The sequence below is a fragment of the Hibiscus syriacus genome, unplaced genomic scaffold (assembly GCF_006381635.1).
Source record: "Hibiscus syriacus cultivar Baekdansim isolate YM2019G1 unplaced genomic scaffold, ASM638163v2 tig00000340_pilon, whole genome shotgun sequence".
Taxonomy (NCBI): Eukaryota; Viridiplantae; Streptophyta; class Magnoliopsida; order Malvales; family Malvaceae; genus Hibiscus; species Hibiscus syriacus.
Genome location: NW_024061783.1, coordinates 3,303,509 through 3,375,597, shown reverse-complemented (window position 1 = coordinate 3,375,597; position 72,089 = coordinate 3,303,509). Strand labels below are relative to the sequence as shown.

At 34.8% G+C, this 72,089-nt stretch overlaps 6 protein-coding genes and 1 pseudogene across 7 annotated transcripts in view; 3 read left to right on the top strand and 4 right to left on the bottom strand.

The window, feature by feature from the left end:
- The window catches only part of LOC120190545 (trichohyalin-like), a 1,551-nt gene extending 53 nt beyond the window's left edge, over window positions 1-1,498 (bottom strand). Inside the window, exons 1-4 of the mRNA XM_039193627.1 lie at window positions 1,031-1,498; window positions 527-943; window positions 229-447; window positions 1-142 (exon numbers count right to left, since the gene is read on the bottom strand). The exon at window positions 1-142 is cut by the window's left edge and continues 53 nt beyond it. Of these exons, the coding sequence (XP_039049558.1) occupies window positions 1-142; window positions 229-447; window positions 527-943; window positions 1,031-1,498 (1,246 nt within the window). The remainder of the gene's footprint in view (window positions 143-228; window positions 448-526; window positions 944-1,030) is intronic.
- An 8,926-nt stretch (window positions 1,499-10,424) lies between these two features.
- On the bottom strand, window positions 10,425-13,370 carry LOC120190450 (annotated as a pseudogene).
- A 16,923-nt stretch (window positions 13,371-30,293) lies between these two features.
- Window positions 30,294-31,270, bottom strand: LOC120196220 (cyclin-dependent protein kinase inhibitor SMR9-like). Its single transcript, XM_039198098.1, has one exon. It carries the CDS (start codon window positions 30,915-30,917, stop codon window positions 30,555-30,557), a length of 363 nt encoding a protein of 120 aa, XP_039054029.1. The 5' UTR covers window positions 30,918-31,270; the 3' UTR covers window positions 30,294-30,554.
- Window positions 31,271-34,000: 2,730 nt separating this feature from the next.
- LOC120202933 (heterogeneous nuclear ribonucleoprotein F-like) lies at window positions 34,001-35,542 on the bottom strand. 2 transcript variants are annotated; one of them, XM_039203288.1, is made up of 2 exons: window positions 35,315-35,542; window positions 34,001-34,797 (listed from the first exon to the last, which is right to left on the bottom strand). In XM_039203288.1, the coding sequence occupies exons 1-2, from the start codon at window positions 35,326-35,328 to the stop codon at window positions 34,029-34,031; spliced, it is 783 nt and encodes a 260-aa protein (XP_039059219.1). In that variant the 5' UTR covers window positions 35,329-35,542; the 3' UTR covers window positions 34,001-34,028. The 2 variants fall into 2 exon arrangements, with proteins under 2 accessions (XP_039059219.1, XP_039059224.1); XM_039203293.1 differs by lacking the exon at window positions 35,315-35,542 and having other exon boundaries at window positions 34,001-34,561; window positions 34,666-34,720.
- Window positions 35,543-36,739: 1,197 nt separating this feature from the next.
- Window positions 36,740-38,501, top strand: LOC120196119 (chaperonin-like RbcX protein 2, chloroplastic). The gene is made up of 5 exons (XM_039198029.1): window positions 36,740-37,162; window positions 37,347-37,438; window positions 37,690-37,747; window positions 37,943-38,008; window positions 38,183-38,501. The coding sequence occupies exons 1-5, from the start codon at window positions 36,878-36,880 to the stop codon at window positions 38,303-38,305; spliced, it is 624 nt and encodes a 207-aa protein (XP_039053960.1). The 5' UTR covers window positions 36,740-36,877; the 3' UTR covers window positions 38,306-38,501.
- A 563-nt stretch (window positions 38,502-39,064) lies between these two features.
- LOC120190354 (putative disease resistance RPP13-like protein 1) lies at window positions 39,065-40,841 on the top strand. Its single transcript, XM_039193474.1, has 3 exons — window positions 39,065-39,202; window positions 39,418-39,913; window positions 39,985-40,841. Exons 1-3 carry the CDS (start codon window positions 39,065-39,067, stop codon window positions 40,839-40,841), a joined length of 1,491 nt encoding a protein of 496 aa, XP_039049405.1.
- A 5-nt stretch (window positions 40,842-40,846) lies between these two features.
- On the top strand, window positions 40,847-42,634 carry LOC120190258 (putative disease resistance protein At3g14460). The gene is made up of 3 exons (XM_039193389.1): window positions 40,847-41,063; window positions 41,311-42,402; window positions 42,537-42,634. Exons 1-3 carry the CDS (start codon window positions 40,847-40,849, stop codon window positions 42,632-42,634), a joined length of 1,407 nt encoding a protein of 468 aa, XP_039049320.1.
- The last annotated feature ends 29,455 nt before the right edge of the window (window positions 42,635-72,089 follow it).

The window sequence follows — 72,089 nt, the reverse complement described above, 5'->3', positions numbered from 1 at the left end:
GTGAAGCAACTCGGGTCCTCGCCGTTTTTCGCTCTCTTTCCTGCCTAAATCTCTCGACCTCTTGGCGAAGAACATATACTTGTGCCTGTGACTCGTTAGCCTCGGCTTCCGACGAGAGAGCTCTCTGTCTCCATTCTTTAACCTAATGAAAGCAAACCAACATGTTAAGCAACTAGAAATGATGTGCGATTGTTTCAATACTTCTTAAGTGGCTTGCCAAAATCTTACAGCAGATTGCAGGGATCGAATCCGATAATCCAAATCGAGTGCTCGATCTTCCCAGAAATCACGAGACGCGTGCAATTCTTCCATCTCATCCCTTACCAGCACCAACATGCCTTGCATCTGTGACCATTGCTCGGTCTCGGCACGAATTTGATCCACAACCCTCTGCACTATTGCCTTGCAATGCCCTGAACACACTCGTGCCTCATGGGGCATTTTCTCCTGCAAAAAAACAAGTTATAATACAAAAATGGAACTAATATGATTGTTGTTAAAGATTGATGATGATTAAAGGCACTACTTTGCATGATTGTTGTAAAGAAGATGACGATAAATCTGAATATTCCTCTAACAAAAACCCCTTCGACAATCCATCCATCTTTGTTCTCAAATTCTCCACCTGCAAATCTGAATAGTTTCGTACATTGCGGTTATGATCATCGTCTTCGCTGATGGTTTTGATAGACATGCTCGCTTCGGCCATCTGTCGAATCTCTTTCACGCATTGTTCTTCATCGGATATTCTTTTAAACCCAGATTTTTCTAGCTGTTTCTGGAGTGAAGATAGTTTTTTATCGAAGTTACTGAAAATTTTTACCTCTATGTTTTTAACACCTGATCTCTTTTGTAGATTCTCTATTTTCTCGACCAATTCATTGATCTGCTCGTCCAGTAATGCCATGTTTACATTCTTCCCTTCGCAGATGTTCTTTCTTCCCTGTAAACCAAATGCCAAAACCAAAGTCAAAAAAGAAATATTTTCCCGAGAACCAAACAGAAAAGGAAGGGAGAAGAAGAAACCGACGGAAAGTAAAATTTGAGCAGCGGATTTCAATGTCCTCTCCATATGCACCCTTCTTCTCTCCATTTTCTTAACGGCGATCTTCCTTTCCATCCTCAACAAGTTACACTCGGCTCTCAACATCTCAGCTTGGAACCTCCATTTCTCTTCTTCAACAAAGGCTACGCTGCAGCTGCGGTTTTCTCTCTCCTCCTCCTCCGCCACCCTCCCTCTTCTCATCTCGTCGTCACTCTCCCTCGGGCTCACCAACACCACCGGAACACTCCCACTTGTAAAAGACCCTCCTCGATAAAACAAGCTCTCCAGAACCATCCCTTTTCTCTCTTTACCGGGAAGTTCCGAAGGACTCGCCTTGGGCGCTTTCCTTCGAGGCCGCCGTGGCAAATGGATGATTCTCGGACTTGGCTGCGCCGGTGGGTATTGCCATTTAGCTCTCCTTGTTATAGTTGTCCCCATCGACACCCTCTCCATGCCAAAAAAAAAAAACTCTCTTTGCTTTCGTTTCGAAAAGGCTTGATTTTTGAAAATTTAAGAGCTTCTCTATAATTGGGTACTCGGTTTCAGTTGCAGACAGTGGGAATTCTGTTAATATTTTGCAAACACAGATGCACTGTTCTTCTTCAAGTTGTCGGAAAAAAATGAATAAATAAATAAATATAGAGGTTGTTTTGTCCTGTTTAGGGTTCTGATTTTACATTTGATAAGATGGCAGTGTGGTTGGAGAGATTGTATCCGGAAAGACAGATTAATATATTATTAATATACCGCGTTATCGGATACATTATAATATATTTATAATATTTGATTTAAAGCTATCGAAAATGTTGAATAATATAATGTACTAGGTCTAAATCATGAAGAAATATTAAAAAATTGATAACCAATAAACTTAGCTTGTCGGTTTGTGTCGATACAAATGAAAAATAGATTGCTCCATAGCAATATTATAGGTACAAATATGACAAAACCGGTCCCAAAATGACAAAACCGATAAAACGCTACCGGATATGTGTCGAGTGTTGATAATTTAATATAAGTATCGAAACTTTCTGAATTTAAAAGAGAAGAAGTTATAGTGCCTATAAAGTGTCGATACTTTAAAAAAATATATCGATCCACAACAATATAACAGATAAAAATATGATAAAATTGATCTCAAAAATGACAAAACAGGAAAAAGTTACTGGATATATTGAAAGTGTCGATAATTTAATATTAGTATCGACACTTTCTGAATTTAAAAGAGAAGAAGTTATAGCGCCTAAAAAGTGTCGATACTTTATGAAAATATATCGATCCTTACCAATATAACAGGTAAAAATATGATAAAACAGGTCCTAAAAATGACAAAACATGAAAAAATTACCGGATATGTTAAAAGTGTCGATAATTTAATATAAGTATCGATACTTTCTGAATTTAAAAGAGAAAAAGTTATTGCGCTTAAAAAGTGTCGACACTTTATGAAAATGTATCGATCCATAACAATATAACAGGTAAAAATATAATAAAACATGTCTCAAAATTGATAAAACCAGTAAAACGTTACCGGATATATTGAAAGTGTCGATAATTTAATATAGGTATCGAAACTTTCTGAATTTAAAAGAGAATAAGTTATAGCGCCTATAAAGTGTCGATACTTTAAAAAAATATCGATCCACAACAATATAACAGGTAAAAATATGATAAAACATGTCCCAAAATTGACAAAACCAGTAAAACGATACCGAATATGTTGAAAGTGTCGATAATTTAATATAAGTATCGACACTTTATGAAATTAAACTAAAAAGTCGACACTTTATGAAAATGTATCGATCCATAACATATAACAAGTAAAAATATGATAAAACTGATCTCAAAATGACAAAACCGGAAAAAGTTACCGGATATATTGAAAGTATCGATAATTTAATATTAGTATCGACACTTTATGAATTTAAAAGAAAAGAAGTTATAGCGCTTAAAAAGTGTCGACACTTTATTAAAATGTATTGATCCTTACCAATATAACAGGTCAACATATACCGATTAATTATAAAACAGATCAACATAAAGTATCGACACTTTTTAAGTTTATGCCGATACTTTTTTCCAAAAGAAAGCACAAACAGGTTCACGCATAAAGTGTCAATACATTTAAAATTGTATCGATCACAAAAACATCGAAACCGATAATTATAATGTAATAGGTCAATTTACAATGTAACCGATTTAAATTTATCGATTTTATAAGAAAATAGGTCAGAATAAAGTATCTACACTTGTGTAATTTGTGTCGATACATTTTGTCCATATGAATGCCCAACGAGGTGAATAACGATACATTTAAAATTGTATCGATCCCAAAAACATAGAAACGAAAATTACAATGTTATAGGTAAATTTACAATGTACCCGGTATAAATATATCGATTTTATGAGAAAATAGGTCTAAATAATGTATCAACACCTTTATAGTTTGTGTCGATACTTTTTTCCAGAAAGAATTAGGAATGCCCAACGAGGTGCAAGCATAAAGTGTCGATACATTTAAAATTGTATCGATCCAAAAAACAACGAAACCAATAATTATAATGCAATAGGTAAATTTGCAATGCTACTGGTATAAATATACTGGTTAAATGCATATTTTATATAAAGCGTTACCTATTACATTATATAGTTCTACCTAATATGTTATTGTACTTGATAATATTTCCGGTTAAATGATATAACATAACCGGTCTAAATTTTAACCGGTCAATTTTTTAACCGATCACGCCATTTTTTAGGCGTCGCACAGTAGAATCACCCACAATGTGGTGTGTGGATATGGAAGCCAAGTATTACTGTGAAATTTTTGGAATTGTTTAACAGAAATTTTGGTACCTTTGTTTTAATGGAATTTGATGGAAGGAGTAACTTTTGTTTGCTGGAAAATATAGGTGGGGTATGATGAAGAATTGATTATGCATTAGGTGGGGGTAGATTTAGCAAAACAATCAAATTAAAAATTGTTGCCATTTTCAAAATTGAAATTGCAAGGGTAAGTTAGAGATTTGTGTGTTTTAAGGCTGTTTTAGGTCATGGTAATAATGGCATGGAATTTAGGAAAGAGACAAGTATGAAAAACCTCAATCCAAGAAAAAAAGAGAGAGATAATTGTATTAAATATATATTTGTATGTTAACGGGTTGGTTCAAATAGTAATCAGTTTGATATCGCATAAATAAAATATTGGGTTTAAGTCCTTATGTTATTGATACAACAATAAATTTAAATTGTATTATTTTAATTATTGTGAATGTTTTATTTATTTATTTATTTATTTTAGTATTAGTTTAAATTTTAATTTATATATTATTTATTTAATTAGGGGAATGATTGTATATTATATCCGTTTATTCATAACGTTAAGTTATAGATACTAAATCGTATCTGGTCGTATTTAGCGATGATGGATTCAGTTACATAGCGAGATATGAAGGATATTGTTACCTTGAACTTCCCCTTATTTCTGCACTGATTGAGAAGTTGAGACTAGAGACACAAACATCATATCTTCCGTGTAAGGAGTGCACTATTACGCTGGAGGATATTTTCATATATCTGGGGCTTCCGGTAGATGGGGCTATTACTTTTGGTGTGGCGGATGGTGATTGACATTCTTTGTGCTAGGAGTATCTTGGAGGTATCCCGCATACTTTCAATGGTGGTTGAATACCATTAGATGGTTGACTACAAATTTTAAAAATTTGAGTGAAGATTGTTCCGATGAACAAACAAAAAGATTTGCTCGGGTTTGCATATTATAACTCATAGGAGGGATCTTGATGCCTGAAAAATCTCGCAATCAAGTTCATTGTATGTGGTTGTGTCACATCGATGATTTTTATGTTATCAGTTCACTCAGTTGGGGCTCAACAATTTTGGTATCTCTGTATAGAGAAATGTGTCGGGTAACTGATTATCAAAAAATTACTATCGGTAGATGTCTCATTCTTCTCCAATCTTGGGTGTGGTATCGCATGCCTTTATTTTGTCCGATCGTGAATAACTCGTTGGTCATCCCGTTATTGTTAAGGTAATTTCAATACTGAGTTCGTATATAAATAATTTTTTTGTGAGTATATAAATAAATATTTTTTTAGATTGAATAGGTGATCATATAGAAGGAAAGATCATCGTTATATAATAGACGAATTGGAAGAAATTCAGCTACTTATTGATCATAAGGCTGATATAGAGGTATGCATTTAAATTTTATTATTTACCTTTAATTATCGTTATATAATTAGAATATTTTATTTATAAGAATTATATATATTTGTTTTAATTTGAATTAACTCCTTATTCTACTGAAGAAATGAGGATGTGCATTTCACCTCACTTGAATGGCTTATCAGATGTGTGGATGGCGGTGGTCCCTCTAATATGTTATGCTATTGTCTAGTGGCATCCTGCTGATTGCGTGCTCTGCCAATTTGGCTTCGTACAATATATTCCTGCAACACCTAAAAATCTCGACCATTTGCATAACGTCTATAGATGGGGCAAAAAGGATGTCAAATGGCTAATAAAGCATAGTGAGTGGATAATGATATGAGAAGATCGACGTGGATGCATTATCCCTAAGGAGTCGATTTATGTTGATCATTATTCGATTGCGGCTGACTATTATCAGTGGTTTAACACGTTCGAGAAGTCATTCCTACTTTTTGAGGAAGCACGAGGTAAGATCATTCATCGACACCAAAAAAGCATCCACCGTCACAGCATCATCGTCCCAACAACTCATGGACGGAGAGCATGCACTTCCAGCTTGTCCTCAGCTGCCCGACAGGAACTATTACATCATGCACAATCTATACCGATTTGCATGGCCATCATGCCACTATAAATGGGTCCACCATCGGTTCAAATATCTCCACTTCTATTTCAGATGGCATCGCAATCGTTTCAGATGGAATCACAACCATTTCAGATGGCATCGCAACCATTTCATATGCCACCGCTGGGTTTTGTGACACCTCATGCCAAACATTATATTTTCATGCCTATGGATCCAACGTGGGTTTCATATGCTGCTTATTTGGTGGGTGGTGCTTCACTAGTGACACAAACACCTCCAACTTAGTATGGATCACAATTTTCGATGTCGATATTTTTGCAGTTTTCACATTTCTCTATGAGCGGTGGGATGATTATTCATACACCTCCAGGGTCCTTATTCTATGGAGGTGCTACATCGCCATCCGTCCCTCATCAATAAAATCTAGTTGCTACTGATGATGAACGAGTTATACGAAGAAACCCTCATCGGAATATATATCCACCGCCATGTGGAACACATTCAAGACGCAGACATCGATATACTTGTTTAGTTTGTAATGTTTTTATTTAATTTTCTTTGTTTATCAGCAAACGTAATGAATTATAGACTTTTTATTTAAGTCGTTTCTTAATGTTTTTATTATTTAATTGTTTGAGTTGTAATGTTTGTATTTAATTATTTTTTATTTAGTTTGTAATATTTTACTTTAATGCTCAAATGACATTCTCAGAAAGTAAACGAAAATAAAATAATAGAAATTGAGATTTCAGAAACCACAATTACATCGTGAAGCTCAACAGTTACGTGATGTTAAAAAAGAGATGGACATTTTTCTCTATTGTGGCCTAGCTTTCTACAATGCCCGCATCTTTTGTTTTCTTTGGACGTATCTCGAATATCCATATCATAATGAATTCGAATGAATTTTGGCCGACTTGGCTCCCTTAATAAGGACGAATATGGTACAATTGGAAGCCAATTCTGAACCTCGTATGGGTTTTTCTCATTGTCTATCGGCGGAGACTCAAATTAATATACCTTAAATACGATTGAAAGTCGGTATACGAGATCCACAAAACGGTTATAATCTTAACGGATATAAGAGAAAACTGCTATGACATGGGAACATGGATACTTCAGAACTTGAAAAAAATCCACAGTCACACCACATGTCTTGTAGATTAACTCTAAACGACCTAGCTTCAATCCCTTGAAGAGGTCGTGGCATTTCTGTGACACGAAATAGTTCATGGGTCCGAAAAAAGCTTGTCATGGACATTCCATTTGATGCATCAATTCTTTTTTGTAGATTTGCAACTAATCTTGGGTGATGAAAAGAATTGATAGAAAAAGAATATCGTGGCGCCATCTCGGACGAAAGACACACTTAATGATCTGCTCCTTCCATCCACGTGTGCAAGGCGTGTTTGGTCAACACCTTGATTTTGCCATGATAATTAATGCTTTTCGCATTACTTGTAGAGTGAGTATATATTTATTTCATATTTTTTGCGTACAACCAATCCATGCAAGTGCTTTCAATTTTTTAAATTAGTCCTTTTCTAATTAGATATTATTTATTTAGCTCAGCGATTTAAATATTTTCAAATTGTACATGCAACTCGGTACAATAATGTTAAACGGAAGTCAGCTCAGGTCACACAAAACAAGGAAGGCGATTTTCACTCGCTCATTCTCAGTCTCTCGTCTGAGTATGTATACGCATGGTTAACGAGTCACTAAGGTCCGTGCCGTTAAAGCTATTTTCATAATTATAACCTCAAGTGTTTCAAGGGAGAAGTATAGAGAGGGTGTCAAACATTGATATCTATCATTAATTTTGTATAGTAAAATCCATAAATTAACATTAAATTATATCAAAATGATTTTTAGATATTATATTAAAAAAAATATATATAATAGACATTCAAATTTTAAGTTTTGTTATAAAATGAGCATAATGTCATTATCTATCATTGATGAGATGATGTGATAAATTAAATTAATAAAAAACATCTCATTTGATCCCTGTAAATAAAATTTCATTTATTATTAATTTTAATTAAAATAATTTTTATTATGTTCGCTAAATTGAAAATAAAATAGATATAAATCAATTCAATATTATTTTTAATGCACATTATAAGTATTGAATTTAATCATATAAATTAATTGATGCATTATTAAAAGTTAAGGATTGTTTCGATTATTTTTATTCAAGTTTGGATGTATTTTCTTACTAATGTAAAACTATAATTTTTTGAATGTATTTTTTAAAATTGTGTTTAAACTTCTTAAACAAAAGTCAAATATTTGAATCACTTCGTTTAATAAAAAATAATTACATTATTTGGTAACTTAATTTTATAGGTCTCAAATATTATAAATTTTTAATTTTAAAAATACAATCACGATTAATAAATAATTATTTATAAAATCATTTGATGAATAAAAAAAATTAAAAAAAAGTATAATTTTAGTTTTAAAAATAAATTGTTTTCTTGTATTCTATATAAAAATAAATAAATTTTCTAATTTCTTTTGAAATTATTACTTTAAAATGCTAAAAATATCAAAATTAAAATTTTAATTAATTAAAGGATCAAATAAAATATTTTCTATTAATTTAACATAATGTGACCCATTAACAATATTTCAGGGTTGCTATTCATTTTGTAACAAAACTCAAAATTTAATGTCTATTTTATATTTTTTTTGAAAACTAATAAAAAATAAAATTATTTTAATAAATTTAATGACCATTTATAAAGTTCACTATATTTTATACTAGTGGTGATTCACATCATAAGCGATGGATATCGATGTGTTACCTATTCTAGACCCATTCATATTTTAAAATACTAATATTTTAAACATTAATCTTTCAAATTAAAGTTAAATTAAAAAAACCGACATGATCAAACACTAACAACCTCAGTCCTAAGTGTTGTTTTTACAATTCCCTAGGTTGGCGATTCCTCTCGACCTCCACCATGGCTTTCTGTCTTGGTGAGTTAATTTTAATCTTTTTCAGTTTCAATAAAAATAATTTTAATAATTTAAACAAAAAAAGTACATTTTTTATAAATAAATAAATAAATATTAAGATTAAAACTAGATAGTAAAATCACTGGAGTAACAAGAGATGAGAGACACGGAGCAAGACACGCACCATGTTCGAATCCAAATGGGACCACTCGGCAAAATTGACCCAGTAAGATATATAAATTTTTTATTTAGTCTATTAAGATAAATTAAAATTTATTTTTGAGATTTATTATCTTTTTTATAGTGACATGAACTCGTTACGTCGAGTGACGAGTTTCAATAAAAATATTTATTTATTCTAATTTTTTATCTCGATATAATAAATTTTAATAAAAATTATATTTTATTCAAACTCTTTACCCTAACGTGACGAGTTCGAATAAAAAATATTTTTGATTCAAACTCATCACCTCAATATGATAAATTTTAATAACACTATAAAAAATATAAATCCTAAAATAAATTTAACTTATCCTAATAGACTAAATAAAAAGTCCAATAATTTTATTGGGGTAAATCAGCCTACCACTCCACTTACTTCATTTGGCAAAAAAAAAAAAATCAAAATAAAGCTTCAACAGTAAGAGGACAATGAGTATAAAATATGTTTAGATTGAACAAAGGACAAGTTTGGCGTTTAATGTAGAAGCGACTGCGTTTTGTCTTCACTCCCTCCTCCAATTATTCTTTTTCAGTTCTACTCCAAATAAATTGGACATGCTTGTAAAATACTAGTTTGACTTTGACCATCTTTCATCCAATTCAAAATGCAAATACTTTGGCTTATATATCATGTTGACATATATATATATATATATATTATATATATATATATATATATATATATATATATATTATATATATATAATATATAACCAAAAATAAAGCAAGGGTAAATTATGTGTTTAGTACTTAAACTATTAGTTTTGGTTCGTTTTACTTCCTAAACTTTCGATTTTTTCAAAACCATCTAGAGTTTGGTTTTTGTTACATTTTAGTGTCACTCTTGAAAACTTTAATTTTTGTTTCATTTTACTATACTGTTCAAAATTTAAATTTTGATTTTTTTTTGAAAGTTTAGGTATTAAACAGACCAAAATATTTTTAGTACTAAACACGTTAATTTTTAACGATGGGGTACTAAAATGAAATAGAACTGAATGTTATGTATGATTTTAAAAAAATTATAAGCTTATGTACTAAAATAGACTAAAACTAATTGTTTAAGTACTAAATATGTACTTTACTAAAAAATGAATCACATTTGGTCGGTTGGCAAGAAACACATACTTGTTTCATCATATTCTCTTAGTTATGAGTTCTATATTAACTGAATATATAAAGTAACATTATATTTTTTTGGGCCAGGTAAGATATTTTTCACCTTAAACCCGAACCTGGTCCGAATATAACCTCTAAAAATTCCAACCAGATCCGAAACCGATTTTTTTTTATAAAAAACCTGATCCAAACGGTCGGGTCGGAACTCGTCAGGCTCGGGTCAGGTTCGAGTTCAACCGAGTTCATGACTCAAGCTTGAAGCAGCCTCAACTTCAAGCTTAGACTGTTGAATCTTTCACGTGAATATTGCCTGGATGCTTTCCTCCAATCAGTGCCGGCTTTCATCATCGCAACGAACTCCTCGTAGCTTATGCGCCCATCCTGCAACGTAAAAGAAAAGGCTTTAACTTCTGATCATGCAATTTGGAGATGTTTCAAACTCAGTTGCTTTGAGATGAACCACATCACTTGAAACTAAGCACGAAACAGAAGACGCGGGATTTTTGTATGTGTGTCAACATAAGTAGAGGTTTCAAGCAATGGATAAAGTGCAATACAGAAACGAACATGATAAGCATCGATAAGATGACAAGTTCAATTGAATCCACATAACCAAAAGAAAATGTCCCTTGTCAGTGTCAACATCGTGCATAATGGCATCAATAACTTCCTCATTATCAACTTCATCGTTTAAGGAATCTCGCAGATCTCCTCTCTAAGAAGCCACTTTGTTTAGATCAAAGAAGGCAAAGGCTTTATGCAAGTGCTCGTCATTGGCCATTTTCCTGAGGTGAACTGAAACTGCTACAAATTCTCCGTAGTTCGGAGTTCCATCACCATCAACATCAGCCTGTCAAAGCAAGTTGCAGTTATTCCATCGATGATTGGAATTTCGAAATATGATTGAAACGTTAGTTATAGGACATAACATGGAAAACTCAGTAAATTAAGTTTATGCAAGAAAACGGAGACGAGATGTGTCTCCTAAAAGGAGAAGAAATAAGCAGAACAGTAGAGCCCCGCAACCACACATATCAGTTGCATTAGTCATTCTTTTAAGTTCTTAGTCATATTTTGGGGTCAGATAATCTTACAGCTACCACTAGGATCTGCAAATCTGCATCAGGAATCTGTTGGCCGAGCTTTTGCATCCCTGTCCGAATCTCCTCAAGGTTTATTTTGCCTCGTTTTCCAGTGTCCATAACATCAAAAGCCTCTTTTATGCCGGCTACTTCCTCCACCGACAAATGCTCAGCAATCACCTGGCAAATTGAAATATTTAAATCACAATCATTAAAAGTAAAAACAGTGGGTGTACATAGCCAATATCGAGTAGGTTAAGGTAGCCCCCCAAAAGTTTGCAGCCGTAACTTAAATTAGATGAACTACAGGAGTTCTTCGAATCATTACCCTTAGAGCTCTTTTCTCAGCTTGTTCATTACAGAAAATTGTTTGAGCCGAGCTTTCACAGTCTCACCCAGTGAAACATTGGGAGCTTTCTTGGCATTTAGTATCCACGAATGCTCTGCATACGGTAGTTTGAATGATTTTTCATACATGCAAAATATATATCAACATACATAAAGCGTGTAAGATGTGCAGAAGGTTACCAAGCACTTCCTGTGCTGTAAGACGTAGCTTTGGATCGGGATTAAGCATTTTCTTTACAAGGTCCTTTGCATTGTCCAAAACTTTAGGCCATGGGTCCCTCTTAAAGTCGATAATAGAGCGGATAATTGCCTGTGCTACCTCCTGCTCGGTCTCTGCATGCAGACGCCAGAAATGTTTTTAGACTTATTTTTCTGAAAGCATAGGAGTAGATAGAGAAACTGTATGCAAAAAGATGCATCAACTCTTGATACATAATTAAATAACTTTTATCTGCTCTCTCTTATCTTTTGCCCAAACTCTCAAAGTATACACTGCCGGTAAAATTATCTTGAGATGTAACCTTCATGACACATGAAGAAAAGAACTCGTCGAAGATTGCAAGACCAACCTGCCCAAACGGTGGCACACCACAGAGTAAAATATAGAGGATAACTCTCTGGCCATATTTCGTTTAAGAACCTCTGGAGCCATGTAATATGGACTTCCCGATCTCATTGAATCGCTCACTTTTTAAGAAAGAGCATTCTTGAGGCAAACTCAAGCTGCTTGAGCATATAATATAAAACAAAGGAGATAAGTAAAGCCTCAAACTCAGCTCCATCAAATATGGATTGATGGAAGGAGAAAAGACATTTAAAGCTCATCTAGTCGGTACTTAATAGTTGATATGCAATACCAGGTTTAAAGAAGACCGACAACCCATAATCAATTGCCTTCAATGGGGCAGTTTCCTTCTTATTTCCAGAGAGAAAATTCTCAGGTTTGAGATCGAGATGCATGACTCCGTGTTCATGGCACATCTGCACAACATAATTGAATAAGCAGTTATCATTGCTTCGTGTCAAGGAGGTTCAAATCAATAAGAAAAGCTCATTTATCACTGAAAACATAATTAGAAACTAAACTGAAAAACTAGATCTAAGGCTCCTGTAATAATGTAAGGCTTAAACTATTTTCTAGCAAACATATGAAAAATAAACTATATGGGAGTATGGACCTCATGTAAGACCATAAACATGAAATGCAAGACTATGCCAATTCAACAACACAAAGATTCATTCAGAGTTCAACCTGAACAACTTCGACGATCGTCCTCATAACCCCGGCAGCAGCTCATTCCGTGTAGTGGCCCCTCGCGACGATCCTATCAAACAACTCTCCTCCCTCAGACAGTTCCATAGCAATGTGAACAGCATCATCATCCTCATAAGTATCCTTCAATGTCACGATATTAGGATGCTTAGGCAAATGCTTCATTATCTCTACCTCCCTCATCACATCCTCAATATCCACTGCGGTTCTCAGTTTCTTCTTTGATATCGATTTACAAGCATATTTCTCACCGTAGTTCACATCCGTACACAGATATGTTACCCCGAATTCTCCGCGCCCCAGCTCGCGGCCTAGATCGTACTGAGCCGAAATATCTTGACCAGTCGGTTCCTTTAAAACACTCAGCTTGAAGTTAGTAGCAGATCCATTGTTGACAGCATATTCATCTCCAAAAAACGGGTTAGCTCTGTTCTTTTTTTGCCCCTTCTTATTCTCCACATTAGAACCGGGGTTAGCACAGCAATTTCCCATGGATCAAAAAGAAAGAAAGAGGACAATTGGAGATGGCTATATTTTTAATGATCAACTTAAATTACTTATCAATATGCAAATGTATTGCTTCCTTGCAATTAACTTTTATTTTGTATTTAATTTAAAAAAATTCAAAGATAACCGTTAATAATTTGATATTGAATATTTACACTCAAGTTAGAAATTCAAAGAATAACGATAATTCTTTTACTATTGAGATTACTCGGTTCATATATTAAAATTAAATATTTAATGTAATGATAGTGATATATTGATCACGTATAATTTTTATATAGTAATGATGATTATTAAATGTTCGAGGATATAAAAATGCAAAATTGTGTTACTGTTTAAAATTTTACTCAATTTGATCATGATTATTAAAAGAAGAAGAAGCAAATTTAATAGATTTATTTATGAAACTCTAATATACGTACAAGTTTAATTTTTTTTGTTTTATTTAAAAATAAATATTTATATTGTACATTTAATTTATTTTAGGTGTTTAAAATAATTTTTTGGTTATAGTATGTATTTAAGTTTTCAAAAATTACTAATTAAGGTGCTCTCCATTAAAAATAAAAGGTAAAAAGGCATAAGAGGTCCATGTACCTTTGGGGAAAAAAAATTAATGCGGTCCTCGTATTATTTTTTCTCTTAACATGTCCCCCAACTCAGAAAACAAAACTCAATGTGACATTTTGATCAACATTTTTTGTTGTTGATCGTGACAGTATTGGTGTGTCAGTTCACGATGCTGGCGTGACAGTCTACGGTGCTGTGGCAGTCCATCTGCCATGTTTGAGTTATCATTTAGATTTCAGTCATGTCATCCGCCATGTTAATCTACCACCATGGACTACCACATCTTCACTGTAAATGTCATCTACGTAAAAACGTTGATCAAAGAGCCACATTAGATTTATTTTATGAGTTGAAAACATTGAAAAAATAATAATACGAGGATCATATTGATTTTTTTTTTCAAAAATATATTTATACTTGAAGAAGAATAATGCTTAAAATTTCAGTTGCATGAATACAAAGGGCTCCTAAGCTCTAACCCAAACTAAGTGATTCAACATTGAACAGAAAGAAAATTGTGTTATTATGCAGTAATTCAAATGAGGAGATCTGGAGACCGATACTTAGGGGTTGTTTGTTTACTTCAGAATGATTAAGCGCTGAATGATTTAGAGGCTCTGTATGAATTAACTCTGAATGTGACATGCTGTTTGATAATGACTCTGAATCATTCAGAATGTATTTCTCTGCTGAATCATTCATCACTATTTTGTTAAATCAGTCAGCACTGAATCATTCAGAGGTGAGAAACACACGTGCTGAATGCTGAACGGTTCAACATTCAGCGCTGAATGATTCCATTCAGAGCCAAACAAACAACCCCTTAGTTTTATGTCGATGTCGATTTTGTTTTCCTTGATATGTACTCAAATTTCTGTATCTATTTATTATGTATTTTGAACACGTTCCATGCGTTAATTTTCTTTAATTAAATCATATTTCTTTTTATTAGAAATATTTGAGGAAGCTTTTTGTAATATTTTAATCTAATAAAATTTGACTAAATTCTAAGAGTGAATAAACTATATTGTTAATCCTTGATAATAATAATAATAATAATATAATTTGTAAATATAATGTATTTTTTAAAAAAATATAGAAAAAATGAGTAAATATGCATCAGATCCCTCTACTACTATACTCTTCGAACGTAGTTATCATAATTTTTAAATTTTTGTCAATCAAATCACCTAACTATATCAACGATCACCTAACTATAACACTTTTTTCATTTTGACCATAATTTTTGAAATTTTATCAATCATATCACTTAACTATTTCAATGCATTTAATCAGGTCACTTGTCGTTAACATTTGACGGAAGTGCTGATGAAATTAATATAATTAAACATTTGATCCTTAATATTTATATATTCTTTCAATTTGATCAAAATTTTAATTTAATCACACTTGTCAATGGTGACATATGCCATGGCACTCTCACGACATGATTGAAATATTTTTGAAATTATTTTTAATATATTAATTGAATAATTTCTACACCAATTAAATAGTGACATGTGTCACCACCTATTTAAACGAAAAATGAAACAAATTAAAAGTAGGCCTTGGGAAGGTTTAACCCAATGCCGAGTGCTCCCATGGCAGCAACTCAACCAGCAGAACGAACCCCGTTTTTGTTTCTTTCAAAATGTTTTAAATATTATATTATATTTTAGATTATGACAGAAAAAAAAACCATTAATTGGATTTGAATATGTAATTTCAATTCAGAGCTGTGCACTTTAATTGTCAATATAAATCAAATATTTGAACAATTAAATTATTATTTATATATAGTTAATATTTATTAGTAATAAAATTAAATTTAAAAATTTTATTTTAAATTTTTTTCTTTTTAGATTTCATAATTATTTTTCGATTATTATTTTTGAATTATACTTTAAAAACAAAATTATATTAAAATATGATTTAATGAATTCAAAGTTAGGAAGACAGCTTAAATCAGAAGACAATTTTATAATTCAAATATTAAGTATTTGTCTTCAAAAGCGTAGCGACTTTTAGTTATCGATTTTCCAAAATTATTTTTTATAATTATTTTTAATATTAAAAAATAATAATATTAATTATTTTCAAATTAATTATATTCGATATTTATAAAAAAAATATTTTTAAAAAATTATCAGTTAGTGGAAATTAATTTACATAGCATCATCCAAACACCATAAAATGATTTCAAGAATTTATTTTCCGGTAAATACAATTCATTCTACGGAAACCATTTTCCGAAATATGTTTTCGGTGAAGCAAACGGACCATAAAAGTACTTTGTAAGCAACATCAAGAATAGATCGAAATCTAGAAATATAAGAAAAATGTGTTACTACTTCAAGAAAAACGAGTATCTTAATGCTTCATAATACAAGAGAAAACTTAATAGAGAAGTACAGCGTTGCAGTCTGCAGAATTATTGAACATTCTCTTTGTATTCTTTACACTGCATGTAACAGGAAGGTTAAAGAAAAGAAGATACTGCATGTCTTAAGTGTTGTGCTGGACAAAGAACCCATACTATTAAATGCAAATTCTCACAGGGACAAAGAATCATTAAATCAATGAGAAATGAATACTGAAAATGTGAGTCATGAAGAGTTGATTTGTGAAGCTACGAATTGAAGTGATCTAAAGAAGCATAGAGCAATTGCTTCGGGTGCAATGGCCTAAGCAAAGTTAGACAAAAGTTGGCACATGAAGAAAAATAAAAAAGAAATGGAATTGGTGCAACCAAACTCTCAATCATTATGATAATATTTTTTTTTATTATTATGAGGTAAGTACAAGTCAGTATCTATTCAAAGATAACTCTCAACCATTTGATGGTGAACGCTCACACCCCTAACATTCTTGGTCCTCAAACTTAGATCTGCAAAAAATAACAACAATTCATTTACCATTGAGGTCACTCAATTCGTGCTATGATAATACTTACAGATGGGAATAAGTTAATATCGTCAATCGTTGGTGGTTTACCTCTTCTAATTTGGATGAAGAGTTACAGGTGAAACAACGACTGTCTATCAATGTTTTTATGTAAAAGAGATAAAAGTATAATAGAAAAGATGGGATGAAGAAAGAGAAGTCAGTGTAAATGGAGAAAATCTCTCTCAATCGTAGATGAGGTGTATTTATAATGAGCCTGATCGGTGTTATCACGTATTGTGTATTTATGACCAGTTGTAGGTCAGTAGGTTAAATAGATATGATTATCAAATCTCAAATTTCACTCTAGTACATCACATTAATCTGTTAGATGTCTTGTCTATACACTGTAGTTGATTTAGAGATTATGATACTCTTTTGTTCAAAGTATATGGATTTCTTGAAAACTTTAATAAATGAATGATTCTATTCGAAGATTTTACCCGGTAAAGAACTAAAAGTTTTGAAGGTTACCTCTGAAAGTTAACATGACTCAAATATATAATTGATGTAGATAATTTTATAATCAATATTGTTGAAAACATTTTGATATTTCGATATAACAAATTAAGTTAAATGAATTTTAAGATTTTCCAAAAAGATTTTCTAAGTATATTCATTCGAATATTAAAATATTACTTCAAATCTTTCAAATGTCATTTTTAATTCTTACTCAAGTGTAAAATTAAGTTTTAATCTTAAAATAATTTCAAAACAATTTTACAAAATATTTCAAACCATTTCAAAGTCACAAATTCCAGATTGCTCAGAGGGAACCGATTCCCCCCAGGGGTACCGATTCCCCCTTGTTCAAACGGTCGAAATATTTGAATTTTACACTTAGGGAATCGATTCCCCATGAGGGGTACCGATTCCCCCCACGCTCCAAGCTGTTTTTATTAAATGATTTCACACTTAAACGGCTCTATTATCTCCACTAATCATCCCCAACGTTCAGAAGTGATTCAAAGTGTATTTAAGCAAGCTTAGAAGCCATTGATCAAGAATAAGAAACATCAAGCAACTAGAATCAAGAGAGAATCAAAGAGAAAGCATCAAACCTCAAGTTTGAGCATTTCAAGCCTATTTTTCATTCAATATTCATTTTGCTTTCAAGAACACTTATTGTGCTCAATCGTATTTATTCTTGAGTGTTCTTTCTTTGTTCTAGAATTGTGCAAACATATTTGTCTTGTGAGGTTTTTCTTGTAAGTTTGCAAATTTTTAATCTTCTTTTTAAGAAAAGAGTGTTCTCAAGAATTGGGGTATATTCTTGAGGGAGTTGTAAGGTTATCTCTTTGGCCTCAAAAGAAAGAACAAATTAGTGAATTTGTTGGAAAATCCTTAGAGTGGATAGCTAAGGTAGTGGACGTAGACTTTGGTTGATAAAGTCGAACCACTCTAAATCGTTGTGCAATTACTTTCAATTTTCTGTAAAAGCTTCCACAATTTTTTTTAATTGCCAATTCACTCCCTCTTGGCCGATTCCGTCAATCGATTAACTTAACAATTGGTATCATAGCCTAACTCATTTTAAGGTTTAATCGCCTCTTGAGTCGATTCGGGAAGAGTTACATCGATAATCAAAGTCATCAATGGCCTCTACTTCAAACTTCGACTCCGGTCTCGATTCGATGCCCGTCAACAAGCCTCATTTCTTCAATGGGGCTAACTATGCCTATTGGAAAAATAGGATGATGTACTTCATTCAAGCAAGTGACATGGGAGCATGGAATGTCGTAGAAGAATGATACATCAAGCCTCTTACTCATCCAAGATTGTGGAGTGAATGAGAGACAAAAATGTTCCAGCTCAACTCCAAAACCATCCATATCATATTTTGTGCTCTTGGACCAGATGAATACGGAAGAGTTTCATCTTGTACAATCGCCAAAGAAATATGGGAAAAACTTCAAGTCACTCATGAAGGTACCGATGAGGTAAAGAAATATAAAATTAGTATTCTAACGCATAGCTATGAAAATTTCAGGATGGAACCAAATGAAGATATCAAAGCTATGACGGATAGATTCTCAACGATTGTCAATGGTCTTAAATCATATGGAGAAATCATTTCAAATGAAAAGCTTGTAAGGAAGTTAGTTTACTCCCTTCCAAAATCATGGCAATCAAAGAAGACGACAATCATCGAGTCTAAGGACCTAACGTCCTTAACTCTTGAAGAGCTAATCGGTTCATTACTCACTCATGAAATGATTCTTGAAGATGAGGTGGACCTCGATAAGATTGAAGAGACACCAAAGGAAAAGGCGAAGAAGAAAAACATTGGAGTTGCTATCAAATCCACAAAAGATGTGAGTGATTCGGATGAAGATGACGATGACGAGGAAATGGCATTGTTTGCCAAACGATTCAGAAAAATGATGAGACCTTACCGAGGAAGAAAATTCAAACGAAATGAAGGCCTAAAAAATGAACCAAAAGAGAAGGACCCAATCATTTGCTATGAATGCAAAAAGTCGGGGCATGTCAAATATGATTGCCCATAATTAAAGAAAAGGGGTCAATCAAAGAATAAGCACAAGGCTTATGTGGCTACATGGAGCGATGAAGAAGGTTCCGATGAAGAGGAACAAGAAGTAGCAAACTTGTGCTTAATGGTATTCGGGGAAGATTTTAAGGTAACTTCTAACTCATCTGATTTTGATGATTTATCCTATGATGAGTTATTAGAGGAATATAATGGGTTGGCTTCGGATTATGAGAAATTATTTTTAAAATATAAAAATGATATTTCAAAATTGAAAAATGAGAATAAATTCATATCCAAACCAACAACGATCTGAAAGTAATCAAAGATTTGCAAATCAAACTAGAAGAGTTTGAAAAGAAAATTTTGGATTTGCAAAATTTACTTTCAAAGGTCAATGATGATCATCAAAAGAAAATTGATGATCTTAAAGCTTCTTTTGATAAAGTTGGAACAAAACATTTTGAAAATGGAGAAAATTCAAAATCCAACTTTGTTAGAAAAAGTTTTAAAAAACTACAATCATAAGGTCCCAGAGAACCTCTAATAGAAAAAAATCGTAGAAGTATATGGTTCCTAAAGAGCTCATTACTACTAAAGATAAGGATATCCTACACAAATCGATACCAAAGGGGACTAGGATTTTGGAAACTAATGAATATGGACCCAAAGAATTTGGGTACCAAAAATCAAAATTAATCTATGTTTGTAGGAAAAGGCATTGCTACAAGGTACGGGAAAAAATCTAAATTCATGGTACCTTGATAGTGGATGCTCGAGACACATGACCAGGGACAAAAATCGGTTCATAGAGCTTAACGCCAAAAATAAAGGAGAAGTGACTTTTGGTGATGATTCAAAAGGTCACATTGAAGGTATAGGTACAATAGGTAATACCTCTTCCATACAAATTAAAAATGTGTTATATGTGAATGAATTAAAGCATAATCTCTTGAGTATTAGTCAATTATGTGATAAGGGATTCAATGTCATATTTGAAACTAATGGTTGTAAAGTCATTGACATTGCATCTAATAGGATTGTGCTTGTTGGTCATAGAATAAGAAACATATACATGGTGCATTTAGACTCTATAGAAATGACTAATTTATGCCTAGTTGCAAAGGATGAGCATGATAGTGGTTATGGCATAGGACTAGGACATGCTAGCATGAGTGTTTTTGCAACGGTTAGTTCAAGGAGAATTGGTTCGAGGGCTGCCTAAACTAAAATTTGATAATGATAAAATCTGTGATGCTTGTGCTAAAGGAAAACAAGCGAGTTTCTTTTAAATCCATTAATGATGTGTCAACTAGTAGAGTATTACAATTAATCCATATAGATCTTTTTGGGCCAACTTAGACTACTAGCTTGGGTGGAAAACAATATGCATTTGTCTTGATAGATGACTATTCTAGATATACTTGGGTTCTATTCTTAAGTACTAAAGATGAAGCATTAGAAAATTTCATCACATTTTCAAAAGTAATCCAAAACGAAAAAAGTTACTCTATCACTAGTGTTAGAAGTGATAATGAAACTGAATTTGAAAATCTTGGATTTAATGAGTTTTGTAATTCTAATGATTAGCCATAATTTCAGCACCTAGAACCCCTCAACAAATGGAGTTGTTGAGAGGAAAAATCGATCTTAGAAGAAAGGCTAGAACCATGCTTGTGAAAATAATTTGCCAAAATATTTTTGGGCGGAAGGCACAAATTACCGCTTGTTATGTTGTAAATCGAGTAATGATAGGCCAATTTTAAAGAAAACTCCATATGAAATTTTCAAAAATAAAAGCCTAACATTAGTTATTTCCATTCTTTGGATGTAATGTTTTGTTTAAACAACGGTAAAGAAAACTTGGAAAATTTGATGCTAAAAGTGATGAAGGAATTTTTCTGGGTTATTCCTTAAATTCTAAAGCTTATTGAGTATTTAATAAAACTTTGGTGTAGAGGAGTTTATACATGTTGTTTTTGATGATAATCTCTTCCTGATGAAGTATTCTTGTTTGAATGATGATGTAGGTATTATAAATACAAATGACGTTAGACATGACGTTGGAGAATCATCATCAAATGAAGAAACGAAAGATGAGGAAACTCATGATCCTCTTGAGAATCCAATCATTGAAGAAATGTAAGTATCTTATCCAATAGAGTACAACTATGTCAAGGATGGTGAGATTATAGGGATCCATCCAAAGGGTAACACTCGATCTTTTCTTAGAAATATTTGTAATTATGTTGCATTATTTCATGCATAGAGCCTAAGAATAAAGAAGCATTAAATGATGAACATTAGATTATGGCTATGCAAGAAGAGTTAAATCAATTTGAGAGAAGTAAAGTAGAACATTAGTTGAAAGGCCTAGTAATAAATCTATTGTAGTACTAGATGGGTATTTAGGAATAAGCTTGTTGAGAGTGGTATAGTGAGAAACAAGGCTAGAATTATTGCTCAGGTATACTCAGAAGAGGGCATAGACTATATGAAACATACGCTCCTGTAGCTAGGATGGAAGCAATTAGAATGTTATTAGCATTTGCATGTTCATGAATTTAAACTATATCAAATGGATGTTAAAAGTGCATTTTCAAATGGTTTTATAAAAGAAGAAGTGTATGTGGAACAACCTCCAGGTTTTGAAGATTCAAAATTTCGGATCATGTTCTTAAATTGACAAAAGCACTTTATGGTTTAAAACAAGCCCTAGAGCTTGGTATGAAGATTGTCAAAATTTTAATTGAAAATGTTTTTCAAAGGGAAGGTTGACACTACATTGTTTTTAAAGCATAAATGTAAGATTTATTAGTAGTTCAAATTTATGTTGATGATATAATATTGGTTCTACTAATGATTATTTGCCAAGAATTTCTAAGCTAATGCAAAGCGAATTCGAAATGAGCATGATGGGGAGCTCTCATTTTCTTGGACTCCAAATCAAGCAAAAAAGATGGCATCTTAATCAATCAAGCTAAGTACGTCAAATATGCTCAAGAAGTTTGGACTGGAAAATAGGAAACCTCATGACACCCAATGAGCTCTTCTACAAAGATTTACTTGGATGAAGGAGGTAATGTGTGTATGTAAATATAGGTCAATGATGGTCTTTGCTTTATCTAACTGCAAGTAGACCATACATTATGTTTAGTGTTTGCTTATGTGCTAGATTTCATCATGCCCTAAGGAATCACATTTACTAGCTGTTAAGAATCTTTATATACCTTAAGGACACTCCTAGTTTAGGACTTGGTATCCTAGAGACTCTAGATTTAGCTTGCATGCCTTTCTGATGTGGATTATGGAGGATGCAAATTAGATAGGAAAAGCACCTCCGGTACTTGCCAATTCTTGGAATATGTTGATTTCTTGGTTTTCAAAGAAACAAAATGTGTTGCATTATCTACCATTGAAGCCGAATACATTTTAGCTGTAGTTGTTGTGCACAAGTTTTATGGATGAAACAATAAGTTTTGATTATGGAATTGAAGTAGGTACCATTCCTATCAAGTGTGACATACTAGTGCTATTTGTCTCACTAAAAATCCCATTAACACTCTAGAACTAAGCACTTGAAATAAGACTCATCATAGACCATGTCACTAGGAAGATGAGTTCTAGAATTTGTTGATACTTTGCATCAATTAGCGGATATCTTTACAAACCTTTAGACAAGGAAATATTTTGGACACTTAGGAGAGAATAGGTTTAACTGACTATCTTCACTAAGTGTTTAAAATAACTTTAGCACTTTTAGACTAATGAAAATGCTTATAATAGTAAATTTTGATTGCATCATTGCTATTTGTTAGGGGAGTTTTGATTCTTGATAAAAATTACTTTAGTTCAAATGTAGTTTAAGGATTAACTTGATTGATTGAACATAATTAATTTTTGATATATGAGTTGCCAATACCACTAGAGAAGATTAATTTAACATTTTAAGTGTTTAAAATAGAGATTTTTGAATTATAGGGCAGAAGGAATTGATACCCCCTTGAAGGGGAACCGATTCCCCCCAGGGGAATCGATACCCCCTAAGGGTTCTGGTTATATCACGCCCAGAACTCTTTCTTTGCCTCAAACTCTTTTCTCTCCTTCTTCACGCCGTTTCCCTCTCTACTCTCTCCCTATCTCCATTTTTGCCTCAAATCAACGTTTCTTATCGGAATTCTTCAAATATCATCTTCAAACTGCTAGCATCATTAAAATCATGCAAACAATATCAAAATCCACTCAATCTCATCTTTCAAGGTAAATTTTTCTAAACTCTCTGTTTCATTGATTTTGAACACAAGACTAGTTTCAATTAGTTCTAAATAGAAATAGTGATCGGGCATTGCTTATTAGTGTTTAGAAACTAAATTTTTATAGCTAATTTCATCAAAAACACAAGATTTTTTTTTTAAATTTTTTAAAATTTTGAAATAAAAAAATTATTATTGTGTTTTGATTGAATTATGTTGTTGTTATGAAAATATCATATATGATTTTCAAAATCTCATTTTTCAATAAGTTTTTCAAAAACTTTGTCCATTAGGATTAGTTTAAGAAAACCTTGAAATATTGAGAACTCAATTGAGTTTTTAGATTGATTGAATTGCATACATGTGTTTTCTAAATTGCAGGTTATCCATTCTATTCCGATTTCCTAAACCATGTCCAATCCTAAATGTGTTAGGTCATCATCTAGTCGCTCAAACCGTCAATCCAACCCACCTCCAAATCCTCCACCTATTCCTGAAATTCCTAATCCTAATCCTGTTGACCCTAATATGACTATCCAAAACTCGTGTTTCAATCATCATGGTCCTAGAAATCATCGTTTTTGGTATTATCAATATTTTGACTTTTACAAAATTAGAGAAGAACGTATCCCTTCTCATCAAGATATGATAGATATCAATTTTAGATATCTTCCTCTTTTACAAGAGTGGAAATTTGATAAACTTTGTGACCTTGAACCTATAGTTTACCATCAACTTGTTCGCATATATATTCTAATGTCGTGTGTAAAAACCGAGCAACCAAAACCATAGCAGTTCATCCTATCTCCTAGGACAATTCAGCCATCTTGACTCGACTTACATAGCTAATGAATTAGGATTATATAATGATGGTATATCAAATGAAAAACAATTTTTAGGTTCTCGTTATAAAAGAAGGGATAGTGCGAGTGTCTTAGATCTTCATGATCGTTTCTTCATCTAATGATTTCCTGGTAGTTTCGACCATCCGAAGGTTGTTACTCTACTCTTCGTGCTTTAGATCTTTGGTGGTTACATTGCTTCCAAAACAATCTTAAAATAAATCTTCCTGAGATTATTTTGCTGAATGTTGAAACCGTAAACCAGTTCCAAATAAGAAACTCTGTTCATCTATTTACGGTGCATTCTGAGTAATTTATTTTCTAAGTCGGACTTAGGGTAGGTCTAGCCGTCTTTCCTCTCAAGAAACAAATTAATCTTCTTCCTTAACGAGAGCGGGATGGATAAAGAATAAGGACACCGTGAATGGGTTCGATCTTCTGAAGATACTCCGGGAGCTAGTTCTTCACGAGCTCCTCCAGCAGATGACGACGATCCCGAACTTGAGCAATTGATGCAGGATATTGATGAAGCCGCCGATGAGCCAGAGCAACACGAGGAACAAGCTCAGCACGAAGAACAAGTGCCTCCATATTTTCAATCCTTTATGGAGACATTCGATTTCCGATATGCTTCCATGGATTCTCGTTTCTCTTCCATAGAATCTCATTTATCCACAATGGGAGCTCAACAATTGGAAATTCTTCAGGGGATACACACAAAAAACGCTTCTATGAATGAACTCATTGATGCACTCTCACACGAGATGGCCGCTATGCGATCTCATTTTCCTCTTCCTGATCCTCCTACGGATGCTTGATTCTGTGTTATGCTTTGAACTTAAAGATTATTGTTTCAACATTTTGAATATTTTGGAATGTTTGATTTTGTGGATTGTTTGACTTTGAATTTGTTTGGATTTATGGATGTTTGAATATATATATATATATTTGGTTTAATTAAATTTATTGCATCATTTACATCATTTTAGATATATGACCAATTTTGCCATATCACATTGGTTATGAATATTGATTATGAAACTAATGGCTAACGTTTCTCTTGATTGTGTTCTTAGCAGCTTAAGCTATATCTATAATCAATTGGCTAATTACTTTTCAAAACCTTGTTTAAAATCTTTTAACAGTCTTTTTGATTTAACAAAAAGGGGGAGAAATGTTAAAGAAATGTTAAAGTGTTTTAAAGGGGAGAAGTGTTAGAGTAAGGGGGAGTAATTTCAAAACTTGATTTCAAATCTTAAAATTACTAAAATGTTTTGTTATATCAAAAAGGGGGAGATTGTTGAAAACATTTTGATATTTCGATATAACAAATTAAGTTAAATGAATTTTAAGATTTTCCAAAAAGATTTTCTAAGTATATTCATTCGAATATCAAAATATTACTTTAAATTTTCAATGTCTTTTAATCCTTACTCAAGTGTAAATTAAGTTTAATCTTAAAATAATTTCAAAACAATTTTACAAAATATTTCGAACCATTTCAAAGTCAAAAATTCCAGATTGCTCAGAGGGAACCGATTTCCCCCCAAGGGGATACCGATTCCCCCTAGGGGTACCGATTCTCCCTTGTTCAAACGGTCGAAATATTTGAATTTTACACTTAGGGAACCGATTCCCCCCACGCTCCAAGCTGTTTTATTAAATGATTTCACACTTAAACGGCTCTATTATCTCCACTAATCATCCCCAACGTTCAGAAGTGATTCAAAGTGTATTTAAGCAAGCTTTGAAGCCATTGATCAAGAATAAGAAACATCAAGCAACTAGAATCAAGAGAGAATCAAAGAGAAAGCATCAAACCTCAAGTTTGAGCATTTCAAGCCTATTTTTCATTCAATATTCATTTTGCTTTCAAGAACACTTATCGTGCTCAATCGTATTTATTCTTGAGTGTTCTTTCTTTGTTCTAGAATTGTGCAAACATATTTGCCTTGTGGGATTTTTCTTGTAAGTTTGCAAATTTGTAATCTTCTCTTTGAGAAAAGAGTGTTCTCAAGAATTGAGGTATATTCTTGAGGGAGTTGTAAGGTTATCTCTTTGACCTCAAAAGAAAGAACAAATTAGTGAATTTGTTGGAAAATCCTTAGTGTGGATAGCTAAGGTAGTGGAAGACTTTGGTTGATAAAGTCGAACCACTCTAAATCGCTGTGCAATTACTTTCAATTTTCTGCAAAAGCTTCTTCAAATTTTTTTAATTGTCAATTCACCCCCTCTTGGCCGATTCCGTCAATCGATTAACTCAACAAATATATTAAAAATTACATCATGTATAGATTTTAAAACATATTTTTATACTTTTATTAATAATAATTATGTAATAAGAAGTTAAATTTTGATATATTAATCATTAAAATTTAAAATATGAGTGTTTTGTTTGGGAAAGGAGTGGGCAACCTCGGATTCTATAGAAAAAGGCTGAGCAAAGCTCATAAGATTAAAGGAAATCGACTTTAACTTTAGATGATAAACATAAGATTCATCATTGGAATTGAAAATTTAACTTCACACATAAAGACACCAATCCACATGCAGTGAAGTTTGTCATTAATTAACTATCTTGAAAAATATTAAAGAAAATCCTCTTCCAAGGTTCCTTAATTCTCTTTTTCCACTTTCATTAACTATTCACACCTACCATGCCTTATCATCATCTTTTAGTATCTTTTTCACACATAGAGAAAATATATACAATGATACTTTGATTAAACGTTTTCTTATAGTAGGTTATTACGATAGTAATGTGATAATTTACGGTGTTGATATATAATCCACAGTGATAAATTAACGTGGTGAATGATATGACATATTGACAATATTAATAACTTAAACATGGTAGATGAATTGTCATGTTAGTATCGTGGACTGTCACATCAGCACGTGAACTATCACGTCAATACCGTAACGATCAAAGATGAAAACATTAGTTAAAGAATCACATTGGATTTTTTTTTGAGTTAAAAGACCATATTAAAAATAATAATATGAAGACCACATTATTCTTTTTTTAAAAAAATATAAAGACCTCTTATACCTTTTTATCAATAAAAAATAACCCAAAAAACATCTATTGTATTTATATAATAGGTCAAGTACTCAATTGAGTTCAAATATAATATTTTTATATTATCTTTAAATTTAAAATTTTATTTGCTATTTAAAACTTTTAATCTTTTATAAAAGTGAGTTTTAATTTTCAATAAACACAATGTTTTTTTATAACATCAAGATTTGTTGATAAAAACAAATAAATTGTAACGATTATTACAGTAGTTCATTCTTTGTGGTTTGAACGGAGAGTCAGAATCGATGATTGATAACTATTGTATATCATGTAAATATGAAAAAAGAATGAGATAGAGCAAGAGAATGAATGTGGATTCGAATAAGAAGACCCCTTCTTAATGTGCATAAATGTTCAATTTATCGACTCCTTATGTGTGTTGGTGTTAGATATAGGATCATAATTATTGTTTATATGTAGTCATGGTGAAAAAATACGACCGTTATGAATACATTTGAATCTTGTCAAATTTCTTATATATATATATATATCGATAATTTTATTAAGAGATAATAACCTATCAAAGTTGTAGTATTCAATGTTTGTCTCCAAAAGTATAACAAGATTAAAAAGGAATCATGATTCATACACATGTTTGTTGAGAGAGAAGGGGGGTTATGGCCATGAACATGATCGTCTATACGAGTCCTAAGTCATAACCAACAAAAAAATGGACCATAACATGCAGTGTGAAAAAGGTGGAATTCTCCGAGGGACCTCATCATTGAAATTAAGCAGAGGGACATGCATGAATATCAAATGCAAACTATCCCATCCCCCTTATTCATCATATATATTTCCTACAATTATAATATTATTATGATTCAGCAGAAGTGAATTCCAAATAATATAAAAACATATGAGAAATGAAACTATCTCGAGATTCTCCACTGTAAGAAATGATAAAAACCCGCACGAGTCTGTTCATTGGATTCTCTTAGCCATGTTGTGGTGAACTCGGACAGGCAGACACTCGCAGTCTGACACCATCATCTTTATCTATCTAAATAATGCATATTTTGCTTTCTTCTTCTCACTCAACTAGTTGAGAAAACAAGGGTTAATTACTTCATTCGCCCCTTGACCTTCAGACTTATACTTGAATGGCCATAACATCCCAAGCGAATTCTGGCCAGTTTCTAGCTGTAGATACCTATTTCCGTCCTTATGTTATAATTATATAATGTATATTATAATATATATTATAGCATTACACATGTATTACATATTTTTTTTATTTTGCAGGCCCAAAACCCAAGTTACACGCTCAACAACCCAAGACCAACTGCGACCCAACAAGCGACCCTTCGAACCGAACCAGTAGGGTTTACAAACCCTAAACTCATTTCCAACACCACAACCTTCTCACCCTTCGACCGGCCGTTTGTCTCGATCAAACCCCCACCTTTCTCGGCCACCAACGAATGTGGATACATGGGACTCATCCACAACCAACAAAGCAAGAGTTCAATTTGAATAGGACTCTAATCTCTCTAAAAATAGCCAACTCTAGCACTATAAATATACATGCACGAGCAAATACGAGGATACAAGAAATATACGGGAAACACAAGGGGAACTCACCTTCAATTATGAAAAAAGGGGAAATACACGAAAAATACGAGAGAAATACAGAGGATTCGGAGAGGGACAATCATTCGAAACAAGGGTGCAAGTCATTTGGGAAACCCGAAGCCTTTGAAGGGGGGATCGAAAAAAGAAACGAAGAGGAAAGAATTCCATAGCCATTCGAAAAATAAGAGAAAGAAGCCATTTTTTTCAAACCCTAAATCCAATGATTGGACCAATTGAGGAACCCAAAAAATAGAGAGTTTTCGATTCAAAAATATCGGGGGAAAATTGAATCAAAACGTCTTACCTCACCTTAAAAAGAACCCTTCGTTTTCTTCACTGGCAGAAAGAGAGCCTCGACGATCGGAGGGGTAATTTCAATCAATCAAAGGTAAGTAGTTCAAATTGGGGTAATTTCAATCAATCAAAGGTAAGTAGTTCAAATTGAATTTTTAAATTTTAATTTTAATTTTCGCGATTTAAGACAACCGAAAAATTAATTGGTATCGAAAGGGTGGTTCAAGGGTGCTAATCATTCCTTGACTGTAACCGACTCCCGAACCCGACACATTTCTGGTGAAATGCAGATCAGGTAAAATGGTGTCCGATCAGCCTAAATATTTATTTTAAAATGATAGGTGGCGACTCTAACCATTTCATACAAGTCGTAGCTCAATTCCGGACCCAACCGAAAGACGACCGCGATGCAAATAATAAATGGGTAGAACTCAAAACTTTCAAAAGATTTCAAGTGTCCTCATTCCTAAAGTAGAATATGCAGGGCATCACCCTTTGCCGAACTCTTTTTTATTCATTTAGATCACAATCAAAGGGTGTTTGGGGTGGTGGGGGACCCTCAAATTTCACTAATTTAGCCATTAATCAAGTCTCTAATCTGTTTAGTTTTTCCCCACAAGAGTTTCTATGTAATTGTTTGTTTGAGGTGTCCAACAAAAAGCATAGAAAAAACAAAGTGTGTTTTCATCTCAAATCAAAGTGGTGTTCACTAAAAACTTATTGCCTTGAATTGCACCATAAGATGCCACACAAATCAAACCAACCATATAATAATATAATCAAGGAATTGCACAATAGAGGAAGAAGAATGTATTCTTTCACTTTCTAAAGTTGACTTAAACAAACAAAAATCACACTTAAAAAACCTTCAAATTACACCCACATATTACAATATTGCACTCTTCCAAAAGTCAGCAATACCCTACAAATGTAGTGATTAGCAATACCCTACAAATTTGAAAACCCAACAAAATTTGCCCTCAAAAGTAAGCAAAATAGCTACCAACTTTTTTCTTGTTCCTCCTCCTAAATCACTCATAGGTTCTTAAAACTATACTCAATGAAATCAAACTTCAAAATAAATCAAATAGAAGAAACACCTAATCTTAAAACTATTGATCAGACTGAGATATCCCTACGTGCGAAAAAGAAGAACAGCTCTAAATCCGGAGGAGCAAAGAAAGCAATAGGTGTTCTTTGCAATGAGTAATTGGAGAGAACCCTTTGTTTCTTCGGTGCCGGAGGGCATGTATCGATCTCCGGTATCCGAAACCGCCGAGCTTTCGGGGTAGAATATGGACTAGTAGTACTAGTGGAGGTATCATCGACTCGTTCGATATCGAATCCCTCGATCTTGGGAAGATTATCTGAACTCGTGGTGGAAGATGGTGCCTTTTGAATAGTACTTGGCTGTTCAAGCTTCCTTTTGTAATGGGTTCTTAGTGGCTTGCTGGCTTTGCCTCTTCTGCTGGTGGGTGCCATTGGAAGAGAATTAAGAAACTTGAAGTACTAAAACTGGCAGAAAGAGAGAACAAGTCGAAGAACTTTAACAAGTAAATTTCCAGGGTGAATGAAGAGATCCAACTCCAAGAGAAGAAACTGTCATCCCAGTACTTCTTGAACAGTTAAACCTAGTGAAAACTTTAACTAAATTTGACTGAAAAGTGGTAATGAGAAAAAGGTAAGTAAATAATTCCTTTAGAAGCTCAAACTTTTGAAAGACACCAAAAATGGATCAGTTGAAGAAGAAGAAGATGATGATACAGAGAGAAAAACCAAAAACTGAGATCAGCAGCAAAAATCAGATTAAGTACTGAAGAAATACATATTGGGGAATAATTGTTACACTCCAATAAAAGGAACTTGAAGAGGATTAGGGATGAAACTTGAAGAGGATTAGGGATGAACTTAGGTTTTGTTGTGAAACACAAAAGGAAATCAAACTACTAGGAAGAAGACCGAGTTATGGAACATGAAACTCATGAGAGATTCTTTCACAAACTCACAAGCGTTGAGCGTTAATATCTGAGTGGGAAAATTTAGGGCAGGGGTGACCGCTGCCCTAACCATTGGCGTAGTGAGGAAAGGCCGAAAGGGCAAGGAAAGGAAGAGAGATAATTTGTCTGGTCCTTATTTTAAATATTATATACTAATCTTTAAGTTATTATTCTTATTCTAAATTAATATCTAAATTTTATATATAATCTCTTAAACTATCAATATCATCATTTTATTTTGATCCTCTACTTATTAACCTATCCACCAAAAGCCAACGTATTGTGTTTAGTTGACCCTGCCTGCCCTAGAAGTGTAATTGAGCACATATCTTGGGCCTTTGAAAAACCTGGGGAAAAATGTACTTTCTTTCATAATGTGCGTTTGGTTCACGGAATGTAAGATTACCAGTGTAAATAAAAGATTACCAGAGAATAGAATTACTGAGAATGTTATATTTTTTGTTTGGTTAGTTTAGCAGGAATGTAAGCTTGCCGTGTTTGGTTAAAGGAATAAAAGATTATTGGAATGTATATTTGACCAAACTGTCCTTATTATATATTTGTACAATATTACAAGTTGTAAAATATTTATATATTTTCTTTAAAAAATTAAATTCATAATATTTATATAATTTTTTTACAAAATAAAAAATATAAAAAAGGTTTAATGAAAGGGTAAAATTTTATTTTAACCCATGAACTTCATATAAAATTTTAATTATAGATTTTTTTTTTGTAAATCTAAAATAATTTAAGGATAAATTTGTAATTTAACATTCGTAGAATTTTTATTATTCAATGACAGAAGAATGATATTTTTGAAAAAAAATAAAAATTTAAGGGCATTATAGTCCAAAAACGCCGATAATATTACAATACCTAAAGGAATGGAGGTAATGACATTCCCGATAATATACCCAAAAAAATCTACTATTGGTAATATAAAATTACCGAGAATGACATTCTCGTCCAACCAAACGGGAGAATGTGGATTACATTCTCGGGGGAATCTCACATTCTCGGAAGAATCTCACATTCCCCCAACCAAATACACCCTTGAATAATCATGCCCTTAACTTACTGTACCCTTGACCCTTTAGTTTCTCAATGTAGTACTTCAATTTCATGATTCTAAAAACTGAACCGGAATGATCCCTTCAGCTGATCCTTCCAATTATATTGGACCGGAATGATCCCAACGTCAGGTTGAGAGTAGTTTCTGTGGAGACCTCCAAATTATGAATTATCCCTCGTGGGACTCGATCCCACGACCCGAAGGTTAAGAGCCTTGTACTCTACCAACTGAGCTGGACGGACAATTAACCGAGGAAACAAGTAAAATAAGCATTTATTAGATTTTTTAACATTTATTTGAATAATCATCTTAACATTTTCTATCTTTTGCCGGGATCAGTTGAATTTCCATAAATTATTAGATTGCAATTGTCAAAACCTAGAGAGGAGGTATTATTAGATTTTTCTTGACACAATATTATATCGGTAAAAGTGTATTATAGGTCCATGAATTTTTGAAAAAAAAAAATTAAAGCGATCATCGTATTTTTTTTCTTTAATATGACCCTCCAACTCATAAAACAAACTCAATGTGACCCTTTGGCCAATGTTTTTCGTTGTTGAACGTTACAGTACTGGCGTGCCAATTCACGATGTTGACGTGAGAATCCACAATGTTGACATGACAGTTCATCTATCATGTTTGAGTTACTAATTTAATCAATCTGTCATATTATCCGTCACGTTAATCTGTCACCTTAGACTGTCATGGAAGCATCATGATTGTCACGTCAACACGTTGAACTACCACATCAATACTGTAACGATCAACGACAAAAAAATATTAATTAAAAAACTACATTAGGTTTATTTTCTAAGTTGGAGGTCCATATTGAGAGAAAAAATAATACAAGGACCACATTACTTTTTTTTTTTCAAAAGTAGAGAGATCTCTTATGCCTTTTTACCTATTATATCAGGTCTATCACTTACACGTAAACATGTCACATCAACATTTTAATCGTAAGTAAGAAGAACCAAAATAAAGACCAAAGTAACTAATAAAGACCGGTAAAAACATTTTAATCAATTTTGGGTAGTTTAACCCAAAAAAGAACAACCTTTGCTTGTTCTTCCAACCATGTTCATCAGTTTGGGACATTTCTTCTTGAAAGGAAGGTAAATATGAGGCCTCTTAACAAGCTAAATCTTCCGACAGTATTATTATAACCCAGTAAGTATCAAAAGAGTACAATATCTCACAGTTATGATTAACAAAATGTAAATAATGCTACAACTACCAATAGAGCAAATCATCTAATAGGGCCTAAACCGTCCAGACGAAATTCGACTTGTAACCGACAACTTTAGTCAATCCACAATCAAAGACTAGACATATCAGATAAAAGCCTAATAAAAGATTGCAGCTTCTTGTATTTAACCCATGCCAGACCTTGGATAGTAACACTTTATCTTCCTGTTGACTCGAGAAAACTAGCAAAGAAAATTCCAGCTGGAAAGAGAAACATGGTAAGAAACAATGACAGGATTAGAATAGCAAATAAGAGCATTGTCAGAAAAATCACCGTCCTCTTGAAATTGCATCGTCCATCTCTTCAGGAAACGACGGGAACAACTCGATATAACGGCTCCCGAGTGTCATCCTATCCTTAGCCATTGCGGCTTTAGAATCTTCTGCATCCGCAAACTCCACGAATGCTTCCCCACTTGACCTCCCCTTTGAATTCAACACTATATGAATTGCATCCTCGGATAACTCGAAATCTTTAAAGAACTCTATTATATCATCTTTTCCAGCAGAAAACGGCAATCCCCTCAATCTCAATATCCCTGTATGTTCAGCAGGTTCCTTTGCTTCATCACTAGATTTGGCCCTCGGGGCACTTCTGCGAGGTGAACCGCCTCGAGCATCAGCCACTTCATTAGCTATTGCCTTATAATATTCCTGTCTCTTGCTTCTGAAAACCTCTACATATCTCCTGCCCATGTTCTGCCTATTCTTCTGAAGTGCAAAATCAACCTGAAGAGGGTAACCAAAAACGCAAAAAGCCTCGCCAGTGAAATTGCCGTTTCTATGGACAAACAGGACATCAACTATGTCCAGACCATGGAAGAACTCAATCATATCAGCCTCTGTGCAATCAAAGGGAAGACCACGAAGTCGAACAACAGGGAACGGTGGAGGTTGGCTAACATACGAGTAAGGAGGAGGGGGGGCAGTGTACATAAAGCTAGAACCTGGCGAATTACCATAGAATGAAGGGCCTTGATCGATGATCCGCTGACGTTTTGCACCCATCTCACGCCCATCAGCCCCATCGGTATATTTACTTCAGTTTCCAAAGATCATGAAGGAAACAAAGAAGACCAGTCAACACTTATTCAATAGATAACTAAAATTCGATAAAATAACAATGCAATAATGGACACTTGTGTTTTCAGTGCTTCAAAGAAAAATGAAAAATCAATTATATGACATTAATTTTATATAAATTCATAGCTTACCATGTTACAAAATGATTCATCGATTTGATTATAATTTAAGATTCAAATAGGGAAAAATAAAGGACGATAACTATAATCTTAAACCATTTAAGCTTGAAGCCCATCTTTCTCTCTCTCCTTTTTTCACTTATTTCATTCTTTCATCACAACCAAAGTATAGCTATAAGCGCTAAATAACAATCCCAAATGAAAATAAATAGATAAAACGCAAAACTGTAAAATCCATCAATCCAGACTAAAGAAACTCTTCAAGAACAGACTTAAAGAAGAAAACCCATAAAATAAAATCACAGATATGAATAAAAAAAACAGGAAACAGAAAGAAGGGGAAGTGAATGTTACCCTCTGTAGGACATGTTGAAATTTCCCTTTCTTTATTAAGGAAAACAGAAAAGGGTAAGGAAGAAGAGCCTGAAGATCGTGATTTATCCAACAATAAGAAACAAGAAGATGTTAAAATCAGTAAAGATGAGGCGATTCTAAAAAGAGCAAGTCCCGGACTTGAAGTTTCTCCTTTTATGCGATATTTGTCTGCGTTTCTATGGAAGGAAAAAGGAGACGATCAAAGGAGGCAGTCATTCTGGATTTGTTATGGTTTGGGCTATGTTGAAAGCCTACTGATATAGGCTTTCTCAACAAATTTTCAGGATTGAATTTGTGGTCGTATTTTTAAATAGGGTACATTAGGTATTTAAAATCTAAATTATTAGTTTCGATCAGTTTTAATATTTAAATTTTTAAAATTATATTTAATGTTTAGTTTTTATTTTATTTTAGTATTTCGTTAAAAGTTTAACATTAAGTTTTGAAAAATAAAGTTTAGGTACTAAAACAGACAAAAATTGATAGTTTAGATAGTAAATATGTTAAATGTTTAACGATGATGTACTAAAATGAAATAAAAACTAATTGTTAGGTATAATTTTAAAATAATCAAAAGTTTTGATACTAAAACGGATTAAAACTGATAGTTTATATACTAAACACGTAGTTTACCCTTTTAAATAATAAATATTTAATTATACCATAGGTACGAACCTATTACGTAGTCTCAATGATTAAAAACAGTGTTATATATTCTAAATGTTCTGACTTTAAATAGTTTCGCTTACGAATGTGTTTTGCCAATGATTAAAATAAATTCTAAACAGGTACTACAACTATTAATAGGTTTATCTATATTTTAGATTATTGAATTGATTCTTTTATATTAACATATTCTTATAATTATCTATATCTCAGTTGAATTATGATAAAATTTATTGTCTACACATTATTATTGTCGATGTTGATGATATTTAATCTGCATTTATAATTTGTTTTTATCTTTGTTTTTCAGATTATAATTTTTTTTATCTTATTATTTATTAGTTTATTTAATAAAATTAATTTCTAGTATTATCGTTTTTAAAAGATACTTTACGTTTTAAGCCATAATGTTACAATCAACGTTACAATATATATATATATACATATGTATATGTATGTATGTATGTATGTATGTATGTATGTATGTATGTATGTATGTATGTATGTATGTATGTATGTATGTATGTATGTATGTATGTATGTATGTATGTATGTATGTATGTATGTATGTATGTATGTATGTATGTATGTATGTATGTATGTATGTATGTATACTGACCAAAGATTCATTGAAGAAGATTCACACAAGTTGGTTCACCAATATGGAAAAATCCAAACACAAAAGAACCTACCTCTTGGTTTCGTGTCTTAAACCAAATCCAGACAAATTTGGACATCAAAAACTGTGTGGTTAACCTTCAACTCCCCCCCCTGCACAAACAATACTTTCCATTTTCTTCAATTGTACATCTTTGCCCCTCAATCTCGAGTCACACTGATCAGCTCATCGGGTTTGAGCCGAGTTCACCAACAAAGATGGTGGGGGCTTTATCCGTGGTGAGTTCATCAGTCATGGAGTCTCAGGCCGGTCCTTGTTTGTGCCTGGAAGCATTGCCATCCGACACCATCGGCCTGAAAAGAAAGGCAAGGCCCGGTTCGGTCGAATTAGGCAGCTCCTTCGTCGGTTCATGGCCTGATTGGAGGCTGTCTTCCAAGATGATTTTTAACAAGGGTTGGAGGAAGCAGCGCAAGGACCGTGGGCTAGTGGTTGTTGATAATTTGGGAGGGCAGTACGAAGAAACTTTCGGTGATGTTCAAAAGGTGAGATTACATATTAGTATTTGTTTAAAATTATTCTTGATTATTGACGAAGCACACATATTTAGCATATGTAACTGCTTAAATTCGATATCTCTTTTAGCTCCGAGGCCTCGTTCAGGTGCAAATGTTGTTAAAAAAGTCGATGCTCTTTTTTTTTTATAATGTTCTTTTTTTGTGCATGCAGCAATTACTCAATTACTTCACATACAAAGCAGTGAGGACTGTTCTTAATCAGCTTTATGAAATGAATCCTCCAAAATATACATGGTTTTATCAGTAAGTTGCATATCTGGTTTCCCCCCACTTTGTATATGCTTCCGATTGCACTGTTCCCTGCCATGATTGTGGCAAATTGGGCTATAATTCAGAGGTGGCAAAATGAATCTGACCCTGAAAATCTGAATTTAAAAAGAACCGAAAAGGATTGAAATGTTGTAAACTTGAAACAGAATGTGGACATAAAGAAAGGTGTGTGATATTATGATGTTGTTAGTATCGTTCTCTTCCAATAAGTTTGATTTTGGCAGGTACGTTGCATCAAATAAGCCCAGCGATGGCAAACTTTTCTTACGCAGGCTCGGGAAGGTACCAGTTTTAAACATTCATTTCTCTTTTATGTACTTCAATAGTTTCTTCTTACAAATATTGTCTTCTTCAAGTAAACTTAACTACCTAGTAATCTCCAACTAATAGATTTAGATCAGAACAAATTAGAAGTCGGATGGTATCTAATATCAAACAAGCTAACCTCATATGGAACCGTGTATTTGGTATTGACAGGAGAATCAAGAGCTTGCTGAGAGAGTGATGATAACAAGGCTTCATTTGTATGGGAAATGGATTAAGGTAAATGATAAAAAAAACCCTCTTACTAGCTTTTACATTTGATGCTGAACAACACTTGATTTTAGGGGTGGATCAAAGGAGTTTGACGGGAAGATTATTCCCTTCCCCTAATATGAAATTCTGGGCCAGTGATCGAAGTATCTTCTGACGTTATGTGTTTATATATTGGTATAGAAATGCGATCATGCTCAAATATACAATAAGATTTCGGAAGAGAACTTGGAACTGATGCGCGAGCGGCTAATGGAAACTGTGGTTTGGCCCTCCGATGACACAAACCCTGACAAGATTGGCTGAAGGGGATGCCATTGCCATCCATTGGCATTTCTTCTCTCTTTTGATACAGCCTTGGCTGACATTTCTGTAGAATTACTGTGTTTGCTTAAATATAGTTTCCAGCTCTGTATACTATGGATTGTGCATTCAGATTATTAAATATTATCCATGATTTTGCATTGGAAGGGAAGGTAGCCATTTCAACTTGTTCATTCAATTAACTTCGGCAAGGGTATTTAGTGTGTAATAGTTCAATTTAATATTCCACTTGTTTTAAGTAAAATAAAGGCAAAAATTCAGTTAAGCAATCTTTCATAAATAATAAAAAGAATCGAAAGCATTAAGATAATAGTCGTAATAATCAGTATGAGCACTGCATTTCATCCTGTCAATCTTTTGAATCTGAATGATTACAGGATAATATTCACGTAACAGTTTGAATCCGGATCAAGAAAAGATACTCTCTTCGACACTAAGGCATGAGTTGAATATTGAGCTATAAAGTCAAAAGGTTAAAAGTAAGTAAACTCCAAGTTTTGATAACTGTACACACATGTTTCCTAAATTCAACGGTGGGTTATATACATTTACTGCCATAGAAATGGCCGCCATCGTAGACTTAGTAAGCATCGACCTGCTTAAAAGCCTTGTTTTATTACGTGACCAGATTTCCAGATTTCCTCTCTGCAACGCAAACCACTTGTTTTCTCCTACAATTCTTCAATAGAATGGCCGGTGAGAGCTTTCCTTTCTGCTTTTCTCCAAGTCCTGTTCGATAGAATGGCTTCTCCTGAAGTCATAGACTTCATCAGGGTAGAAAAACTGAACTGCCCATTGTTCCAAATGCTGGAAGCTACATTGTTGTCGATCAACGCCGTTCTGGACGATGCAGAAGCCAAACAAATCATGAACTACAACGTAAAGAAGTGACTCAACGAGGTTAAAGACGCCGTTTATGATGCAGAGGATCTCCTAGATGAAGTTTCGACCGAAGCTTTGCGATGGAAGCTCGAAGCTGAACACCAAACCAACACGACCAAGGTACGCAGGTTTTTCACTTCACTAAACCCATTTCATAAGAGAACTAAATCTAAGCTGGTAGGGATTCTAGAGAGAGCTGAGTATCTTGAAAGACAAAAGATGTTCTTTCTTTGAGAAAAGGGTTTGGTGGAAAGTGTTTGAGGAAATTACCAGCCACTTCCTTGGTGGATGAATCCAGTGTGTATGGGAGAGATGGTGATAAAGAAGCTATAACGAAGTTGTTGAACACAGATGATTCGAGTGGTTATGGGATTGGGGTTGTTGCTATAGTTGGCATGGGTGGGTTTGGGAAGACAACTCTTGCTCAGATTGTTTACAATGACAACAAAATGGAGGCTTTGTTTAAGTTTGATATGAAAATCTGGGTTTGTTTTTCAGAGAATTTTGATGCTTTTCGAGTGACAAAAGCAATTCTCGAGGGAATCACTTGTTTGAGTTGTGATGTTGGGGAACTCAATTTGCTTCAAGTTAAGCTGGCTGAATGTTTGATGGATAAGAAATTTCTTCTAGTCCTAGATGATGTTTGGAATAAGAATTATGTCCATTGGGAGGCCTTGAAGAGACCCTTGACCCATGGTTCTCGAGGAAGTAAGATCATTGTCACAACACGGAACGAAAGCGTTGCGTCAATTATGCTCACCACTCCTTATCACCTGCAGCAATTGGCAGACGAACAATGCTGGTTGTTGTTTGTGAATGCCATGGCATACCTTTAGCAGCCAAAACAGTTGGAGGTCTCCTTCGATCCAAAAGGGATGTCAGCGAATGGCGGAATGTTTTAGAGGGCAATCTGGGGGATTTATCTAAAGCCGATGACAATATCGTTCCTGCTTTACTCTTAAGCTACCATTATCTGCCTTCACATCTGAAGAGATGCTTTGCATATTGTGCCACATTCCCCAAGGATTATGATTTTGAGATTGAGAACCTGGTCCTATTGTGGATGGCCGAAGGATTACTGTCACAAATAATACGAAACAAGAGGCCGGAAGATGTAGGAGTCGAGTACTTCAACAATCTACGATCAAGACCTTTCTTCCAACAATCAAGTGGCACTAGAAAGCTCTTTGTCATGCATGATCTCATTCATGATTTAGCCGAATTTGTCTCCCAAGGGTTTTGTATGTTAGGGGTTCATGATTCTAACGAAATCCGAAAGACGGTTCAACATTTTTCGTATACAAGAACCAGTTACGACAATCTTCGAATGTCCGATGCCTTTAATGAAACGAAGTGTCTGCGGACCTTCCTACCTCTAAAACCCTTTCATTGGTTTGAAACACTACCATACGAAGTCTATCATGATCTATTGATAACCTTAAAATGCTTGAGAGTTTTAACGTTGTCCAGGTATGATAACATAAAAGGGTTGCCAGCTTCAATAGGAGACTTGCAACTTCTCCGCTATTTGGATCTGTCCTACACTGAAATTACGAGACTACTGGAATCCGTTTGTGCTTTGTATAATCTGCTGACACTGTTATTAGCGGATGTGTCTCACTCCTCGAGTTGCTAAACCAAATGGCAAGACTCATCAAATTGCGTCACCTCGATATTACCGGGACACTAGGAATCAAAGAGATGCCACTACAGATAAGCAAATTCGCAAGTCTACAAACACTATCTGCATTCATTTTGGGGCACCATGGTGGATCTAGCATTTCGGAATTGGGGGAGCTTCAGCAACTTAGGGGCAGTCTAACTATTTTCAATCTTCAAAATATTGTCAATCCAAGAGGTGCTCTGCATGCAAAAATTAAAGATAGAGTACCTTACTGGGTTGGTATTGAAATGGAGTGGTCACACTCTTGATACATCGAACGAAAGAGACGGATTGAGCATGGTTCGACCTCATACGAACTTGGAAAAGCTGTCCTTTGAATCCTATGGGGGCACCAAGTTTCCTGATTGGTTAGGGGATTGTTCATTCTCGAATATGGTGTCTTTGCGGCTTAGCCATTGTAAATACTGCTTCTTCTGACCAGCAGTTGGGCAACTACCATTACTCGAAGAGCACTATATCATTGGATTTGATGCGGTTGAGACAGTTGGAGTTGAGCTCTATGGAAATGAATTATCTACTGTCAAGCCCTTTAGGAGTCTTGAAATTTTATGGTTTGAGAGGATGTTGGAGTGGCAGGAATGGACTTTCTTTGAGAAAGATGTTGAAGGACATTTTCCATGTCTTCGAGAGCTTCATATACGGAAATGTCCACGGCTGAGCGGGACACTGCCGAACTACCTTCCTTCATTGAGAAAACTAATGATCATCGATTGTCAGCAACTTCTGGTTTCACTTCCACAAGCTCCAACCATCTACGAATTGCATTTGGGATATTCAGATAAGGTGTCTGTGAAGCATATTGTGCCTAGACTGCACAAGTTTACAATCAGAGGATTCTCCACACTCGAATCTCTACCTGCAGGGATAATGCATTGCCTTCTTTTACAAGAACAGAAAATCTGTGATTGCCCATTTATGTCGATGCTTCAAGATGCAACGTCATCGACTTTGAAAAGACACGATGTCATGAGGTGCAAGAGACTAGAATCGCCTATGTGCTCAAGTTATGGCTCCTTGCAAACATTGCAGATATCATTTAGCTGCTATTCTCTGAAGTCCTTTCACCTACAATCATTCCCTAAACTTAATCATCTTCAAATACGAGGATGTAATCTAAATTCTCTTTCAGTTGCAGAGGGGCCTAATCAAGTTCTTCCAGCTCTCAGCTCCCTCAGAATCAGTTTATGCCCGAAGTTTGAGTCGTTTCCTGCAGGCGGACTGCATATTCCTAATCCCACGGTCCTCGAAGTTTCGGACAGTATGGAGCTAAAATCACTGCCTGAAAATATGCACTCATTTCTTCCATCACTCAACTCAATGAAGATATGCAACTGTCCAGAACTCCAGTCCTTTCCTGCAGGTGGTTTGCCTTCGAAGCTAAACTCGTTTTCAGTCTCCTTCTGCGAAAAGTTAACCGCAAACCTCATGGACTGGGACTTGCAGCAGCTAATCTCACTTGAACAATTCAGTATCCGTGGACAATGTGAAGGCAATGATTCTTTTCCAGAGGAAGGTTTCCTACCTTCAACACTTGCATTTCTTTACATTAATGAAGTTCCCAACTTGACATCACTCAACACCAAAACACTCTAATGTCTCACTGTTAGACGTGGCTTGAATTCAAAGGGGTTTGTTGTTTCCTTCTAGATGAAGACAATGGGACAAACGGTGCAAATTGTAAGCAATTGTCAAAGGTAGCTGCACAGCAAGCTGGTGGGTTGAAAATTGCCAATTTGCAACAATGATCAATTCGCCTTTTAGGTCCTTTAGTTAGGAAAATTTTCATTTCAGTCCCTCTTTCACAACTATAAATACCCCTTACCTTTTCACTTGTTATACAAACCAAAACTCAAGTAGAAAGAGTTTGAGAGTTAAGAGAGTTTCAAGTTGAGAGTCGGGTTTTCTCCCAGGGTAAGAGTTGTGAGATTTCGGGTTGTGTTTCGAGTGAGAGAACACTTGTAATCTTCATCTTGTTATAGTGAAATTTCTTGTTGTCTCTGTCCGTGGACGTAAGCATTAACAGCGAACCACATAAATTCTTGTGTTCACTTTATTTTTTTTCGCTTCACATATTCGATAAATTTATTTGTGGTCGTATTAACGTACTCCAATTGATCATTTTCTCAACAAATTGGCATCAAAGCTTAGTTGAAAGAGTGATAATATTTTCTGAATTGCCATGTGATTGCAGCTTTGTCTGATCTTTCACATCAGGAAGAAAATTTTATTATTCATTCAAAAGTTCCAAATTATGGCTGCAAGTGTATTATCGACCAAATATGAAGTCAAGAAATTTACCGCGAAAAATAGTTTGAGTTTATGGCGCATCAAGATGCAGGCTGTGCTGGTTCAACAATGATTACTAAAGGCATTATCTGGTAGAGATAAATTACCAAACACGCTTTCGGAGGAACAGAAGGATGGCATGCTAAAAAAAGCACACAATTTTATTCTGCTATGTCTAGGAGATGAAGTGCTATGAGAAGCAGCGGAAGAGATAACCGCATCTGGTTTGTGACTCCAATTAGAGAGCAAGTACATGACGAAGTCATTAACAAACTGGCTCTACCTCAAACAAAGACTCTACGCCCTAAAGATGGAGGTAGATACACCTGTTTCCCAACACCTGGATAAATTCAATTCCATTATTATGGATTTGAATAATATCGAAAGTAAAATCGATGACGAGGATCAAGCAATAATTGTTTTGTGTTCTTTACCTCACTCATATGAGAATTTTATTGACACAATGATGTACGGTCGTGATGACGTTTCTCTCGAGGAGGTGAAAAATGCCTTGGGATCTAGTGAGTTAAGAAAGAAAATCACTGGTAAGTCAGTTGAAAACAATGAAGGTGAAGGCTTGATTGCTCGTGGCAGATCTAATGCAAGAGGTGGAAATTCAAGTAAAAGCCATCCAAGATCACAATCCAAAAAAAGAATACAGTGTTATTACTGTAAGAAGTTTGGACACATGAAGAAAGATTGTCCAAAGAGAAAGGATAAATCAGAATCACAGGAGCAACAAAATAATCGTGCGAATGTGGCTGAGCAGATTCTTCAAGTGATGCCAAGATCGTTCTAGCAGTATCCGACTCTTGCACCAGTGGGAGATGGATTCTTGATACGGCAACTACATTTCACATTAGTACTTCAAAGGATGTATTCTCAACATATGAGAAACATTCTGGTTCAGTACTAATGGAAATGACCATGCATGTCAAGTCGTAGGGATTGGCACAATTCGTATAAAGATGTTCGATGGTATTGTCAGAACCTTGACGGATGTTTGACACATTCCTGAAATGAAGAAAAACTTAATTTCCTTGAGTATGTTAGACAAGAAATGTTTTCGGTACTCTGCTGAAGGTGGAGTTCTTAGAGTATTCTCGGGTGTTTTGGTTGTGATGCGCGGACTTTTGGAGCGGGGCCTTTACTTTTTGGATGGTTCCACAGTTATAGGTGTTGCGGCAGTATCATCATCATTAGATCCAGATTCTGACACCACGAAGTTATGGCATATTGTGGCTCGGGCATATGAGCGAGAAAGGCTCAATGGTGCTGAGCAAACGAGGATTGTTGTATGGGTAGTGTAAAAGAAAGCTTAATTTCTGTGAGCACTGCATCTTCGGCAAGCAGACAATAGTCAAGTTTAGCACTGGTATTCATAGAACAAAAGGTACGGTGGATTACATCCATTCTGACCTTTGGGGGCCTTCTCCGACAATTTCAAAAAGTGGCTACAGATATCTACTGACCTTTATTGATGACTATTCAAGAAAGGTTTGGGTGTATTTCCTGAAGCACAAGGATCAGGTGCTTGTCAACTTCAAGCAATTCAAAGCTTTGATCGAAAACCAAACAGGAAAGAAGATCAAGCGATTCCGGACGGATAATGGCTTGGAGTTTTGCTCGGGTGAATTTAATGAGTTATGCAAAAATGAAGGAATAGTGAGACACCACGCTGTTTGCAAAACACCACAGCAAAATGGAGTTGCAGAACACATGAATAGAACTCTCTTGGAGCAAGCTCATTGCATGCGATCAAATACTGGGCTCGGTGAAGATTTTTGGGCTGAAGCTGTTAATACTGCTTGCTATCTGGTAAATTGATCTCCATCTACAGCTATTGAGATGAAGCCTCCTGAAGAAGTATGGTATGGTTCTCCTGCTGATTACTCTGGTCTAAGAGTATTTGGCTGTCCTACTTACGCTCATGTCAATGAGGGCAAACTCAAACCTAGGGCGAAGAAATGTATATTTCTTGGATACGGCCAAGGGGTGAAAGGATACAGGTTGTGGTGTCTTGATCCAAAGTCGCCCAAGTTTCATCATCAACAGAGATGTGACCTTTGATGAGTCATCCATGCTTCGATCCACCACAAATTCTCGAGAAAAAGAGGGGTCAAATAAAATGGGAGATCACGGTGTTGGGCAGCAGGTGGAGTGTCGGGTGGACGCTCCTATTTTTATGGAATGTACTTCAGTCCAGGGTGATCAAGTTGAGGTGCAAGATTTTCATCAAGATGAGACACCTCAGGAACAACCATATAGCATTGCCACTGGAAGAACGAGGAGAAAACCCAAACCTCCTCAATATTATGTAGATGCTAATCTAGTGTCTTAAGCACTCAGTGTGGCGGAGTCCATTGGTACAGAACCTTCCAGTTATAATGAGGTTGTCACATGTGATGAGTTGACACAATGGATAATTGCTATGAATGAGGAGATAAAATCTCTTCACAAGAACAATACTTGGGAGTCGGTTAAACCGCCAAGTAACCAAGTAACCAGAAGATAATTGGTTGCAAATAAGTCTTAAAAAAGAAAGAAGGTGTTCCAGGGGTTGAAGCAACTAGATTCAAGGCACGGTTGGCGGCTAAAGGCTTTAATCAGAAAGAGGGGATTGACTATAATAAAGTTTTCTCCCCAGTTGTGAAGCATAGCTCCATTCGTGTATTGCTTGCCATGGTGGCCAAGTTCGATTTAGAACTTGAGCAACTTGACGTAAAGACGACGTTCTTGCATGGTGAGCTCGAGGAAACAATCTACATTCGTCAACCAGAAGGTTTCACAATGCCGAGTAAGGAAGGCCATGTCTGCCTATTAAATAAGTCTTTATTTGGATTGAAACAATCGCCTAGGCAGTGGTACAAGCGGTTTGATAGCTTCATGATTCACTATAGTTACATAAGATGTGACTATGATGCTTGTGTCTATCATAGGCAGCTCTCAGATGGTTCATACATTTATTTGTTGTTATATGTTGATGACATGTTGATTGCTTCTAAAGACATATTGGAAATCAACAAGTTAAAGTCTCAGTTAAGTGGTGAGTTTGAGATGAAGGATCCGTGTGATACCGAGAAAATCTTAGGCATGGATATTCATAGAAATCGTAAGATTGGCAAGCTTTGTTTGTCACAGAAAAATTATGTTGAAAAAATTCTTCAATGCTTCAACATGGATAAGGCGAAACATGTGAGCACTCCATTAGCATCACATTTCAAACTTTCTGCAGAATTGTCACCACAATCTGATGAAGAAAAGCAATAGATGGCTCACATTCCATACTCGAGTGCAGTTGGAAGTGTGATGTATACAATGGTTTGCACTCGTCCAGACATTTCGCATGCAGTTAGTGTGGTCAGTAGATATATGGGTTGTCCTGGCAAGGAACAATGGCAGGTCGTGAAATGGATTCTCAGGTATTTGAGAGGTACTGCAGATTTATGCTTAGTATACGATCAGAGAAATTGCTCTAGCAGTGTCACTGGTTATGTGGACTCTGATTATGCTGGAGATTTGGACAAAAGAATATCTATGATAGGTTATGTTTTAACTTATTTTGGAGGGGCCATAAGTTGGAAAGATATATTACAGTCTACTGTAGCCTTATCTACAACTGAGGCTGATTATATGGCAATGACAGAAGCAGTGCAAGAAGCATTATGGATGAAAGGTCTAATAAGCAGTTTGGGTTTATAACAGGATTCTACTGTTGTATTTTGCGATAGCCAGAGTGCCATACATCTGACCAAAAATTAGATGTTTCATGAACGGACCAAACATATCGATGTCAAATATCATTTTGTTTGGGAACATGTTACGCAAGGTGACATTGTTATCAGTAAGGTTGCTTCCGAGGAAAATCCTGCAGATATGTTGACAAAGGTGATCCCAACATAAAAGTTCAAGCAATGCTTGAACTTGATCGATATTCGTAATTGATGAATGCCCGCAGAGGCGTTTGGAAGAGGCGATCCAGTTCAAGAAATTTGCTATAATGTTCGTCTTGGTAGAATCTCAAGCCAAGGTTGAGATTTATTAGATGTGGCTTGAATTCAAAGGGGTTTGTTGTTTCCTTCTAGATGAAGACAAGGGGACAAACGGTGCAAATTGTGAGCAATTGTCAAATGTAGCTGCACAACAAGTTGGCGGGTTGAAAATTACCAATTTGCAACAATGGTCAATTCACCTTTTAGGTCCTTTAGTTAGGAAAATTTTCATTTCAGTCCCTCTTTCACAACTATAAATACCCCTTCCCTTTTCACTTGTTATACACACCAAAACTCAAATAGAAAGAGTTTGAGAGTTAAGAGAGTTTCAAGTTGAGAGTCGTATTTTCTCCTAGGGTAAGAGTTGTGAGATTTCAGGTTGTGTTTCGAGTGAGAGAACAATTGTAATCTTCATCTTGTTATAGTAAAATTTCTTGTTGCCTCTTCCTGTGGACGTAAGCATTAACGCCGAACCACGTAAATTCTTGTGCTCACTTTATTTTATTTTTTTCGCTTCGCATATCCGATAAATTTATTTGTGGTCGTATTAACGTACTCCAGTCGATCATTTTCTCAACACTCACCTTTCTTAAAAAGCTCGAAATCCGAAGATGCCTCACCTTGTCCGATCCGGAGCTTCCTGAATCCCTGTCTGTTTTAAGAATTGAGGATTGTCATTTGTTGAAGCAAGAGTTGCAGGAAAAGGAAGGGGGAGATTGGACCAAGGTTGTTTCTGTCCCCATTACTGAATAGATGAAGATATGGTCATACCAGTTGTTTCATGCAGAAAAGATTCATCATGGTTATATCTTATAATTGTAATACCCTAAAACGGGATGGGGGCGGGTGGTTACGATATCCTCTTAAAATTTTAATTTCGTATAAATTTTAAATATTTTATTATATTTTTATTAAAAATTTATTTTTGTTTTTTTAGAATTTTATAAGTTATCTTTATGCTTTAAAATCCATCTCAAAAGATGATTTGGAGAACATGTATTACTTTTTAAATTGAGATTGTCGAAACGATTTTTTTCTTAAAGGTGAAAAAAAATGAGATTTTAAAAAACCACATTAATTTTTATTTACATCTTTCAATTGGTTTTTAATTTAAAAACAAATGCAATTTTAAAAAACTCTAGTTTCGAAAAATTTGGGATTTCGTTTACAATAGAAAAATATAGTTCGAAGAGTCGCCACCAATCCTTGATTAGGGTGTGATTGGACACCCAAAAAAGTTTTCATTTTAAATAAAAATTAATTTTAATTAAAACAATAAGTTGTGGTATGCGTTACCAAAAAATGAGTTTGGGAGTCGGTTACGTTTGGGGAAGGATTAGCACCCCCACAATGCCCTACATCGGTACCTGGTCGATTAATTAACGTCTTTGCAATGAACTTTACAAATTCGAACTTAATTTTATTTTTGATCCCATAAAACAAAGATGTGAATTTAATAATATTCAAAAGCACCCAAATAAATTAAATTAAAATTACCAAGTAGTTTTAGAAAGATAAAGAATGTTCGATTATTTACAAATATCGAGACCATATCTTAAAAGCTATAACGACCTTTTCTCGATAAATTTAAATAGCCGAACATTTCTTTTTCTTCCATTCCCAAATTTCAAAGTGATGGGTCAATTTTTAGGCATCACTAATGGGATACACTTTTATTTTAAAATCATTAAAAGCGGACCTCAAATACGTTATGACAACCCACTTAAAACAATTTTAAATTAAAAGTGTATTACCCTTAATCCAATTATATAATATGTCGAGTTATGCAAATGAGGTTACCATGTGAATCATGCAAAAAATGATGTCATGCCAAAATTAATTAAACAAAATAAAAAATATCATACAACGTGACATACAAAAAATTATATACGTATATTTTAATTAAAAATCAATGCATATTAACATATTATGTGACCTAAATAAAAAATAAAAATAACATGCCAAACTATAAATTTAAAAAGTGTATATATACATAAATGTAATGATTAAATTTAAATATAAGTAAAATTAAATTTATAAATAAAAAATAAATCAGTGACCTAAACATAAAATACTAAAATTACAGGGTCTGATATAAAATTTATCTTATTCGGTTTAAACTAAAATAAAATGGAAAATAACATAAATGACACTAGACATTTAAAACAGCTAAGAAAATTTAAACAAATGAGAGACTGTTTTAGAAAAACACATAAATCTAGAAGGCCTAAAAATAATCTATCCCTAAAGTTATGGTGACTAAGAGTTAATTTACCCAACAATTTTGATATAAAACCTAATTCTATACTTAAACCTAGGCTAATTCACGCTAGAACCCCCAAAACACTTACCCCTACCGCAGCTTCACTCTCCACTTTCCTTTTCAACTCTAACACCGCTTTAGACTCTCGGCCTTTCAACCCATACAAACCTGGTCACCATTCAACGCCCAGAACTTTCTCCTATGCGCCTACACCTTAAAACCAAGTAGAGGAGACTTTAACCGAGACCTTACACCATCCTTCCATCTCCACTTAGATTTAAACTCAAAATCGAGCCTCTCATACGCATGCAAACCCCGACTCCGACAATATTGTAATCTCTAAGAAAGGACCTTAATCACTATCACTCATTTACTTCAACTACACACATACCCGAAGGTAAACCCAACCGCTCTCACTTCTATTTTGAGTTTTGCATTTTATTATGAAGGCTATTAAAACAAATGAAAAAAATGCAATTGTAAATAATCATGAAGAGAAAATCTTACACGAATTGGATTCTCTTTGTATTACTTCGAAAGGGAAAGAGCCCCTGCATTTATATTAACCTTCAAATTGGAGGAAAAACCTCTTTTACACACTATTTTTTAGTTTCGAATATGGTAGCAGAACCCTCTACACACTATTTTCCTCTTGTATCTCTTGAAAGAATTTGCCTTGAATTGCTTTGGTTCGTTGAAACAAGTGAAATCTTCTGTTTCTTTTGATTTCCAAAATAGGAGGAAATTCCAGTATAATGTTCTTTCTGTTTTTCTATTTTCTGTAAAGGCAAACAAAAATGGAGGTTTTTTATGCTTTTGCTCTCAGTTCATTGTTGATATCTCTCCCTGTGTAATTTTTTCTGCGTGTAATCTGTGATCTCATCCTTCGATCTCCCCCCTTTAGTTTTTGATTCATCTCGTCCTTAATTGCCAATAAAAAACTGCCCGTACAAACTGTTTCTTTTCCTTTTTCCCCACGTTGTGGTCATTTCCTCTTTATCTGCTCACTTCCCTTTCCTATTTGTTGCAGCCACGTGAAAACGGTTGAGGAGGGACAACTGGCTCATGGGACTTGGATAGCTTTGGTTCGGGCTTGTTGGGCTTGTTTCTGGTTACTGGGCTTAAACCCAAATTGAGTCTTTATAATGACATAAAAATAATAATAAAATTAAATTAATATCTAATATTTAATAATAATAAAAATAAAAATAAAATAAAATAATAAAAATCCTGGACAAAACACGTGTCTACAGCTGCCCCTCTTTGCCCATTCTTATGCTAACAAGAATAGGACAAAGATAAAAAAGATAGTGCGTTTTTGTCCAGTTCCATCTTCGGGCTTTGAAACATGATGAGGGATCCGCTCCCTCTTCTTTGAGTAATCTTCGACTAGCGGGTTCGCTTCCTCTTGCTTTAGGGAGTAGAACTCGAATAGCCTTCTGCCTATGGGTTCCCTCCCTCTTGCTTCAGGGAGTAGAACTCGAATAATCTTCTACCTACGGGTTCGCTCCCTTTTGCTTTAGGGAGTAGAACTCAAACAGTCTTCTGCCTACGGGTTCGCTCCCTCTTGCTTCAGGGAGTAGAACTTGAATAATCTTCTGCCTACAGGTTCGTTCCCTCTTGCTTTAGGGAGTAGAACTCAAACAGTCTTCTGCCTACGGGTTCGCTCCCTCTTGCTTCAGGGAGTAGAACTCGAATAATCTTCTGCCTACGGGTTCGCTCCCTCTTGATTCAGGGAGTAGAACTTGAACAATCTTCTAGTGTGATTCTGCTTCACTATTCTTCCATGAAGGCTCAACTTCGAAGGTTAAACCTGAAAATCAAACGTTGCCACTCATTAATGTATGCTTGAAGATTTGAAAAACATTATACTCGAAAGAATTAGAATTTAAGAGAATCTTTGAGAATCCATTTCTCTTGAGGGAGCTTGTCTCGCAACAACTAGATATGAGAATCTTCTTGGACTCGGCTGCCATCTGAACCTCTCTCTTCCTGGGACCTTGAATTGGTTAATGACTCCTCGTGTGAATTTCTTTTTAATCAATTGATCTGCTTCTTTGTAATCGAGAACCTTCAATTTCTTCCCACATCTAATGATCTGATGGCTTGCTCCAACGCTCTTCCGAGAATGCTTAAAATAGCCCGAAGGACTTATCATCTTGCTCGAAAGACTTACAAATGACCCGAAGGATTTCATCATCATGCTCGAAAGACTTACTGATGGATTTGCTTCACTACTCATCGGTGAAGGCTTACAAATTACCCAAAGGATTTAATCATCATGCTCGAAAGACTTACTGATGGATTTGCTTCACTACTCTTCGGTGAAGGCTTACAAATTACCCGAAGGATTTAATCATCATGCTCAAAAGACTTACTGATGGCCCGAAGGACTTCATCATCATGCTCGAAAGACTTACTGATGGGTTTGTTTCACTACTCTTCCGTGAAGGCTTACAAATTTCTCGAAGGACTTAATCATCATGCTTGAAAGACTTGCTGATGGCCCGAAGGACTTCATCATCATGCTCGAAAGACTTACTAATGACACTTACTTATGGGTTCACTTCACTACTCTTCCGTGAAGGCTTACAAATTACCCTAAGGATTTAATCATCATGCTCGAAAGACTTACTGATGGCCCTAAGGATTTAAGCATCATGCTCGAAAGACTTATTGATAGCCCGAAGGACTTATTAAGTGCGAAATTTTGGAAAAAAATCCTTTTTAGTTTTCAAAGGTTTCATTTTCTTAAAACATCACTTTCTTATTTTTCAAACTCATGTGAAAACATCCTACCCGAAGGTTTTATGGATGGCCCGAAGAACTTATCATCTTTCTTTAAAGGCTTATAGATGACTCGAAGGATTTTTAATCATCATGCTCGAAAGACTTACTGATGGTCCCGAAGGACTTAAATTGTTTACTGGATAAGAAACCTTTCTTATTTTTCAAAATTTCAAACTTCATATTTAAATGAGAAATCCTCGTCATTTCACTTCATAAAAATGACTTAATGGCCGGTCCACGTGCCCCGCTTCAAAGCAATGCTTCCTCTGTGGATTGACCCCTGCGTTCCTCAGGTTCTGCCTCTCTAAACATGATTCCCTGTATTTGATGTTTAACTTCTACCTTTCAATTGTCAGGATTTTAACATCCTGCATCTTCTCTTTTCACTGGAAGATCTGTCAAAACCATGTGTTTATGCATGAAACACGAATGCAATTAAATGTATTAGTGTAATGCTTTTTCTTTTATACAAATGATGTTCTCATGAATACATAAATGTCAATTTCATCTTAATTTGACTTTGAAGTGGCAAACTTAGTCTTCTTCTACTTGATCATTCCTCTCCGGAGTTTGCTTTAGATATCCGTATAACAACTCATAATTTCCAACTTGCATTTTTGAAGAGCCTTCTGATCTTCTTCTATCTTCTTGTTGTCTTCGTTTTCTATCTTCATTTCGGAGAAATTGTTTTCTCTCTCAACTTCTTGCTATGATCAGAAATACCACTGTGTTGCCCCATTTCCGTCCTTGGCTCAATTACGCTTTCCGAGTTATTCTTTCAGGACTCTGCCATTGATTGATGCTCGGTTGATTTGCTTTACAAGGTAAGCTCTGCTCAAATTCACGGTCTGCCCCTAACATTTCAAGTTATGAGACTCATTCTCAATATCTTATTGGTCTGAATCTTGTCATCCCAACATGATCTGGGTTTCTGGTCATGCCCCAAAGTGGGTACTCATGGATTTCATCGTGCCCAACATATCCTAACTTGAATGTTCTCATTCTGGTGTCACTATACAGTAGTGTTGTCAAGTATTTTGAGGGTGCCTCTTCACATTGTCACAAACACTTAAGAAGTGACCAATTTTTCTAACAAAATGTCTTGCATTTTATACATGCTGTAATATGTGTCCCTTCTGAATAATGAGATCATCTTCTTCTTGATGGGTAATTGACAACGTCACAAGGAAATGTTATAAGTTATATTCTTCATTTATTATGTTCTCTTGGACCATTTGCTTCAAGATTGTGGAATGCTTTATGTTCTGGAATCGCTTATTCCTTTTCTCCAATAGAGGCATAATGAGTCTCACCAGCTTCAAGAACCTTTCACATTTGAGACTGTCATGTTTGAAAATATTTTTCCCTTTTCTCTTTATAGGGATCAAAGAATGAAAGAATTTTATAAAACATTTCCTCTTAATTCAGGCTCACAATCGAATCAAATTATAACCATGAGTTCACAGAATATTAAAAGAATCAATAGCTCTTTAATGTTTTCAAAGTTATAGCTCTTTGACAAGTGTCAAAATTGATGGGTTGCCTTCAGGTTGGCTTCCTATTTATTAAGGTTTCGGCCAACAAACTTACATTTCTTTCTCGGTCCTTGTGAACATCACAACATGCCCCCCTTTCTGGCTTGGTATTTTAATCGGATACGGACAAAATGATGCAACTAGCATAATCAATTACTAGACTTTCTAGAACACTTCTATTTCAGTTCTCTGAAATCTTCCATTTGTTCAAGCTTTGTAGACCCCTCTAACCAAGGCAGTGCAGAAATATCGATCTAAAAATGAAATTTCTGAGTGCTCGTGTGAAATTGACTATAACAGGTGTTACTTGACTCCCATAGTCCATCTTTACCGAAACTACTTATTTATAAAATTGATTTAATTTGCCATTGCCTGGCTAACTGAAATCAGCTTTATTGTAATTTGCCTCTATTGGGCTAGCTGAAGGGTTTATCTCATCACAAAGTCTTTGGCTTGACAATCACAGTGGAGCATACACCAAATTGCCAAGTACTCGATCAAGGTCATGGTTTGAATATAATCTATTCATAAAGCCAGGGCTTTCGAGTTTCCTCTATAACCAATTGCTTTAGCGGAATAGCTCAGCTTTATTGTATACATATAATATAAACACTTTTATCAAGCTAGCTAAATTCTATCCATAAAGCCGGGGCGTTTAACCAATTGCTCTAGAGGTACAACTCAAGCTTTATTGTATACATATAATATTATAATTCGGGTATATGGATTCAATTTCTTAAGCTTGTCAAGAAGAACCTGTCATAGTCTAGGTGTTGTTGAAAGTTAGAAAATATCATCGTTAGAGTTCAATTCCCAAGCAATTGACCTAAACTAGATTCACCTACTCGACTATTCCATCCGTAAAGATCATAATCATCATTGAACGTCATCAACAAAAGTGTGGTCTATTCAGACGTTGTCCGCTCCTATACATACCTGAATACCAAGAATCTTGTTCATTCCCTTATAAGAGGAGAATGTTATATCCTGGAAGAAAGGGTATGGTGTTCGATTGTATATCCTAGGGGGTAAGGTCCAGGGTCCTTGTTTTACCAGTTTTTAATCATGTCACTTTGTCAAAGAACAATAACTCTGATCATTTACAGAGTTTTTTAATTCAATTGATATTCAAAGAATTTCAAATCGCAAATTTAATTCAATGCTCACCATCTTTAAAGTAGCATGAATTCATTTAAATATCATTACAAAAAAAACTGAGAAATTATGAAAAACAAGTTCAAACATGATGTTGCAAATGGAATAAAGCTTCATGATTGAATGAAATGATCTCTTCCTACCTAGGATGCCCCATTACACATCTAATGTAGCAACACCTGACCCAAACGGATGCTACATTATGTGCACTGATTCCCCACTCGAGCTCGTCATCCACCATTTCACCAATTCTTGCATCAATGTTCCATTTTCCACAAGCATCTCTATCTCTTTTAACAACGGCCTACAATTCCCTGTAGAATGCCCCAATACCCCCAAGTGGAAATCACAAACACTATTTTGATCATAGCTGTGAGCAGAAGGGTCTGGTTGCACTTTCACTGGCCTCGGTGTGAGGTATTGACCTTCAATCAAATGGGGATACAGATCTGAGATTGGAGTTTGGAACAATTTCAAAGTATTTTTCGATATTGGGACCTTTTTTGGACGTCTCGAGTAACCTATTGCCCCTTTTCATTTGCGGTTGTAGGATTTATGGATGTGACATTCATTCACCTCATCAGCATTTTCCTTTTGATCAGTTGAACGTTTGGAAGTGTCTTTCAAGTTTCCTTTGCTGATTGCATCTTCAATTATCTCTCCAGCCATCATAAGATCCTTGAAGCCCTTTGTCGAATTTCCCAGCATTAACTCAAAGAAATGAGCTGGAAGAGAATCGTGAAACATATATGATATTTATTCTTCTAACAAAGGAGGTTGAACTTGTGCTGTCATTTCTCTCCATCTTAGGGAATATTCTTTAAAGCTCTCAGTAGCTTTCATTCTTATCCTTTGAAGGTCATGACGTTTTAGGGCTAAGCCTTTAACATATTGATATTATCCCAAAAAAGCATCAGCTAAGTTAACCCATGTCTTGATCTGTTCTTTGTTCAAACGGTTATACCATACTACAGCTGTCCTAGCAAGACTATCATGGAAGTAATGAATCAATAAATTGTCATTATTTAGGTACCCTTCCATCTTTCTAAAAAACATCTTCAGATGAATTAGGGGACAACTAGTGCCATCATATATCTCAAAATTAGGCTCCCTAAATTCATGTGGGATGACCAAATCAAGGACCAAACTGAGTTCTCTAGATTCTAACCCATTGTGAGGGGCATTAACAATCTTCATATCTTCAATGGCTTCATTCAACCATCTGATTTTGTCTTCAAATTGCTCAAAATTGACGAGGCTCATCACTAGGTCTGAGTTAGATGCTCCATGGCAAATTATGATTCTCGATGTAATGGTCTGATAAGACTGGTATCCTTTATCAAAGATTTTCTCTCTATCAACAGCCTTAATTGCCAACACATGGGTCATTTGATTTGATACCCCTTACAGAGAACCAGATGCTTGATTCCTCATTTCTTGTTGTGACTCGACTAACTGCTCTTGTAGCTGATCTTGTAATTTTTCATTAGATTGTTCCATTGCTTCTATTTGTTTGTTCATGACGATGAGGAATAGTATGAATGAATGATCTTGTTACTACTATCACATAACCTTCCATAAGTCATTTTCGTATTTTTTATAATCAATGCAAGTAAAATACTTAAATAAATACATGCAATGCAAATGAAAATGCCAAATGCAAATACAAAAGGTGTCATTCTAGAGTGATCATCTTAAAACAACTTTCATTGAACACAAAGGTCTCGATACATCAAACAAACTTTACATATAACAGACAGCTTTCAATTCGAATTTTTCTATCTCCTTCAAAAGCCAATTTAATTTCCACTCATGCTCGGGGGTCGAGTTGTCAATCTACTTCAATTCTCTTGCAAAACCAGCTAAATCAACCCATTTCTGAGCCACATTGCTTGCTTGGGTCATAGATTCTTTCATGACATTGTCTCTTTTCTCTATCTTAGTACCGATTCTCGGAGTTGTAGACACTGCTGTTTAATTTTCCTTGTAAGAAAGTCATTGTGGTTATACAACTCTTGTATAAGATCACTACAATCATCCATAATCTTCATCAACTTCTTGTTCTTGGCTCTAACGGCTTCTAGCTTAGCATCATTCTCTCGCTTGTGGCGTTGATAAGACATTTCCATATTGGTAATGGACCTATTCAACATCTGATTTTTGGCCTGATATCTTCCCAAATTATCAACAGCTATATTGTATCTTTTCTCTACAATTTGTAAATCATGAGAAAACTTCTCGGCTCGGCCTTCGTGCACCTTGCAATTCTTTCTCAACTGATCAACATCATTTTTAAGTTTAGTGACCCCTATTATCCACTCCTATGGGACATTTCCTATACCAGCAAATTTAAAAGCTTGACTGATCCTATGAAAACTATCCCGCATGGCTTTCATCTCTCTACTCAATTTATCATTTTTCACTCCTTAAATGGTGAATCTGAACTTCGTACTTTGGCAAACAATCTTCTTCTTGGATGTCATCACTGATACCCTTACCTTCGGTCACTTTTGGTTCGGACCCAACAGGATAATACGTTACCACACTAGGTTGTCCTTTCAATTCAAACTCCAATACTCCATGATCTAGTAGAAGTTGGACTCGACGTTTGAAGGTAGAACAATTCTCAATAGAATGTCCTTGAACTCCAGCATGATATTCACAACGAACGTTGATGTCATACCAACTTGGATATGGAGGTTGCAAAGGTTTCACATAATACGGGGCCACTTCTCGGGCTTCTAACAGTTCATCATACAATTCCTTATATGATATTGGGATGGAATCATAACGAGAGCCACCTCTCAACTTGGGTTGAATTGGAGTTTCTAGTTTTATTTCCCCTAATGTTGGGAGTAGACTATCAAACACCAACGAGTTCTGACTGCATGTCTTCTTTTTATCGTTCTGAACTTCTATAGTTGCCACTATTTCCTTGGCATTTCCAAACAACTTGTTGATACAAACAATGATTGTGCGTGATTTCTCATACTGACTAAAATCAACAGGTTCTAAAGTAATCCCTTGCGTATCTGATACCTCGAGATTGTTTTCATTGAGTTCTTTCTTTTCTTTTGTAGAAGTCTCTCTTCCTTTGGACAAAACATCTATTCTATCCATCATCTTGGACATTTTCTCTTTTATCTCTCTTATCTCCTTGTGCTCTTTGTCCGACATATGATCTTTATGCGCATAACTCTCCACTATTTTTGAAGCTTTCTCAGGATGCCATTTCTTGACTGTGTTATAGTCTGTTTGATCACGAAACCCCTTGTTAACCCTTTGTTCGTCATGAAAACCTTTTACTATGATGACCACTCACAAGTCAACACCTTTTAAATATGTCATGATCATGCAATGCGGACAAAGAGAAAAAAACAATATAGAAACAAGTTAGTACAAATGAGATAACAAAATACAAAAAGCAATAATAACAAAATAAATAAATTAATGCTAATAAGAATGCAAATGCACAAGGTGTTAATTCCAAAAGTGACCACCATAAAACAACCTTCATTTAGACAAACAAAATTCAATACACCATGTAGTCAAAATATATATAAATGTGATTCTTCATTCCCTCATTTCCTTGAGTCGTACTCTTCATGGAATCTAACATTGCACCCAAAGTTGTCGGCGTACTTTATCACATTTGATGACGCCAGATGTCCTTAAATTGAATCTTGGGGTCTCCATTTTTACTTTCAATACGAAGTGATCTTCATGTCTTTGGGTCTTCTTGTCCTTGGTATAACTGTATCTATCTTCTGAGAGAATATCTTGGCCTTCACTCCTTTAAAGGAAGTCTTCAATCAGCTTCAGATTTCTTCATTCATCGGATGTCCTTCTTCATGGATCATTTGAACATCTTTGAACATCATGATTTTGACTACATGGTTAAGAATTTCTTGTCTAATTATGATCAACCTTCTTATTAGTCAATCACTTGCGAATTAACACCTTTAGATGACATGAAGATGCAAATGCAATAAAATCAAAATAAAATAGACATATAACAAAATGGGTTAGTACACATAATATCAGCAACAAAATAATAAATATCATAATCATTAAATAAAACCTACCCATACATGTTGGCTACCCAATCATGCTTTAGTAGATCTTACCCAACATGATATCTACCCCATGCTTTGTTATTCACAAAAATTATAACAACATGATATCTAATTCGCATGCTTTCTTGACAAATAAACCTAACCGCATGATTCCTAGTTCGAATGTATTTATTCAAAAAGCGAAATTAAATGACTCAAAAAGCTTTTTCCTTGTGTACCCTCCTTACGAGACTCTTAAGGTTCGGGTTAGGCTCGACCTAAATTCAGGCTATATGTTCACTATATGCTGGGTTCTGTTCTAAAGTAATAGGTTCTCGAATTGTCCTTACCGGTGCCCCCTTGGGCTATCGAACCCTTAATCCTGGCCTATCACAGGCTTTAGGGGATCGAGTTCAATTTCGAGGGAACACACCTCCTTATGTCCATGCGGAGGTGATTACCATCACGAGGACCATAAGGCGTGAGCTCCAGGAGCGATCCACTATCCCATGTGGAGGTGAAAACCACACGAGGGCATAGTCTCTCACTCCTACTTAATTAGGACGGAGCGGAGTTTTAGCTCATGTCATGGAAATGCAATTGTTCAGTGTGTGAGGAAAAGCGGAAAAACACACAATAAAAACTCAAAACCAATTCCCAAAACACACAATTATTCTGAAACCATTAGCAAACAAATCAGTACAACTATTTATTAGTTAATCGAATTAAATTAAAAAAAATCAAAATACAAACAAAACTTATTAAAAACCAAACAAGGGATCAAAAACCAAATTAAAACGAATTTATAATTTTCAATTGCAAAGACAATTAATTAATCGACTATCAGCCTGACTCTCTAAAAACAAACTCCTCAGCGGAGTCGCCAAGCTATCGAAACGATTTTTTTCTTAAAGGTGAAAAAAATGAGATTTTAAAAACCACATTAATTTTTATTTACCTCTTTTAATTGATTTTTAATTTAAAAACAAATGCAATTTAAAAAACCTCTCGTTTCAAAAAATTTGGGATTTCGTTTACAATAGAAAAATATAGTTCAAAGAGTCGCCACCAATCCTTGATTAGGGTGTGATTGGGCACCCACAAATGTTTTTGTTATTTTAAATAAAAATTAATTTTAATTAAAACAACAAGTTGTGATATGCGTTACCAAAAAATGAGTTCGGGAGTCGGTTACGTTTGGGGAAGGATTAGCACCCCCACAACGCCCTACATCGATACCTAGTCGATTAATTAACGTCTTTGCAATGAACTTTACAAATTCGAACTTAATTTGATTTTTGATCCCATAAAACAAATATGTGAATTTAATAATATTCAAAAGCACCCAAATAAATTAAATTAAAATTACCAAGTCGTTTTAGAAAGATAAAGAATGTTCGATTATTTACAAATATCGAGACCAGATCTTAAAAGCTATAATGACCTTTTCTTGATAAATTTAAATAGCCTAACATTTCTTTTTCTTTCATTCCCAAATTTTAAAGTGATGGATCAATTTTTAGGCGTCACTAATGGGATACACTTTTATTTTAAAATCATTAAAAGTGGACCTCAAATGCGTTATGACAACCCACTTAAAACAATTTTAAATTAAAAGTGTATTACCCTTAATTCAATTATGTAATATGTCGAGTTATGCAAATGAGGTTACCATGTGAATCATGCAAAAAATGATTTCATGCCAAAATTAATTAAACAAAATTAAAAATATCGTACAACGTGACATACAAAAAATTATATATGTATATTTTAATTAAAAATCAATGCATATTAACATATTATGTACACATGTGACCTAAATATAAAAATAAAAAACATAACATTCCAAACTATAAATTTAAAAAGTATATATATACATAAATGTAATGATTAAATTTAAATGTAAGAAAAATTAAATTTATAAATAAAAAATAAATCAGTGACCTAAACATTAAATACTAAAATTATAGGGTCTGATATAAAATTTATCTTATTCGGTTTAAACTAAAATAAAATGGAAAATAACATAAATGACACTAGACATTTAAAACAGCTAAGAAAATTTAAACAAATGGGAGACTGTTTTAGAAAAACACATAAATCTAGAAGGCCTAAAATAATCTATCCCTAAAGTTATGGTGACTAAGAGTTAATTTACCCAACAATTTTGATATAAAACCTAATTCTATGCTTAAACCTAGGCTAATTCACGCTGGAACCCCCAAAACACTTACCGCTGCCACAACTTCACTCTACACTTTCCTTTTCAACTCTCTCTTTCACCCACGCTAAATTGAAATTTCAAACACCATAGCCATCAACCTAAGCTCCAACGAGGTAACTGGACTTAAAGGTAAACAACCTAATTCATCTCCCATTTTCTGATTATATTTGTTTACTTAAAAACCCCTTACGTAAATCTAACCATCAAAGCACAAAAACCTACCTTTGAAACTCTAACACCGCTTTAGACTCTCGGCCTTTCAACCCATACAAACCTGGTCACCATTCAATGCCCAGAACTTTCTCCTATGCGCCTACACCTTAAAACCAAGTAGATGAGGCTTTAACCGAGACCTTACACCACCCTTCCATCTCTGCTTAGATTTAAACTCAAAATCGAGCCTCTCATACGCATGCAAACCCCGACTCCGACGACATTGTAATCTCTAAGAAAGGACCTTAATCACTATCACTCACTTACTTCGACTACACACATACCCGAAGGTAAACCCAACCGCTCTCACTTCTATTTTGAGTTTTGCATTTTATTATGAAGGCTATTAAAACAAATGAAAAAAAAATGCAATTGTAAATAATCATGAAGAGAAAATCTTACACGAATTGGATTCACTTTGTATTACTTTGAAAGGGAAAGAGCCCATGCGTTTATATTAACCTTCAAATTGGAGGAAAAACCTCTTTTACATACTATTTTTTAGTTTCGAATAAAGTAGCAGAACCCTCTACACACTGTTTTCCTCTTGTATCTCTTGAAAGAATTCGCCTTGAATTGCTTTGGTTCGTTGAAACAAGTGAAATCTTATGTTTCCTTTGATCTCCAAAATAGGAGGAAATTCCAGTACAATGTTCTTTCTATTTTTCTATTTTCTGTAAAGGTAAACAAAAATGGAGGTTTTTTTTCTGCTTTTTCTCTCAGTTCATTGTTGATATCTCTCCCTGTGTAATTTTTTCTGCATGTAATTTGCGATCTCATCCTCCGATCTCCTCCCTTTAGTTATTGATTCCTCTCGTCCTTAATTGCCAATAAAAAATTGACCGTACAAACTGTTTCTTTTCTATTTTCCCCCACGTTGTGGTCATTTCCTCTTTATTTGCTCACTTCCCTTTTCTATTTGTTGCAGCCACGTGGAAACGGTTGAGGAGGGACAACTGGCTCATGGGACTTGGATAGCTTTGGTTCGGGCTTGTTGGACTTGTTTCTGGTTACTGGGCTTAAACCCAAATTGAGTCTTTATAATGACCTAAAAATAATAATAAAAAATTAAATTAATATCTAATATTTAATAATTATAATAATAAAAATAAAATAAAACAATAAAAATCCCGGACAAAACGCGTGTCTACAGAGATCTTGAAATATTTTATAACAAAATGAAACTATAAAATATCAAAGTTAAAGAGTGTTGGTATAAATGGTTGGAATTCAAAAATTTGAGCTTATAAGGTCAAGTTCGAATCCTATCACTATTATTCAGCCTCAAAACACTAACTAAAAATAATAGTAGACTTTTTTTGGGGTTTAGATGACGAAGAAGATTGAAATTAAGATAAATATAAATAAGATTTTTTTCTCATTAGACATCATGATTTTAATGGGGTTTTAAGAAAAATGATTACGATTTATTTATTGAGATAATAAAGGAGAAAATTGGAAAAGAATTAAATCTTACCACGAGAGATCTTACCACGAGAATTAATAAAAAATGATAACATATTTTTTAAAAAATAATTTTTTATTAACATTCTGCGCATGTAAAATATTAGTATGGTCTAGCTTCAAATATTTGGTGTTACTTTGTAATACAACAAAGCTTTTCATTTTTGATTAATCGGAGAAAAGGAAAATACAACACACCATTGATGAAGTTATTGTACGGTTTTATTCTGTATATCATTGATGAGTATGGATATATAAATGGCAAAAATCAAGCTAGTAAAAGCAAAATTAAACTTGTTGGTTTTTTCAGTATAAAGGAAAAAGGAACAATATTGAACGAGTTTAGTGAATATATATAGCAAGATAATGATGAAATTTCATAAATATATAATTTGAACAACTATTTGGAAACTATCAATATATCACTTGTTGATGATTTTGATATTCTTAATTGGTGAAAAATAAATGAAAATAATTATCCAACTCTCCAACAAGAAGCAAAAGATATTTTAAACATTTATGTCTCTATTGTCCCGTTAGAACTTGCATTCAACACATGTGAATGAATATTTTGGTCCTTATCGTAGTCGATTACTTCCGGAGATGATTGAAACATTAATGTGTGCTCAAAATTGATTTTGGGCCGATATTAAAGGTAAAATTATTTTTAGTCTATGTTAATATGTGAAATTGTTCTTAATTATCTTATTAAAGTTTAGTTACTAACTTATATTAGTTTTGGCTTTTATTATATATGTAGGTACTGGTGAATTTAAATTGAAATGCTCTCAATTGGAGGACGTAGAAAATGATGATTGGAATATTGGAATAACTGATGTGACAAATATTACATGAAATTTGAGAATGTTGTACCAAAGAACAAAAATATTATATGTTTGTCATTTATATTTCTAGACTTTAATTATATTTTTATTATGATGTTCTATGTATTAAGACTTCATTTTATTTTAAAATCTATGTTAATTCTTAACTCTAATAATCTTTGGTTTATTTTATTATTGACGCCGGACAGAATAATGATTATCCTGCAGGCGCTCCAACAGATGATTCACAAGAGAAAATTCGCCCAAAAAAACCAGAGAAAAAAAGTCTCTAGGGTTTAATAAAATATTATAAAATCAAACAATCCCCAAAATCAGTCCACAAGCCGGACTGTTATAGCCAAAAATCGTCTTTATTCGAATTTTGCCAAAAATAGACAAATCATGAAAATCACTCTAAATTGAAATTCGAAATAAAATAAGCAATCTCCAAAAAATCCGGCCTAAATCGAATTTAAATTGACTTCCCAATTGACAATCGAAATATTACCATAAATAGTAAAAAATATCTAAATCTAGTGGAGAGCGTGCGCGTCGAAAAGAGCTTTCCGGATTTGGGCCTTATGCGCGATTCTGACACCTGTAGCCAAAGTTATGGCCAAAAGACTGAAACATACTCAAAACGACCCCAATGAGGAACATGTCACAATCAATTTCCGCCTTTACGCTGATCTGCCAATTCATGGTATCTCAGCGCCATCAAGGTGCAATCTGACAGCTCAGCATCATCTGTCTCGGATCCCCCTGCATCAATTATGCTTCTCAATTGACGTGTTTTTTGTTTTATGTTTTGTTGCTTATGTGATTTACAAGGTTGTTGTTAGGCAAATATGAGATAGGTGATGGGTATACAATTGGGTAGTGGGTGTGGAGTGAATTTGAGAATGTATCCACATAGGCGGATGTAGACTTAAAAAATTTACCCATCGTGAGTAGTAAGTGATGGATATGAAAATATTAAGTAGGTATAGAGATGGGGAAAGGGGTATCCGCACCCACCCTGCCCGTTTGCCACCCCTCGATTGGTGAATAAATTCATATATATATTTTCTACACCGAATTACCGCTACCAAAGGATATACTACATATACACCCATGTTTTTACCATTATAACCACTGATATTCGATCAATTAATCGGATTTGAATACTACATATTCATCCATGCTTTTAACAATAAAGATGCATAAAAAGATAACAAAAAAACTTACAAGAGAGCGAAGTATTCCCACAAAACAAAAAAGAGACTTCAAAATTCAAAAAGTGTGTTACAGTTTAGCCAAATGGCAGAATATTCGTAACAAAGTGGCATATACTTTTGCGGTAGAAATAGAGAACAAAGCTTTCTTCATGAAACTGATACAGTAATTCGGCATGAAACATATCTACAACTCCTCATGGTACACTATTACATGTACAATGCTCAATTGATACATACATAATTATCAACACAAAATGTATGTATCCCTAAAATGCCTATGTAATGTAAAACTGACCGATAACAGCTCCCGCACTGCTTCAACTGAGATAAAGGCAATAACTGAAAGCAATGTGTCGCGCCTGCAAAAGAAAAGCATTGCAAACAGGAAGCGTTTAGTCATATAAGTGAATGGTTTCATTTGTAAATCCAATTATAATAAGTAATCAGAGATATTTCATTTCAAAACATTATGAAATATTTGTCAAGTTTGTTCCAATGGGAACTTTTGTCAATTTGTGAATCCGGTTCAATGACTATTTTCAATCAAAGCAATTAAAAATAAACCAAGAACTCACCATTTTGTTACAGTCCACAGGAGAAAGCCTTGAAAATATCTTACAGAAAGAAGGAAAAAACACTAAATGCTTCAAAATCTCTTTGCTTTTTGGTATTCTGAGTAATGAATCAACACGGACATGCTTAATTGTCCCCGAAAGCCATAGATTGCCCTAGCGGAGCTGTACCACGAATATTTCTATTAGGTCAGCCAGAAAAGTGAAGTGAACAAAGAACATATTCAAAAGATAAAATGTAAATGACCTTAACATCAACACATGGATTGTTAACCATATTCTTTATATGAGAAATAATCCCAGCATTCCAGGTGCATCAGGCAAGTAAGATTCACTATTTTCCAAACAGTAGCTGTGCGTAGCTGGCTATCATTGCTCTGCAAAAACTTAATCACAAATATTGATTCTTGTCCCCCATTTGTGTAAAGAGTTGCTGGATTACTGCTTCATTGTGAAACTCATTCCCACTCCTCACATTGCACAGTGCATACATTCCCTACAGGGCATAGAATTCAGAATAAGCTAGAAAGAGAAAATTACAACTAACACAATATAAAATCATCGTGTTATCATATATTGTTCTTATCATCATCCTAGAAAGATACTAAGCAAAGAAATTTTAGTGGTTGTTGCTTAGATACGGTTGTAATTAGCTTAGTTACGTGCGCGTGCATCATACTTCCATAGACAAAAACAAGTCCTTGAAAACTAACATTATAGTGAATTCCTATATGATGTTTATCTCCTCCAATGGAAACTTCTCCATGAATTTCAAAAAAAAATCATAATATCATAAATAATTTGTTGAAAAGGGAAAAATCAAATATGACATCTTCATTCTAGACAAGGATGAAAAATTGTTAAATTTTGTGTGCAAAAAGCAGTACAATTATATTTTCAAAACAAAATGTTTGCTTAAATATATTGAAGTAGAATATAAGTGGACTTATCAAACAAAAAGGGCATAATCAGATGTGTACTAATATCTTAGGTTCCACAAAAAGAAATCTCTCTTGGCTACAAAGACGAATGAATAAAAACATGTGATTTTTTGTTCTTTTGGGAGATAAGTAAAGATGTGAGACCTTCAATCCAAATTCAAAGCAATTTCAAATCTTAAACAATTAAAATATAGAATGCTAGATAGTAGTTGGCATTCTAACTCATTATTTTACTTGAATCCAAACCTGTATCCCTATCTCAGCTTTTGAAGCACACTGTAACTGTCTTCCAATGGCCCCTAATATAAGGCCATCTTCAGCAAAAACAAACTCGATTAAGTTCATACATCCGTCAACTAGGTTACGAATAAGGCCCAGAGCTTGCTCTTGTACAGAAGGCTCTGGATCTGCAATGTAAATGTATATTAAACAGCAACTTGATTTGAACTTATGTCAACACATAAGCATGAAAAAACAAATAAAGTTTTGAGGAGGTTGGAGTCTCTTCGAGTTGATGTGATTTGTCTTTGTGAAACTAGAGTTAGAGAAAATAAGGCTAAGCCAATCGTGGATCGTGCTTTTGCGGGGTAGAAATATGTTTTTAATGGTCGTATTTGGGTTATATGGAAAGGTTGTGTGCAGTTGTTGGTTAAAGATGTTAGTGATCAATCGTTATCTTTGTTGGGTACTTGTAGAGGGAAAACTTTCTGCATCACAGGGGTGTATGGGAGTAATGACAGAGACTTGAGACATGAATTTTGGTGGCAGTTAAAAGCGGTGAGGGATGAGTACGTGGGATCTTTGCCTTGGCTAGTCGGTGGAGACTTTAATGTCTCTTTACACCCTATGGAGATTTCTGGCAGTGTGGTTGAGTCTGCAGTGCTTGCTCCTGATATAAGAGAGTTTCAAGACTGTATTGGGGAGTTTGACTTGTTTGATCACCCCTTTAACGGGGCTTTGTATACGTGGTCTAACCATCAGGATGAAACGTTCCTTGCACTAAAATTGGATAGGGTGTTGGTTAATAGACAATGGATTATGGATATTCCGGCTTCGGGTGTGGAGTTTTTGGCGCCTGGAGTGTCTAATCATTGTCCCGTGGTGGCCTGGTTCGAGAAATCGGCTCATTTTCATAATCCTAAACCGTTCAAAATTTTCAATATTTGGTCACATAATCCTGATTTTATTAGTATGGTTCGAACTTCTTGGTCTCAACCCACGTTTGGGGATCCAATGATGGTTTTATTCCGGAAGTTAAAAAGGTTGAAGACAATTTTGAAAGATTTTAATAAGTAGTTTTATGATGACATTTCAGGGAAAGTTATTCTGAAAAGGCAGCAGCAACTTTCCTACTTAAGGGATGGGGATTTAGTTGGAGTTCGATGTGACCGGACTTTGCAGAGGGTGTTGGAAGAGTTGGAAAGTGCGGAGAAAATGTTCTATAGACGAAAAGTGAAGGTTCGATGGTTATGAGAAGGGGATGTGAGTACCAAGTTTTTTCACTCGTTTGTAGTGGTTAAACATAAGTGGGACACTATTCGAATGCTTAAAAATGATAGAGGCAACAACTTACTTCCTTTGAAGAGATAAGTATGGAGGCTGCCAAGTTCTTTATTAATCTTGTGGGCATTGTCGATGTAAATGTTAAGGGTTGCGGGGTTAGAATGTTGTGAAACATTATTGGTTTTACGTTACTTGATGATGCTTGTGTTTCTTTAAGTAGGGCGATCTCAAGTGAGAAGGTTAAAGTGACTTTTTTTCAACAGGGGGATGAGAAGGCTCTGGGTCCGAATGGATACTTTCCTCGGTTCTACAAGGCTACTTGGGAGGTGGTGGAGGTGGTAGGGGATGTTATATTGGTAGTCAAATAATTTTTTGATACATCTTCTCTCCTCTCAGTGTTTAATGCTACAACCTTAGTCTTGATTCTAAAAGTAATTAATGCTTCCTCTATGAAAGAGTATCGATCGATCTCTTGTTGTTCGGTGGTGTATAGAGCCATCACCCGTATATTGGTGTCTCATATGGTGATTTTTTTTCCGGACATGGTGGCTTTAAACTAGTCAACCTTTGTTAAGGGGTGTAGCATTGTTGATAACATGTTATTAGCTTAGGAGCTTGTTAAGGTATATGCTATAAGGTCGGTATTGCCTTATTGTGCTATTAAAATTAATTTGCATAAGTGTTTGATAGCTTAAGCTGGGAGTTTATTCTTGTTGTATTGGAAGTCATGAGAATGCCAGAAAAGTTTCGAGGTTGGTTGTTTACCCCTTGGTTTTCTATAATGTTTAATGGAAGTCTGGTTGGGTATTTTGAGAGGGCGAGAGGGGTGATATAGGGTGACCCCTCTCGCCGTACTTATTTGTTTTAGCTATCAATATGTTGTCCAAGATGTTGGATTTGGCTGCGTTGAATGGGATTTTTAATTTTCATCCTAAATGTAAAAGAGTCTGAATGACACACCTTTGTTTTGCGAACGATCTGCTTATATTCACAAAGGATTCTTTGGATTATATGATGGGGGTTCAAAGCATGTTAGATAAATTTTATGATATGTTGGGTCTAGAAATTAACGTAATAAAGTGTGAGTTGATTGCGAATGGTATTTTTTGGGAGAATTGGATCGTATTAAGAAGTGTTTGGGGTTCAAGATTGGGACACTTCCAGTTCGTTACCTTAGTGTTCCGTTGGTGACCCGTAAGCTTTCTAAAAAAGACTATCATAACTTGTTGACTTCCATTGGGGTTAAGTTAGGACATTGAGGGAATAGGAAGTTAAGATATCCGAGGCGGTTGTAATTGATTCAATCGGTGTTGTATGGTATCACCAACTTTTGGAGTAGGAAACTTATGTTGCCCAAAGCAGTTGTAAGGATCAAGGTTTTAAAAAGCACTCCACTACCGCGATAGCGTCTGCGATTTCACGATATCGCTGCATTCCGCTACACCCATTACACCCGCTATGGCCACAATCGCGGTAAAAATGAAATGATCAAAAATGCAACCGCGACCACGATTTGAAACCCTGGTGAGGATGATTGATCAAATGTGTATGAGGTTCTTTTGAAAAGGTGCGGATACCCCTACGGGTGGTGCAAGGGTAAGTTGGAGCAAAGTTTGTTCCCTAAGGGCGGAAGGAGGCCTTGAGCTTCAGGACCTGGCATGTTGGAATAGGGCTTGCTTCACCTATCTATTGAGGGAGCCCATAGCAAATTAAGGATCCTTGTGGGTGGCGTGAAAATTCTCTTTTTGGGGAATCTTGAAGGAGATAAGTGAGTTTTGAGAGTGATTGGTGTCAATTGAAGATGAGGAAGATATGGGATGAGATAAGAACTAAGAGGGATCGAGTTCTTTGGCAAAGGGTGGTTTGGTTTCCAGTATGTTGGGAAATAAAACGAGTAACGAGTAATTTCCCTATAACCAGATTAGTGAGAATACGAAATAAAAGCGGAAAAATAATACCCGAAATTGATAACATAGTTCAACTTATTTGCCTACGTCTCCGAACTGGTGCAGATTTTTTACTAAAGAGAGAAAATTTACAAGTGTTTATAAACACTCAAAACTCACAAGAAAGCTCTCTAGTATTGGGAGAAAGAAATGATTTGGGATCATTTTGAAGCTAAATGGGTAAGGGTATTTATATTTGAAGCTTAGAGACTAATCTTATAAATACACTAAAGTATGCAGGGACTAAAATATAATTTCCCTATTTTAATTTTCAATAAAAATTAGGCACCGAATTTGGTGCCCACCCTTTTTGAATTGGTGCTCCCTTGCCACTTTCGGTGGCCTCCCTTGCTAACTTTTCTACTAACAATCTCTCACTTGAAGACTGATTTTAATCTGTCTTTATACCTCGATCAATGCAGTAGCATTTCTGGTCTTATTACTCTAGGATGTCAACTGAAGCTGAACACAACTTTAGTTTGTCCATAGTCACTGTCTTTGTTAACATGTCTGCCGAATTTTGAGCTCCACTAATCTTTTCAAGTTTCAAAATCCCATCTTCCAGAAGAGACTGGATAAAATGATATCGTAATTGTATGTGCTTCGTCCTAGAATGAAACGACAGATTCTTCGCTAGATGGATATCACTTTGACTGTCGCAATACAAGATATTGTTTTCTTGTTTCTTGCCTAACTCTTCCAAGAAACTTTGGAGCCAAACCATCTCCTTGCTGGCTTCCGTAACAGCGACATATTCTGCTTCAGTTGTGGAGAGAGCAACTATCGTTTGTAGTTGAGAAACACAACTCACTACAGTACCTCGTAGAGTATAGACATACCCTTAGTGCTCCTTCTGATGTCAACATTTCCGGCTAAGTCAGCATCTACATAGCCTGTCAGTATCGTATCTCCACCTTTGAAACAAAGTGATTTGTTTGTGGTACCCCGCAAATATCTGAGGATCCATTTGACTGCTTCCCAGTGTACGTTGTTCGGATTATTCATGTCCTTGCTAACAACTCCCATTGCATGAGCAATATCTGGTCTGTTACAAACCATGTCATACATCAGACTTCCAATTGTTGAGGTATACGACACCTTTACCATGTGTGCACGTTCTTCTTCCGTCTTTGGTGACTGTTCTTTGGAGAGTCTAAAATGAACACCTAAAGGTGTACTTACTGGTTTAGCATATTGCATGTTGAACCTGGAGAGTACTTTATTGATGTACTCAGCCTGTGATAACATCAAAGTCCCCGACTTTGTGTCTCTCTTTATCCTCATCCCAAAATCTGCTTTGCAGCGCCCATATCTTTCATTGCAAACTGCTTCAACAATTTTTGCTTCAAGTTTATAATCTCTTGCATGTCTGAGCTTACAACGAGCATATCATCAACGTACAACAATAAAATAATGAAGTTGTTGCTTCTTGATGTAGCAACAATAATCTGCTTGGCATCTGGTAAAACCACTGCTACTCATGAAGCTATCGGATTTCTTGTACCACTATCTAGGAGTTTGTTTTAAACCATACAAGCTCTTCTTCAACCTGCATACCAGGTTTTTCTTGTTTGCCTTTATAAAGCCTTCTGGCTGCCTCATATAGATTTCTTCCTCCAAATCACAATGAAGGAAAATTGTCTTCACATATAACTGCTCAAGATGTAGATTCTCTGCAGCTACAATTTTCAACACCAGTATGATTATAGACAGTTTCACGACTGAAGAGAAAATTTCATTGTAGTCAACACCTTTTTTTGCTGAAAACCTTTGACCACCAATCTTACTTTGTAGCGTTTACTCCCATAGTGCTCTTCTTTGATCCTGTAAATCCACTTGTTATGGAGTGCTTTCTTGCCAGGTGGTAATTCAGCTAATTCACACATCTGATTTGACATAAGCGAGTCCATCTCATCTTTCGTGGAAGACTCCCACTTGACTGAATCCTCCACCTGCATTGCTTCGTCATAGCACTCTGATTCACCATTGTCAGTCAGCAACAAGTAGTGCAAAGAAAGCGAATAACGTTGGGTTGGTTTAGGAATTCTGGAGGAGCGTCTCAGTTCTGGTGTGCTTGGTTCTTCTTGAACTACTTCAGGATTGATCTGAACATCATTTTCAGAAATCTCCTCAATCTCAGCAAATTTCTTTGTTTCAGCTTCGATATTGGAGCTACTTGATTTTATGGTTGACCTGTCTTTGTACATCACATTTTCATTG

Coding starts and splice junctions, on each gene's coding strand:
- LOC120196220 (XM_039198098.1), bottom strand. CDS start 30,917: ATGGCACCCACCAGCAGAAGAGGCAAAGCCAGCAAGCCACTAAGAACC.
- LOC120196119 (XM_039198029.1), top strand. CDS start 36,878: ATGGTGGGGGCTTTATCCGTGGTGAGTTCATCAGTCATGGAGTCTCAG. Junction 37,439..37,689: donor AAATATACATGGTTTTATCA/GTAAGTTGCATA, acceptor TGATTTTGGCAG/GTACGTTGCATCAAATAAGC. Junction 38,009..38,182: donor TGTATGGGAAATGGATTAAG/GTAAATGATAAA, acceptor ATATTGGTATAG/AAATGCGATCATGCTCAAAT.
- LOC120190258 (XM_039193389.1), top strand. CDS start 40,847: ATGGCAAGACTCATCAAATTGCGTCACCTCGATATTACCGGGACACTA. Junction 41,064..41,310: donor AAATATTGTCAATCCAAGAG/GTGCTCTGCATG, acceptor TCTTCTGACCAG/CAGTTGGGCAACTACCATTA. Junction 42,403..42,536: donor TGATTCTTTTCCAGAGGAAG/GTTTCCTACCTT, acceptor GTTTCCTTCTAG/ATGAAGACAATGGGACAAAC.
- LOC120190354 (XM_039193474.1), top strand. CDS start 39,065: ATGGCTTCTCCTGAAGTCATAGACTTCATCAGGGTAGAAAAACTGAAC. Junction 39,203..39,417: donor AACAAATCATGAACTACAAC/GTAAAGAAGTGA, acceptor GTATCTTGAAAG/ACAAAAGATGTTCTTTCTTT. Junction 39,914..39,984: donor GACCCATGGTTCTCGAGGAA/GTAAGATCATTG, acceptor TATCACCTGCAG/CAATTGGCAGACGAACAATG.